Source organism: Taudactylus pleione, unplaced genomic scaffold (genome assembly GCF_031769625.1).
Source record: "Taudactylus pleione unplaced genomic scaffold, aTauple2 ptg000066l, whole genome shotgun sequence".
Taxonomy (NCBI): Eukaryota; Metazoa; Chordata; class Amphibia; order Anura; family Myobatrachidae; genus Taudactylus; species Taudactylus pleione.
This window is the reverse complement of record NW_028284468.1, coordinates 36,166,678-36,238,766: the sequence shown is the minus strand read 5'-3', so window position 1 is coordinate 36,238,766 and position 72,089 is coordinate 36,166,678. Positions and strand designations below refer to the sequence as shown.

General features: G+C 44.1%; 1 protein-coding gene across 3 annotated transcripts; it reads left to right on the top strand.

Annotated features, from left to right (window-relative positions):
* The first annotated feature begins 36,928 nt into the window (after positions 1-36,928).
* On the top strand, positions 36,929-71,760 carry BFAR (bifunctional apoptosis regulator). Of its 3 annotated transcripts, none has more exons than XM_088466786.1 (9): positions 36,929-37,056; positions 42,739-43,077; positions 47,337-47,547; positions 49,553-49,722; positions 57,011-57,155; positions 59,632-59,802; positions 62,659-62,703; positions 65,873-66,075; positions 68,509-71,760. In XM_088466786.1, the coding sequence occupies exons 2-9, from the start codon at positions 42,824-42,826 to the stop codon at positions 68,699-68,701; spliced, it is 1,392 nt and encodes a 463-aa protein (XP_088322912.1). In that variant the 5' UTR covers positions 36,929-37,056; positions 42,739-42,823; the 3' UTR covers positions 68,702-71,760. The 3 variants fall into 3 exon arrangements, with proteins under 3 accessions (XP_088322912.1, XP_088322914.1, XP_088322913.1); XM_088466787.1 differs by lacking the exon at positions 36,929-37,056 and adding an exon at positions 41,005-41,072; XM_088466788.1 differs by lacking the exon at positions 62,659-62,703 and having other exon boundaries at positions 36,931-37,056.
* Positions 71,761-72,089: the final 329 nt, after the last annotated feature.

Genomic DNA, 72,089 nt, shown 5'->3' with positions numbered 1-72,089 from the left:
TTGTATTGTGGAGTTACAACACTGCATTAGTGTGAGTACTTCGGTCATGGCACCCTCATATTCTCATTAATTACTGTTTACCAGCATCATTGTTGCATATACCAACACAGGGGACTTTCTCTCTCAATCAACACTGAGGTCAGTGTGATTTTTTAACATTTGATGTGAACTTCTTTTTTTATTGACCTTATTTTTCTAAAGGCTGTTATCACTATTAATATAAATTATGGATGGGGCAACAGACTTTGCGCAGATTAATCCAAAATTGCAGCACAGCTATTCGGACATTGAAGCCGAGGGGATTTTGTACTCACAGGGGCTAGAGGATGATGCCCCGGCTCCATCAGCTGACACATTATACAGCCAATGGTTAAAAATGCGGCAAAGGGAATGTGATTTCCTGTATCACGGTATCAGTTTATCAGATTACTATAAGAACAAACAATTACCGCGAGGATTTAGAATAAAAAATATGCCCACCATTGGTCGTTACAATGTTGCTTTCTGTCAAAAGTGGATCGGTATTTTGAACAAGTGTTCAATGGATCTCCTCCTGTTAGTTATAGAGGAATCCACGAAGGAATTAAATTTGATTAAAGAGAAATTGGCAACTTTTGAACAAGTTCATAAACCGACATTATTACTTATAAAAGGGAGTTAATTGCATTTAAGAAAAATAAGTTACAGAAGGTACAGCTGGATTATGAACAAAGAAGGGTTTATCCCTGGCTGAGCAGTGCTCAAACTTTTAATGATCGGCACACTACCCGGCGGCCTCGCTATAATAGACACTACTCCAGAATAACGGAGGGCACGAGTACGTCTGCTAGTGAGACTGAGTCATTACCGTCAACTTCTACTGATAATGCTCTCCCTTTAGGCTTAAAAACCCGATCCACTATCTACAGTCCGGTTGCCGGCCAACGAGGAGGGCGCGGCAAAACCAAAGGCAGTGTCAGCGGCAGAAAACCACCCCGCAAACAGAGGATTCAGTGATTAATATTTCCTCATATCCCCTGTCTAGTGTGGAGGAACGTGTTTTATCAAAGGGCTTGTCCTTTGTACCAACTGAACAATTGGATCTTTTCCAATGGAAAATTGATACTTACCGTTTTAACCGCACATTACGTTTAAAAGAGCATTTCGGTAAAAACCTGGATAAACCTAATGTCATACCAGATATTCCCCCACAATTGAGGAAGCTACAACCTCATTCCAATTTTGACCCTGTAACAAAGAGTGCTGCTATTAAAACTTACACTCGACTATTGGAGGATGAGGGTGCCCAACAGATGCATATGGAATCCAATGAAATTAATAATTTGACCAAGGAAGAGAGAGTGGCCCTGAGTGATCTAGCTCAGAGAAAGGATATCATTATCCGCTCAGCGGACAAAGGTGGTGCTGTGGTAGTGCAAAATCTTACGGACTATAGGAGTGAATGCTTACGGCAATTGCAGGACATTAGGGTATACTTGCCATTATCCAAGGATCCGACTTTGGAATATAAGCGTGAACTGGACCTTATTTTATTGGAAGCAGTTCAGAAAGAGGATATAACTAATGTTTTGCGGTCCGCATTGACGGTGGCTCATCCAAGGGTACCACTGTACTATACCTTACCGAAAATACATAAACGTCTGAAGGATCCACCGGGGAGGCCAATTATTTCGGCCCGTGGCTCTCTATATCAGCCAATTTCGGTGTATTTGGATACTATCTTAAATCCTTGTGTTCAAAAAATACCATCTTACTTAAAGGACACTACAACATTACTAATGTCCCTGAAAACCTTGGGGTCTGTACCAGGTGGTTCTATTTTGTGCAGTGCGGATGTGACTAGCCTCTACACCTGCATTCCTCATGATGCAGGTGTGGAGGCAGTCAGACTGCTAATTACTGATAATGTCAACTATGTGGGTCCCCCAGTGAAGTTGTTTCTAACACTGTTACGCCTCACTTTGGAGAGGAATTATTTATTTTTCGACGGTCAGCACTATGTACAACGGGCGGGTTGTGCGATGGGGTCCAATGTGGCCCCATCGTACGCCAATGCCTTTATGTACAGCATAGAACAAAATCTCTTGTTTCGGGAGGGCCGTCTATTGGATGATGTAATTCTTTCTTACAGATACATAGACGACTTGCTCATCATGTGGCGTGGCACGGAGATGAATTTACGTACACTGCTTGATCAACACAATGATTCGGGTAGTGTAGTACAGTTCACTTATAATATTAGCAATACTAATATCCAGTTCCTTGATGTGGATATATCTTTGCAGAATCTGGACATAGTAACCACTTTATTTTCTAAAAGTTCAGATAGGAATACTCTTCTCAAATATGACAGTTTTCATCCTGCAGCTTTATGCAGGGGGCTCCCCTTCTCTCAGTTTTTGAGAGTACGGAGGATAGTGTCTGACCCGGCACAAGTAGAGATAGTGATGCAAGAGATGTTGGAGAAGTTTGTAGCTCGAGGTTACAGAAGAAAGGATCTGGAAAGTACCAAAGCTAGGGTGTTAAATATACCTAGAGATCAAACTTTTGTACCAAAGAAAACAGTTGTCAGTAACACAAGACAAGTGATTCCTTGGGTTAACAAATATACCACGGATAGTCGTAGGATTAACAGAAAAGCTAAGGCGTGGTGGCCAATTATTAGTTCAGATAAAGAACTTCCAGCTTTGTATGGATCAAGGCTTATGCCTTGCCATACAAGGGGTCGGAATTTGAAGGAGAGGCTTGTAAGAGTTGACATAACGGATATGGACAAAGTCGTTCCTAGTCACTTTTTAAATAAAAAGCCGGGCTGTGTCCGGTGTTTGGGTTGTGTGACCTGCAGATCACTGTCTGCGGGTGACACATTTTCTCATCCGCATACCGGGAAAAGATACTCCATTAGATTTGTCCTAACGTGTACCACAACCCATGTAATTTACCTTCTGTCTTGCCCATGTGGGTTAAACTACGTGGGCAAGACAGAAAGGATGTTTAAAGAAAGAATGGCGTTACATAGGAGTGCCATTAGACAGGCACTAGACACGGGACATAGCGACCAGCCTGTAGCAAGGCACTTCTTGCAGGCTAAACATGGGGTGGCGAATCTGCGTGCTATTATTATTGACCATGAGCCACTCTCTAAGCGAGGTGGTGATCGAGGTAGGAGGCTACTGCAAAAGGAGTCGAGATGGATACATAAATTGGGCACCCTAGCCCCTAGAGGCCTTAATGAAACTTTGGGTTTAAAGTGTTTCATTTGATGTGAGATACCCTCATGGGATCTTGGTGATCTATGAGTATGGTACTAGTTGATAATTGATCTGTGGTTGTAAATGTCTGTATGTTTTTCTGTATTTGTTGAATACTGCGTTGCAGGGTGGGTTGTTACTGAGGATTTATTCACACACTGGAATATTGTTGGATTGGCTACCTAAATGTTGCGCCATAATGTGTATAGCATTGTCTTGCCTCTAGAAATTGTTGTCCGTATAGATAATATTAAGGAACACAATATCAATGGAGTCACGTTTTGTGTCATTGAATGTTTTTAAATGTATGATGTTATTATTTTAACTGCGTGCGGCATGTTTTTTGCTGCACAGATTTATTTTTTATATGTTTTGTTATTGGGTTGCTTGGCAACCTGAGACGGTGACCACGTGGGGCAGGTGCGGGCGGATGACGTCATCACCCGGCGTTGGACTGTCTGGCCGCGCTGGAGGGGACCTCTCTTGCCCGCTATGCAACAGGTGTGTCTTGTTTCAATGTTGATTGGGGCAGCTCTGGGGGTATATGTATGTTTTGGTGTTTTTTAGTACTGCTGTATGTCCCTGACGACGGGAGTTGTTCCCGAAACGTAGGATTAAAGGACGGTTTTACCTTACACTACTCAGTCTCACGAGTGCCTCCGTTTATGGATCTTTATTTATCGGCCTGCTTCTCAACCGTGGAGGGCACCGGAGCATTACTTGATATTGGAGTGCCGGACAGACTTGGAATTGTATATATATATATATATATATATATATATATATATATACAGTGTTCTCCCCAGGCTGTTTTTTACGGGTGCACCACCCGGCAAGAAGCAGCCTGCCACCTGGTACTTTGGAAGCCTGCAAGTCGGGAGAGTATCTGAGAGCTGTATAAAAAGCACCAGATCCTACAGACTTTGCAGTTGTTTCATAATCAGATGGGCACTACATAAGGGGCACTGCATAATGGGCACTACTTGGGGGCACTACATAAGGGGCACTGCTAGGGGCACTGCATAATGGGCACTACATAAGGGGCATTACAGGGGACACTGCATAAGGAGCACTACTGGGGGCACTGCATAATGGGCATTACTGTGGGCACTGCATAAGGGGCACTACTGAGGGCACTACTAGGGGTATTACAGTGGGCACTGCATAATGGGCACTACTGGGGCACTGCATAAGGGGCACTACTGAGGGCATTACTGGGGGCACAACATAAGGGGCACTACTTAGGGAACTGTTTAATGGGCACTACTGGGGGCACTGTATAATGGGCACTACATAAGGCACCCTGCTAGGGGCATTCCGGGAATCTCTGCATAATGGCCACTACTGTTGGCACTGCATAAGGGGCATTACTGGGTGCACAACATAAGGGGCACTACTAGGGGTATTACTGGGGGCACTGCATAATGGGCACTACTGGGGGCACTGCATAAGGGGCTCTAATACAGGGAGCATTGCATAAGGGGCTCTTATAGAGGGGGCATTGCATAATGGGCACAACTACACTGGCATGGGATAAGGGGCTCTAATACAGGGGGCATTGCATAATGGGCACAACTTCAAGGGGCATTGCATAAGAAGCTCTAATACAGGTGGGCATTGCTTAAGGGGCTCTAATACAGGGGATCATTGCATAAGGGACACTACTACAGGGGTTACTGCATTCATTTTTATTAATAATTAACCTTTCAAAATTGCATATGACTTTTTTTTCTTGCGGCCCACACACTTTTAGACCTTGAATATTCGGCCTGGTTGGCATTTTGAGTTTGACATGCCTGGGTTACTATGTAACAATGAACATCAACCTCTGATGTGTGTGTAATGGGGCAATGAATATACTGAAAATAAATGTAAGTTGCTGGATGATATATTTTGCTATCACAGCTGGTTAGAATACAATACTGAGCGCTATATATATTAAATAATGATCATGTGGCACCTGTAAAAAATAGAAATTGGTTAAAAACAACTTTGTTTATAGCTCCTTTTGCAGAATGTGGTTAGTTCCTCCGTGGAATGGACTGGCACCTCCGCCCGCAGAAATAGATGTTAGCTATCTCACTACCTTACCCTTCCTGAGACCAGCCGCTGCTTCTCCTCCAAATGCGGTGGTTTTGGATGTGGTAATGGTTGGGGAATCAGAGAGCTGAAGCCTGAACTTGGCTGTGGCTCTCTGTAGTCCCGTGTCGTCTGGCCGTGATCGGCAGCTGGTGATGACGTCACTCGGGACGAGACGGGATGGCGTGTGCAGCTGACTGTAAATCAGATAGTCCAAAGAGCATCCACGATCGCCACCTATTGCCTCCAACGCGTTTCGTGCGCTTGCGCACTTTTTCATGGATGGCATGTCCTCCACCAGTGATGGTTTAAATAGCAAAAAAACTTTATTTAGAAACCGGGACTTCCTCCAGGAAGTGGGTTAAAAAGGCGGTAGCCATATGCTTCTCCTCCGTGTTTTTGGATGGAAAAGGTAATCTAAGAAATAATGAAGGTGCCACATATAAAAGAGTATATCAAATTTTTTTGGGATATTTAGAATGTTGATATTATGTTTAAGATCATGCTAAAAAGCTAAATGAATTATCAATAGAAATGTTACTCAAGTCTATATAAACACATTCAATTCAATGTTTTATATTTAATCCACATGGGTGTAAAGTTTTCAATTTGCAAATCCATCTTGTTTCCACTCTTCTTTAGTTAACTACATTTCCTTCTCTGTGATGGATTTTCTCAATTTTAATCCTTCTGGGTTTTTTTGTGAGCTTCTTAAACATGATTAGAGACACTATTGGTCTCTTTTTATGTTATAGACATGTTCTGCAAGCCTAATTCTTACTTTTCTCTTCGTCTGGCCCACGTACTGCAGGCCACACGGACACTCCAGAAGATAAATTACTTCTTCGCTGTCACAAGTTGTAAAGTCTTTGTTTGTGTATGTTTTTCCAGTGATGTTGGATTTAAATTCCTTTAATAGTTTTGTAGTTATTACTTTAGAATTTTTACATGCTGGACATTTGAGGCAACAATGATGCCCTTTGTTCCCCAATAGATGGTTCTCTTCTAGAGGAATAAAACTTCTTACCAGTTCTTGTTTTATATTCTTTGCTCTTCTGTAAACCACACAGGGTTTTTCGGGAATTACAGAGTTCAGTTCTGTGTCCAATTTTAAAATATGCCAGTGTTTATTGAATATTGTTTCAATTGTTTTATTGTTGCTATTGAACTGTGTTATGAATAGTAAATTCATTTTTTAATTTTCATTTTTTTGTTTGTAAGTAATGAGATCTCTTCTTTCCAGTTTGTTCACTTTCTCCAACTCAACCTTCAAATCTTTTTCTTTATATCCTTTGCTAATGAAATTATTTTTTAATTCCTCACTTTGCATCTGATATACTGACTCTTCCATACAGTTTCTTTTATTTCTCCTGAACTGTCCACCAGGAATATTCTTCACCCAGTTCTGTGGTGGTTACTGGAAATGGGTAATTGTTATTTCCATTGACTTCCTTCACATGGGTTTTGGAATGGAGGTTATTATCCTTTACATAGATTTCTAAATCTAGGAATATTATCTTCTCCTTACTTGTTGTGGTCGTAAATTCCAAATTGATTCCATTTTCATTAATATAGTTGATAAATCCACTTAGATCTTCTTCTGAGCTGTCCCATATGAAGAAAATGTCATCTATGAATCGTTTCCAACAAACTAGGTTATTTTTATATTGGTTGTTGTCCCAGATATACTCGTTTCCCCATTTGGATACGAACAAATTCGCATAACTAGGTGAGAAGGAAGTTCCCATCGCGGTACCGCATTTTTGAAGGTAAAAATTGCCTTCATACCAAAAATAGTTGTGGGTTAAAATGAATTCGATGTTTTCCATTATGAAGTTGATCTATTGATTTTTTTAATGCTGTCATTGTAAAAACATACACAAACAAAGACTTTACAACTTGTGACAGCGAAGAAGTATGTTATCTTCTGGAGTGTCCGTGTGGCCTACAGTACGTGGGCCAGACGAAGAGAAAAGTAAGAATTAGGCTTGCAGAACATGTCTATAACATAAAAAGAGACTCATAGTGTCTCTAATCATTTTTTAGAAGCTCACAAGAAAAAAAAACAGAAGGATTAAAATTCACAATTATTCAGAAAATCCATCGCAATTGGAGAGAAGGAAATGTAGTTAATAACTTAAGAAGAGTGGAAACAAGATGGATTTGCAAATTGAAAACTTTACACCCATGTGGATTAAATATAAACAGTGAATTGAATGCGTTTATACAGACTTTATATAGACTTGAGTAACAGCGCCATGGTAGCCGGAGGCTAGAGTTTGCTTCTGAACTCCAGCTTCCGGCTCTCGCCACGGCCCGGGCACTATGGGAGAGACATCATGACGTCTCTCCCATAGTTCCGAGGAGTTCTTTTTGTGTGTGTGTAAAAAGCGGCACTACAGTAGCATTACTATAAGGGCACTGCAGGGGCAATACTATGGGGGCATTACTATATGGGCACTTCTACAGGGGTATTATCTCTTGGGGCATTACTATAGGTGCACTATTGAAGGGGACATTACTATGGGGGAATTACCAGGGGGGGCGCCAAATTACCTTGTCTTGCCCGGGTGACAAAAATCCTAGTTTCGGCCCTGCCCCAAGTTCGGGTTTGTTCGGTTTTCTCAAAAACCAAACCACCCATAGACATAGCAGGCTGCTTATTACATATCCCAGAACTGGTACAGATCATTATCATTATAAGTTCTGGCAGGAACACTAGACTAAATCATAGTCAGGTAAACCTTTGTAAAACCTGTTTAATACAAATCACTAGGGAGATGAGAGTTCAAACAAAGTCAGATTCCACATAAAGGTAATAAAAATGAGTAAAATGAGTATGAGGAACTTAAATGTACATGACTTCTCCATCCATTCTTATACAAACAAATTGGCTTAACCCCATTTCTGCTCCTATCACATTGTGTCTCTTCTAATATATGTTCTAGTTACTGTCTCTTATTATATTATATGTACAATGTTTGTCTCTTGGTAACTGTCCATATGTTGATCCAGGTTTTTAGCAAACCAGGTAGAAGAGGACGAAGAATTCAGGACGGAAATCTACCCTTGGGCCCTCGGCTGGACATGGACAGAAGAAGGAGCGCCTGCATCAGAAAAGGAACATCTTACTGAAGCAGATGGGCTACAGAGTAGTGGTGGATCGGGCCTCCTGTGATCTGGTTTGTAATAATGATGGAGAAGAGACATGTTGCACCTGGTAGTTAATAATATAGAAGTTAAACTATTCAGCATTGGATATAGTACTGTAAATTGGAGGGAATGGGTATGTAGATACAGGGTGGAGACTAACCGCATGCAAGGTAATTTCTAACCCTTAAATCACACAAACTAAGAAACTTTGTTTAAATTATATTAAAGGCCTAGGGGTATATTTACTAAAGGTTGATTTTAATCGATTTAAAATTGATAAAAATTAATTAACATCGATGTTGGATTTCTGGGGCTAAGTCACACATTTACTAATGCTTAAAAAAACAAATAAAAAATTGTCTGTTAGTAAATGTGTGATTTAGTCCCAGAAACACAACATCAATGTCGATATTGATAATTTGTCATCGATTTTAAATTGATAAAAATCAATTAAAATTGACCTTTAGTAAATATACCCCCTATAATTGTTATTTATACCCCTTTCAGATCTAACATCCAGGCTTTGATCTGCTCGGACTTGGGATGCTGAGCATGGGTTGAAGCCGGGGTTACCCATTTCACACATGGGTGATGACCTGGGTTACTCCCAGGTCATCACCCTTCACACCGGACCCAAGTCTTCCAGTGAGACGGGTCTTCTGGCATTCAGTGGGCGCTTGGAGATGATGTCATCTCCAAACACTACTATCCCTGGCCATTCAATTTCTTTTAAGCATGACCTGAGTCATCAAGACCCAGGTCGGAAATTTCAGACTTCAGCTGGGTCATCAACCTGGGTTGCAAGTCCCAGGAAAAACCCTGATAGCGACCAGGGTCATGGACATGTCAACCTGAGTCGGACCTTACGCCGAAACCGGGTCGATATGCGTTCACATGCAAAAACACAGGTTTTTACCTTGTGAGTGTGCAAAGGGTAGTACTAAATAAAATATTTTTACTATACTTTGCCCACTTCATAAGTAACTAATTACATACATATAAATATTGGGGATGTAGTTGTGATCCCGGCCATCGGGATGCAGGTGCTCAGAATGCTGGCAGTTAGAATCTCGGCACCAGCACAGGGGTGTATCTTCCTATTGGCCTGGATGGCCCTCGCCAGGTGCGCCGTTGCCACCCGACATCATTAGCAAATGATCACTGGTCTCCTGTTTGCTCTGCGCAGTGTCCCGCAGACAGCTGTCGCCTCTGCTCTTATCAATATCCTCCATTGATAATTAATGTGTATCAGGCTTCTTATATGTCCCTTTATATCAGAAACATTTAAAATTAGAGAGACTAATTTTTTTTTATTTTTTTTTTCTAATATATCTCTTCTCCCACAATACCCACTACATACCAATCACCACTTACTAAGTCCCATATGTCAACCTTGCAGGAAAAGAGTGCAATACCACATCAACCACAATGCTCTATTCACAAGATAATTTGCATATATGCAAATTATCTTGCCCAATATGCACCTTGTTTGTTATTGATGCCCTCTTTTCCTGTGTTGTTGACATATAGAAATTAATAAACAGTGCTTCCATGTAGTAAGTGTTATAACTGGAAAAATATAAAAATATATATATATATATATATATATATATAAATTCAAAAAAGTGTGTATATATATATATATATATATATATTGTCTCCCTATTTCTACAGGCGTGTATATATCATGGCGGAAGACCCGGCTCACTGGGTCTGGATGAGAGTTCGAGTAGAACATCATAGCTGGGCCATACCTTGGTATCGAAGGAGCAGGGGAGAATACAAAGTACGAGGCCCAGGGAGCAGCCCTCTATCTTGCTCCCTATGCAATACCACTCTGAGCCATCCAAGCCAGTGGGAAGCGGTCAGGAACAACATCCACCATGGACAGTAAGAGGATGAGCCCGGTGAGTGGGCGGTCTGTGATCCAAATGACCATTTTACATAGGACATTTCAAAACTACTCAATAATAATTAAAACTGAGTACTAGAAAGTGTAGGAAAGATCCAGTCTTGGTATAGATTATATGCAATACAGCTCTGATCACCTTTGCCACATTAAAAAACATATATTAATCATCTGCCTGGACAGATCATTGAATGAAGTTCCTGGTGTTAATTATAAAAACATTGTGCTTGACTGGTTTTACATTAACCAGCACACTGAAAGTGCCTGGTTCTACATGTATAGTAAAAGAAAAGAACATGATGTATGCTATAATACACATGACCCTAATACTTTATGTGAGAGATACTTTTACTAATATGTATCAGTATATATGAGCCTATTATATTATTAGTATAAGTAAAACAGATTCTATTATTTACTATTATTATCTATGGCAGGTTTATAAAGTTGGCATTCATATACCTTTTGGATCTTATTCATACTTTTGGACTTTTTATATCTCCTCTCTGGGAAAAACCTATGTCATTAGGCCCCAACCCTATCATAGTAATTTGGCATGAATCCAATAATTTGGAAAGTGGACAATGTTTGGAAAATTACATTAGTAAACTACTCATTTAATCAGTTAATCTCTGATAATGTAAGGGGAGCAAGAGGCTGTGCACCTGCTCCAAAAGCAGGCGATGCCCCTATGGATTCACTCTCTACACCCCTATATTATATTTATATAATCCCATTCCACATTGTATGTTCTTGTGTACATAATCCACCCAACTCCTTCCATGGCAAATGTTTATGAGCAACTTCATTTCTCGTAAAGCTAAACACACTTGCACAAAGTAGGTGCGTGACATGACACAAGAGTATTTGCACTGCGGTTTTACACGTTTGCAGTTTGGTAATTACCTTTTCCGTGTGTAAGATTAGAATGATCAATCACCTGTAAATTAAAGTGACAACTAACCTCTGGTATATATGTTGATGACCAGTGAGGAGCTTCTAACCAGGAAGAAACGAAGAAGATGAGACCAGATGACCTTGAATGGAAAAGACGACCACATAAACTAAGATCTACCACAAAATAGATACACCATAACATTGTTGTATATGTTACTCCCTTTAATATGCCCAGAGGAACGGCAATACAGTAGCCATGGTTCCTCACAGGTTTCCTCCACAGGGGTTTTTTCCTGTCCTGAGTGCTGCTGTACACTCTCCGTGAGTAATAGGGAGTAACTGCTTATATAGTTAGATAGTATAATATAGTTAGTATTTCTATATATTATATTATTAAACATAAGTTTATTAGAACCTTGTTTACATATAACTATAAATTAATAATAAAAATTATAAACAAATAAAATAATAAATATTTCAAATAAAAAATTTACATAAATGTAGCATATAAAGTTCATATTTCACTTTTTTAGATAATTTATTATTTAGCATTATTCTATTATAATCTAGTTTTTATCATTTTCAATTAATAATTAAAATTGATAAAATTATAGATAATTAAAATTAAAAATTATAAGTTTACATTTCACTTTTTTATATATTTTATTTAGCATTATTCTATTGCAATCTAGTTTTATATAAATTTGAATTGATAATTAAAATTTATAAATACAGTTAGAAATAATTCAAATAAAAAATTAACATAAAATTAAATAAATAATTCAAATAAAAAATTAACATAAAATTAAAATTTTAGTTGATAATAAATTCAGTTCATCATTCATTTTGTTGAAGTCATTTATTTGAATATTTCTGAGTTTACAATTTGTTATGTCAAATGAACTAAAAAACAGAAAGATGTTAATTTCTGTAATGTTACTAGTTATGAAATTTGGCTATAAAAGAATATGATTCCTACTGATATTACAAGATGCAATGCAAGTGTGAGCTGCATGGGAACCTGTAGCTTTTTTTTTCTAAAAAAGGCACTAGGGGGTGGGTTAGAATTAAACACTAGAGGGGGATGGTTAGGGTTAGGGTGCAGGGAGGGTTAGGTTTAGGGTGCGGGGAGGTTAGGTCTAGGAACTGAGGGGAGGTTTGGTTTAAGCATCGGGAAGCGAGGGTTATGAGAAGGGTTAGGATACATACTAAAAGGTGTTTGTATCCTAACCATGTTGGTAAGCCGGTGTCGAGATTTTGAGAGGCTGCATCCTGTACCCAACCCCACCTTTGCATTATCATGAGCCACCAAAGCGTCCCCTTTAAACGACAAAAAGGTGAAAAACTGAGCAAAACACTTAAAAAAACGGCTTATTTCTGAAAGGGTTTGATCTGGGAATTTCCCGGGTCTGAGGTGTAGTGTGAAAGGGGGTCTGTGAGCAAAATCCCTGGTTGATCCTGGATTGAAAATCCAGGTCTGTGCAGTCAAATTCCCAGGTCGTATGTCTGAAAGAGGTATAAGTATTAGATGGATGTTTAGGCTGGTTATATTATACATACTTATATGCTTCCTTTCTTTGGGTCCAGAAGGTCTTTCAAGATATTTCTCTTTATCATGGGTCCAGTGGTGTAGCCAGGTTTTGAAGTGAGGGTGAGCAAAGAGCAAAATAGTTGGGGGAATTGCTAACCCTACCATATAGAATTTCAGTAATTTTGGACACTTCTAAGACACAAAAAATGGTTATTTTTTGCTAAATGATAGAACCTAAGTAGCTATAAAAAAAAACCCTTTTACTGGTATCCTGTCAGAAGGTCAAGAGTAACCATGTCGACATTCATTATGTCAACATCACATTGTCGACATTAGAATGTTGACATGGTTCAAACTGTTGACAAGCAACATGTCGACATCGAAACTGTCACCATGTGAAATACGGACAGTCTGAGGATGCCGACGGTTAGGGTTAGGCGCCGCAAATCTAAGCACTTGCATACAAAGACGCAGCATTGGGCGCAGATCAATGGTTTATGAAAGTGGTGTGTGTGTGTGTGTATGTGTGTGTGTGAAAACAGAGCAGGGCACTTACCAGACTTGTAGCAATTAAATAAGAGGCACTTTATTTTAAATAGAAAGTGTCATAGTGAAGAAATATAAACCTGACATTTTGGTCCTTTTATGTACCTTAATCATGGAAAAACCTCATCCATCCAATATCAGCAGTAAATGACCCATGTGTCAGTAAACTCACGTGTACACCTTATATAGCACTCAACTATCATATGCTATAAACCACCAGTGTTGCATATTTCAAACAAACCAGAAGTGCACCTTCTGCTTTTACCCTGATAAAAACTCCCATCTTTTAATGAACAAGTGTATAAATCACATACCTTTCAGCCAGAATCGGTTTGTAATGCTGGTGGCTAAATAGCCGCCGGATGAAATACCAACGCTAATCTCACCCGGTGGTTCCTACAACTAACCCCCCCACCCCTGCGGCTACAAGTTAAGAAACCTGGCTTACCTTCTTCTGTATGCCGGCGGTCAGGATTTCGTCACGGACGGAAAAACCAGTGACCAGAGCAAAGCCCATCTGCAGTACAGGTGCGACGGGGCGGGAGTCCTGTGGAACCCTATGGACTTTGTAAAAATAGAGATAACAAAGGTAAGTTCTTACCATATCTAATATTTTCTACTTCAGGGTCCATAGGGTATCCACAGGATAGCTTGGGGATGTCCCAAAGCAGTATCCTTTAAGGGTGGGGACGCTCCTGTGCTGAAAGGAGAATCTGTCACCCGAAGGAAGCATCCTGAGAGGCGAAGGTGTCAAATGCATAATACCTCACAAAGGTATGGACAGAAGACGTGGCTGCCTTGCAAAGCTGAACAGCAGAGGCACCACGGCGAGTTACCCACGAAGGACCCACAGACCTAGTGGAATAAGCTTTAACAGAGGATGGAACAGGAAGGTCTTCATGAATGTAAGCCTCAGAAATTGCCATGCGAATCCATCCTGCCAAAGTTTGCTTAGTGGCAGGCCAACCCTTCTTACAGAAGCCATAGAGGACAAACAAGGAGTCCGACTTCCTAAATGAATTGGTACGGTCAACATAAATCCTTAGAGCACATACCACATCCAAGGAGGCCTCACCAGCCGAGAGGTCTGGAGAATTAAAGGCCGGCACAATGATTTCCTCTTTAATGTGGAATCTAGATACCACCTTAGGTAGGAAACCAGGGCGAGTGCGAATATTAAAAATTAGAAAGGGAGGTCGACATGAGAGAGCCCCCAATTCTGAGACCCTTCTGGCCAAAGCAATGGGCAGAAGAAACACAGTCTTAGCTGTAAGCCATTTTAAATCCACTGAGCCCAGTGATTCAAATGGTGGTCCTTGGAGAGCCCTCAGAACCACAGCCAAATCCCAAGAAGCCACTGGTGGAACAAAGGGAGGCTGAATACGAAGTACATCTTGCAGAAAGGTGTGGACATCAGGAAGAGTAGCAATCCTACACTGAAACCACACTGACAGGGCAGAAACTTGCAGCTTCAGAGAAGCAAGGCGAAGACCGTGATCTAAGCCCGACTGTAGGAAAGCCAACACCCTGGATATCCTGAACACCTGAAGATCATAGCCTCTAGGGCGACACCATTCAAAGAAAGTATGCCATACTCGGTGGTAAATTCTTGCAGACGCAGGCTTCCGAGCTCTGAGCATGGTGTTAACTACAGAGCTGGAAAAACCCCTGGACCTTAAGAGGGCTGTCTCAACAGCCATGCTGTCAAAGACAGACGACTCGTGTCCGGGCAATGGCAAGGACCTTGAGACAACAGGTCCGGAGAGGCAACAGCATCGGAGTGTCTACGGAGAGACTCCAAAGATCTGAGTACCAGTGACGTCTGGGCCACGCTGAAGCTATCAACAGGAGTGTGCCGCCTTCTTGCTTGAATTTTCAAACCACTCGAGGAAGAAAGGAGTACAGAGGGAAGGGGAACGCAAACTGGAAGGTCCACTGGACCGACAGAGAATCCACCAGAAGAGCCTCCTGTCTCTTGTTCTTGACCCGTACACAGGCAGCTTGTTGTTGTGTTGGGAGGCCATGAGGTCTATCTCTGGAAGGCCCCACTTGTCCACCAGGAGTTGAAACATCTCCTGGTGAAGAGACCATTCTCCTGGATGCACGTCTTGACGGCCAAGTCAGGATGCGGGACACCTCAGTCAGTGCCGCCTGACTTCGGGTTCCTCCTTGGTGGTTTATGTAAGCCACCATGGTGGCGTTGTCTGATTGTACCTGCACGGGATTTCCGTGGAAAACATGTTTTGCTTGTTGGAGAGCTTTGAATACCACCTGAAGCTCCAAGATGTTTTTTGGAAGCACAGATTCTACTGGAGTCCACCTGCCCTGGTACAAGTGTGGACCTGTCACTGCTCCCCAGCCTCGGAGACTGGTGTCCATTGTCAGAAGGACCCAGTTTGCCACCCAAAAGAGGCATCCCTTTTTCAGGTGAGTCGTCTGCAGCCACCACGCCAGAGACAGATGTACCTCCGGAAAAAGCACCATGGTCTGTGTCTTTATCTGATGGGGCATCCCATTCCATCTGGAGAGGATCAATTTCTGCAGAGGTCTGGAGTGAAACTGGGCATATTCCACCATGTCGAACATTGACACCATTGAGCCCAGCAACCTCATCGCCGAGTGAATAGACACTCGGTGGCTCTGAAGACAACTGCGTACCTTTGCCTGTAATGCAGAGATCTTTTCCTCCGTCACAAAGATCCTCTGTTGTTGAGAGTCCAACAAGGCCCTGAGATGGAGCATCCTCTGCGAGGGAACCAGGGTGGATTTCTTCCAGTTTATCAACCAGCCGTGATTCTGTAACACAGATATTGTCAGGTGCAGATGGCGCTGGAGGATCTCTGGAGACCCTGCTAACAACAGAAGGTCATCCAGATAAGGCAACAAGCGGACCCCTGCATCCACAGGTGGGCTGCCATGACCGCCATAACTTTGGTAAAAACTCGAGGCGCTGTGGCCAGACCAAAGGGCAGTGCCTGGAACTGAAAATGTTGGTTGAGCACTGCAAACCTGAGGAATTGCTGGTGTGCTAAGATAATAGGGACATGCAGGTAGGCGTCCTGAATGTCCAACGACACCATGAAATCCCCAGGCTCCATTTCCAGAATAATGGAACGCAGGGTCTCCATCCTGAACCGAGGCACCCTCAAGGACTTGTTGAGGGATTTGAGGTTGAGGATGGGTCGGTAAAACCGATTGGGTTTCTGCACCAGAAAAATGTTGCAATAGAAACCCATGCCCCTCTGGGAGAACGGAACAGGCACTATAACTCCAGCCTGGAGCATAGAGTGCAACACTTTCTGTAGTTCCAGGGCTTTGTTCTAATCTGACGGAAGGCCTGTGGTGAAAAACCTGCTGGGGGCCTGCGCCGGAAGGAGAGGCCATACCCCCGAGAGACCACATCACGTACCCAAGTGTCCTTGGTAGTCAGGTACCAGCACTGGGCCTCCCACTCTGGGGTCCCCCAAGGGGAGGCTTGTCCCGTCAGGCTGCAGGCTTATTGTCCGACTTGGGAGTAGGACGTCTTGTACTGCAAAGCCTGCTTCTTTGGCTTGGCAGATTTCCTGTTATCCAACTGTCTGGGAAAGGACTGGATCTTGGACTTACCCTGGACCCCATAAGGCCGAAAGGATGAAGTACCAGACCGTGATGGGGATGTAGTCGATGGCAAACACGCAGATGTAGCTGCTGCCAGTGTAGCCACAATTTTATCCAGGTCAGGATCAAGCAGGACCTGTCCATTAAAGGGCAAGCATTCCAACCCCTTCTTTGAATCTGCATCCGCTTTCCAAGAGCACAACCACAGGGAGCGGCGAGCCGCTACTGCTGCCAAGGAGATTCTGGAAGTGAGGAGACCCATATCTAAGGCTGCCTCATTGATGTACGTGGCTGAGTCTCTGAGTTTGCCCACTAACTCTATCTGTTCAGGGGAAGAGATGCTTCCAAGGTATCCGCCCACCGCTCCATGGCTCTGGACACCCAGCATACGGCCATAGCCGGTCTGGAAGCCCCTCCAGCAAGGGAATAAATGTATTTTAGGCATATTTCCACCTTGCGATCTGTAACATCATTTAAGGAGGACATGGAGGGCATGGGCAATGTAGCACTCCTCACTAGGTGTGTGACATGAGAATCCACTTGTGGAGGTGTTTCCCATTTTGAAAAATAATTATCCGCAAATGGGTATGCAATGGCCAAGCGTTTTTGAGGCTGGAACCGCTTACTCAGATTTTTCCATGCCTCCTCTAAATGATCCACTAACTGACCAGATAGAGGAAATACAGTGGCATCTCCCTTAACATCCTTAAAGAAGGCGTATTTAGATTTGGCCACAGTGGGATCCTCATCCTCAATCACCAAGGCCGCACGGGCTGCCCGTATAAGGCCGGGTAAATAGACTATAATTTAGACTCCGCCTCCTTTGCACGAAGGGGCTCTTGGTCTGAAAAGTCAATAATTTCACCGTCATCAGACGTCGTGTCATCATCATCATACTGAGCCGTCTGAGACAATAAAGGCCGCTTAGAAGGTCGCAATGGTGACTCCCCCTGTAAAACCCACACAGGCCCCTGCGAGACCTGGGGGAAAAACCGGGAGACCCTGTGGATCATCAACTGCCTGGGGAACCCCTGCATGGGTGATGAGACTACCGTCTGCTGCAATAACCCCATCTGGGGAAATGCAGGGGGCGTCCCCAACTGGCCCACAAGGGTTGTAAGTGCCTTAGCAAAACAAGCCCAGGGCGGTTCCTGCACAGGCGCTGTGACAGTAATCGACCGTGATATAAGATAACATGCCCTGCATAAACCCTCAGCGTTCACATCTCCATCCGCTAACAGTACATTACATGTGGTACATTTTAGCTGAAGAGGATATTCACGTTCACTCCCAGACATGATGAGTGTAAATGGAGCGTATGTGATTCCCCACACAGACAAACACTTTGTTTACTGTGAGGCAATGAACACCCTGCAACACCGCACCGCAAGGGCTTTAGCAGATGAAGAACAGGGATAGTAAAATGGCTGACAGTCAGAAGTGAAAGTACAGTCAGACAGCACTAGCAGATAATCACATACAATGCAGAAATAATGAAATAACCTGCACTACAAGCACTGTGATCAACTACACAGACCAGAGCCTGGTAGGAAACAGCACTGCACACTCTGACCTTATCGGAGGAGAGGTATGCAGGGGGACCTGGACCGCGATGCCTCCTGTATCAAACTCCAACAGCGTTTGCACACTTCCTAGAAAATGGCCGCTGAGAGGAGACGGGCCTGGGGGAGGAGCGCTGACACAGCTCACCAAACCGCTGTGGAAAGGCACTGTGCAGCGGGGGACGCGCCGGCTGTGAGACAGGGAAGGCGCACTCCCGTCATGCTATTAACCCCTGGGATGCTGGAGCATATCCTCACTGCTGCAGCCTGCTGTCCCTGGTGGTCTAGTGGAAAGCGCAGGATCAGTACCTGGCTCCACTTACAGCCTGTCCCCAGGGAGCCCCCTGTCTGAGGACCAAATGACTGTGAATCGGCGGGTACCCTCCGCTGGTCCCCGCCGCTTACCTGACCCCTCCAATCTGGTTACAGTCAGGGATATTCCGGTGTCACCACTAACTGCAACCCCAGACACCCAATAGCATCCCCGCATCAGTAGCGGCGTTCTGGTCCGGCAGGGTGAAGGAGCAACAGCATAAACGTCTGGTTGACTGTCTATGCTGTACAGGTCATCTTGTGCAGCAAAGCTGCTTGAAAATAAACTTCAGGGGCTGTAACAGCCCCCCTCTGAATAGTCGGATCACCGACTCTGAGCCGGGCACCTATGAAACTGATTTGCCTTGGCTCGGGGGCGGGGTATAGGAGAGGGACCTCAGTGCATCATGGGAGGCTGAAAACTTTAACTCTGAGGTGCCCGATGTCTGCTGCCATCACCTACACCCCAAGGTATCCTGTGGAACCCTATGGACCATGAAGTAGAACTAAGCGTCGGGATTTCAACACCTATTTTTAGTCCCAGGTCAGGCTTCCACTGTCGGAATCCTGGCCACCGGTAACCTGACTACATCCCCATCGCTGCTAGCTCAAATACCATATTGTATAAGTGACCCAGACCACAGCCTCCTGTGTCTGTTTATCACTGCTGCATACATGTGTTCCACCTGCATAAAACCCAGTGGAACACAGCCACATGACAGTCTCTCAATTGGATGTGTCCACCCGGTTGCATAGCTGACTAGTCAGTATCATGTGACCTTCCATTCACCGGGTCTCATAGAGGCACTCTGTTAGCTACTGATATCCAATAACAACCTTGATGAGCCTCCTTAAAGGCATACCGTGCTCTGCACATATAACAGGTGATTTCACGCATTTGTTTTGTATTGTGATTCAATGTATTAGTATTAACAAGTATACTGCGAGAGATACATCTGTATCCGTCCTCACTTGCATGATGATTAGCATACAACTCTGAATCAGGCCAATAGTTACCAGATTGTGGGCGTGGCTTATTTTACCCAATTGATTCTTGTTGCGGTAAGCAAAAACTTTCCTTGAACATAAGATGGAGCTGTCTTTCCTTTTGGATCTTTCCAGTTTCTACAAACCATGCATGGTGGCAATATGACAAACTGGAAAATATAGGGAAAATGATTTTGTTTATTCGGGCACATTTACAGGATGGAACGACGGTATAGACTATGAACAATGCTCTAATTACAGACTTTCAGTAAAGTGTCTGAGATGACATCATCTCCAAGCGTCCACTGCCAGGCCAACCAGAATGGAGCAGCGCACCCCATCCGCCCTCCGGACTGTTGCGGAGTAAGGTAAGGGTTCGCGTAGGGAAGAAAGTAAAAAGCGCTTCTCACCTGCGCCGGGTCAGTGCTGGCCCAGCTTCGGTGTGAACCCCAGTGTAAAAGGGGGTCTGTCCCGGGTCTGACCCAGGTTGTAAACGTGTTCCAAATCCCGGGTCAGACCTGGGACTTTGGTGTAAAAGGGGTAAAGGTTTTCTGAAATATTCACACAACGGCAGATTGCTCAACTACGTGAATATCAGCATGGCATCCATATTGCATGTGACTCAGAATCAGACAGTCTGTCTCCACTTAATATTATTCTGCGTTATCAATTGTGTAGGTGTATATTTTGCCTCCCCATGTATGACAGTCCCCCATCTTTGTATGTGAGCCACTTTGTGTGTATCTCTTTTCCCACCTTTCTAAGATTGCCTGCAATTTTGTATGCTAATTCTCCCCATTTGTACCAGTCTCTCTATTTATGTTTCTATTTGCCTATTTCCCCAATCGGCACTGCGTCCACCTCTGAATAAGGTCCACTGTCTCCATATTATGGGTTTCTAAAATGCACAATCTGCAATCTCAGCGCTGCAAATGAGGTAGCAGCCAGGGATCACCATCGCAATCGTCGAGCGCGACGGTTTCCCATTTGGCCAGGCTGCGGCAGCTGAAGCTAAAGTTTGACTATGTCCTGGCAGCTGCGAGGCCAGAAAATATGCGTCCACCTTTGCAGGCTCTGGCCTTTGCCCCCCCCACTCCCCTGGATAACTGGGGCGAAACACCCTCATTTTTTCGGGAACGGTGGCCAGCCACATCCTCGTCCCCCAAATGCTGCAGCATGTCAATCAAGCTGCATCTTGGGGTGAGACCCCAGGAAACGTTCTGCACATCAGGTCCTGCCTATGACCACTCACCATTGGAGATGTATGCTAACCATCGGGTTAGCGTACATCTCTAAATCAGGCCCAGTGTATGGCTAGCTTCACTAGACAGCCAAGACTCATCATGCCTGGTCGTCCGCATGAACAGAAGAGTGTGGACGAGCTGCCAATGAGTGACCGAGCAGAACTGACCAAGTCTGACTGCAGCAGACTGAGGGCCTCATTTATCAACGAGTTTATCACTCAAAACTAGTGATAAATATCACTCTATATGATAAATGGCGCTCCAGCCAATCAGCTCCCAACTGTCATTTTTCTAACAGTTGACAGTTGGGAGCTGATTGGCTATAGCACCATTATCATACACAGTGACATTTATCACTAGTTTTGAGTTATAAACTCGTTGATAAATGAGGCTGTGAGCAGCATAAAGCCACAAAATGAATAGAAGTTATGTTATAAAATAACCTGAAGCTTTGCATTAAATAAAAAATTTGATGTTTCATGATAGATAGTTTATGGCTACATCTATTCCCCCACTAGTGTGTATGTAATGTAATAACCGATATTTCTTATTCGATTCCCTTCCCAGAACGAGGCTGAAGTTGGCTTCTTATTCGGCCAGCTTCTTATTCATTTCTTATTCACTTCTTATTAATTTCTTTTTCACTTCTTATTCATTTTCCAGCTTCTTATTCAGAAAATGTTACATTAAAACATTTAAATAAAGTTAGATCACTAAACTAACACTATGTAAACAAAGAATTATGTCCCCTACACAGTCTACAATTATTATTTTCCTGGCACAATAAGGATTTGGGCATGAATAGGGCAGTAAACGGGCACAGGCACTATATTTTGTCATTTTGAATAAGAAGCTGTAGTTGTGCAGGGGTTAACTAGCTTCGGTCATCAAATGTTACACTTGAAACCCACAGAAGGTGGTCTGGTACATATGACCCACTTGTCATTTGCCATGACCAACAAGGATTTTGGCATGAATAGGGCAGTAAAGCGGGCACAGGCACCAGATTATCTCATTTTGAATAAGAAGCTGTAGTTGTGCAGGGGTTAACTAGCTTCGGTCATCAAATGTTACACTTGAAACCCACAGAGGGTGGTCTGGTACATATGACCCACTTGTCATTTGCCTTGACCAACAAGGATTTTGGCATGAATAGGGCAGTAAACGGGCACAGGCACCACATTTTGTCATTTTGAATAAGAAGCTGTAGTTGTGCAGGGGTTAACTAGCTTCGGTCATCAAATGTTACACTTGAAACCCACAGAGGGTGGTCTGGTACATATGACCCACTTGTCATTTGTCTTGACCAACAAGGATTTTGGCATGAATAGGGCAGTAAACTGGCACAGGCTCCAGAATTTGTAATTTTGAATAAGAAGCTGTAGTTGTGCAGGGGTTAACTAGCTTCGGTCATCAAATGTTACACTTGAAACCCACAGAGGGTGGTCTGGTACATATGACCCACTTGTCATTTGCCTTGACCAACAAGGATTTTGGCATGAATAGGGCAGTAAAGCGGGCACAGGCACCAGATTATCTCATTTTGAATAAGAAGCTGTAGTTGTGCAGGGGTTAACTAGCTTCGGTCATCAAATGTTACACGTGAAACCCACAGAGGGTGGTCTGGTACATATGACCCACTTGTCATTTGTCTTGACCAACAAGGATTTTGGCATGAATAGGGCAGTAAAGCGGGCACAGGCACCAGATTATCTCATTTTGAATAAGAAGCTGTAGTTGTGCAGGGGTTAACTAGCTTCGGTCATCAAATGTTACACGTGAAACCCACAGAGGGTGGTCTGGTACATATGACCCACTTGTCATTTGTCTTGACCAACAAGGATTTTGGCATGAATAGGGCAGTAAAGCGGGCACAGGCACCACATTTTGTCATTTTGAATAAGAAGCTGTAGTTGTGCAGGGGTTAACTAGCTTTGGTCATCAAATGTTACACTTGAAATCCACAGAGGGTGGTCTGGTACATATGACCCACTTGTCATTTGCCTTGACCAACAAGGATTTTGGCATGAATAGGGCAGTAAAGTGGGCACAGGCACCAGATTATCTCATTTTGAATAAGAAGCTGTAGTTGTGCAGGGGTTAACTAGCTTCGGTCATCAAATGTTACACTTGAAACCCACAGAGGGTGGTCTGGTACATATGACCCACTTGTCATTTGTCTTGACCAACAAGGATTTTGGCATGAATAGGGCAGTAAAGCGGGCACAGGCACCAGATTATCTCATTTTGAATAAGAAGCTGTAGCTGTGCAGGGGTTAACTAGCTTCGGTCATCAAATGTTACACTTGAAACCCACAGAGGGTGGTCTGGTACATATGACCCACTTGTCATTTGCCTTGACCAACAAGGATTTTGGCATGAATAGGGCAGTAAAGCGGGCACAGGCACCAGATTATCTCATTTTGAATAAGAAGCTGTAGTTGTGCAGGGGTTAACTAGCTTCGGTAATCAAATGTTACACTTGAAACCCACAGAGGGTGGTCTGGTACATATGACCCACTTGTCATTTGTCTTGACCAACAAGGATTTTGGCATGAATAGGGCAGTAAAGCGGGCACAGGCACCACATTTTGTCATTTTAAATAAGAAGCTGTAGTTGTGCAGGGGTTAACTAGCTTCGGTCATCAAATGTTACACTTGAAACCCACAGAGGGTGGTCTGGTACATATGACCCACTTGTCATTTGCCTTGACCAACAAGGATTTTGGCATGAATAGGGCAGTAAAGCGGGCACAGGCACCAGATTATCTCATTTTGAATAAGAAGCTGTAGTTGTGCAGGGGTTAACTAGCTTCGGTCATCAAATGTTACACTTGAAACCCAGAGAGGGTGGTCTGGTACATATGACCCACTTGTCATTTGCCTTGACCAACAAGGATTTTGGCATGAATAGGGCAGTAAACGGGCACAGGCACCACATTTTGTCATTTTGAATAAGAAGCTGGAGTTGTGCAGGGGTTAACTAGCTTCGGTCATCAAATGTTACACTTGAAACCCACAGAGGGTGGTCTGGTACATATGACCCACTTGTCATTTGTCTTGACCAACAAGGATTTTGGCATGAATAGGGCAGTAAACTGGCACAGGCTCCAGAATTTGTAATTTTGAATAAGAAGCTGTAGTTGTGCAGGGGTTAACTAACTTCGGTCATCAAATGTTACACTTGAAACCCACAGAGGGTGGTCTGGTACATATGACCCACTTGTCATTTGCCTTGACCAACAAGGATTTTGGCATGAATAGGGCAGTAAAGTGGGCACAGGCACCAGATTATCTCATTTTGAATAAGAAGCTGTAGTTGTGCAGGGGTTAACTAGCTTCGGTCATCAAATGTTACACGTGAAACCCACAGAGGGTGGTCTGGTACATATGACCCACTTGTCATTTGTCTTGACCAACAAGGATTTTGGCATGAATAGGGCAGTAAAGCGGGCACAGGCACCAGATTATCTCATTTTGAATAAGAAGCTGTAGTTGTGCAGGGGTTAACTAGCTTCGGTCATCAAATGTTACACGTGAAACCAACAGAGGGTGGTCTGGTACATATGACCCACTTGTCATTTGTCTTGACCAACAAGGATTTTGGCATGAATAGGGCAGTAAAGCGGGCACAGGCACCACATTTTGTCATTTTGAATAAGAAGCTGTAGTTGTGCAGGGGTTAACTAGCTTTGGTCATCAAATGTTACACTTGAAATCCACAGAGGGTGGTCTGGTACATATGACCCACTTGTCATTTGCCTTGACCAACAAGGATTTTGGCATGAATAGGGCAGTAAAGCGGGCACAGGCACCAGATTATCTCATTTTGAATAAGAAGCTGTAGTTGTGCAGGGGTTAACTAGCTTCGGTCATCAAATGTTACACTTGAAACCCACAGAGGGTGGTCTGGTACATATGACCCACTTGTCATTTGTCTTGACCAACAAGGATTTTGGCATGAATAGGGCAGTAAAGCGGGCACAGGCACCAGATTATCTCATTTTGAATAAGAAGCTGTAGCTGTGCAGGGGTTAACTAGCTTCGGTCATCAAATGTTACACTTGAAACCCACAGAGGGTGGTCTGGTACATATGACCCACTTGTCATTTGCCTTGACCAACAAGGATTTTGGCATGAATAGGGCAGTAAAGCGGGCACAGGGACCAGATTATCTCATTTTGAATAAGAAGCTGTAGTTGTGCAGGGGTTAACTAGCTTCGGTTATCAAATGTTACACTTGAAACCCACAGAGGGTGGTCTGGTACATATGACCCACTTGTCATTTGTCTTGACCAACAAGGATTTTGGCATGAATAGGGCAGTAAACGGGCACAGGCTCCAGAATTTGTAATTTTGAATAAGAAGCTGTAGTTGTGCAGGGGTTAACTAGCTTCGGTCATCAAATGTTACACTTGAAACCCACAGAGGGTGGTCTGGTACATATGACCCACTTGTCATTTGTCTTGACCAACAAGGATTTTGGCATGAATAGGGTAGTAAACGGGCACAGGCTCCAGAATTTGTCATTTTGAATAAGAAGCTGTAGTTGTGCAGGGGTTAACTAGCTTCGGTCATCAAATGTTACACTTGAAACCCACAGAGGGTGGTCTGGTACATATGACCCACTTGCCATTTGTCTTGACCAACAAGGATTTTGTCATGAATAGGGCAGTATACGGGCACAGGCTCCATAATTTGTAATTTTGAATAAGAAGCTGTAGTTGTGCAGGGGTTAACTAGCTTCGGTCATCAAATGTTACACGTGAAACCCACAGAGGGTGGTCTGGTACATATGACCCACTTGTCATTTGTCTTGACCAACAAGGATTTTGGCATGAATAGGGCAGTAAAGCGGGCACAGGCACCAGATTATCTCATTTTGAATAAGAAGCTGTAGTTGTGCAGGGGTTAACTAGCTTCGGTCATCAAATGTTACACGTGAAACCCACAGAGGGTGGTCTGGTACATATGACCCACTTGTCATTTGTCTTGACCAACAAGGATTTTGGCATGAATAGGGCAGTAAAGCGGGCACAGGCACCACATTTTGAATAAGAAGCTGTAGTTGTGCAGGGGTTAACTAGCTTCGGTCATCAAATGTTACACTTGAAATCCACAGAGGGTGGTCTGGTACATATGACCCACTTGTCATTTGCCTTGACCAACAAGGATTTTGGCATGAATAGGGCAGTAAAGTGGGCACAGGCACCAGATTATCTCATTTTGAATAAGAAGCTGTAGTTGTGCAGGGGTTAACTAGCTTCGGTCATCAAATGTTACACTTGAAACCCACAGAGGGTGGTCTGGTACATATGACCCACTTGTCATTTGTCTTGACCAACAAGGATTTTGGCATGAATAGGGCAGTAAAGCGGGCACAGGCACCAGATTATCTCATTTTGAATAAGAAGCTGTAGCTGTGCAGGGGTTAACTAGCTTCGGTCATCAAATGTTACACTTGAAACCCACAGAGGGTGGTCGGGTACATATGACCCACTTGTCATTTGCCTTGACCAACAAGGATTTTGGCATGAATAGGGCAGTAAAGCGGGCACAGGCACCAGATTATCTCATTTTGAATAAGAAGCTGTAGTTGTGCAGGGGTTAACTAGCTTCGGTCATCAAATGTTACACTTGAAACCCACAGAGGGTGGTCTGGTACATATGACCCACTTGTCATTTGTCTTGACCAACAAGGATTTTGGCATGAATAGGGCAGTAAAGCGGGCACAGGCACCACATTTTGTCATTTTGAATAAGAAGCTGTAGTTGTGCAGGGGTTAACTAGCTTCGGTCATCAAATGTTACACTTGAAACCCACAGAGGGTGGTCTGGTACATATGACCCACTTGTCATTTGCCTTGACCAACAAGGATTTTGGCATGAATAGGGCAGTAAAGCGGGCACAGGCACCAGATTATCTCATTTTGAATAAGAAGCTGTAGTTGTGCAGGGGTTAACTAGCTTCAGTCATCAAATGTTACACTTGAAACCCACAGAGGGTGGTCTGGTACATATGACCCACTTGTCATTTGCCTTGACCAATAAGGATTTTGGCATGAATAGGGCAGTAAACGGGCACAGGCACCACATTTTGTCATTTTGAATAAGAAGCTGGAGTTGTGCAGGGGTTAACTAGCTTCGGTCATCAAATGTTACACTTGAAACCCACAGAGGGTGGTCTGTTACATATGACCCACTTGTCATTTGCCTTGACCAACAAGGATTTTGGCATGAATAGGGCAGTAAAGCAGGCACAGGCACCAGATTATCTCATTTTGAATAAGAAGCTGTAGTTGTGCAGGGGTTAACTAGCTTCGGTCATCAAATGTTACACTTGAAACCCACAGAGGGTGGTCTGGTACATATGACCCACTTGTCATTTGTCTTGACCAACAAGGATTTGGGCATAAATAGGGCAGTAATGTGGGCACATGCACCAGGTTTCTTAATTTTGAATAATTACCTGTAGTTTTTCCAGGGTTAAATAGCGTTGGTCAACAAATTTGACAATTGGGGTCTTTCCCTAAACCTCTGAGCATGGTCTGGTATTGGAATACAGGAAAAAAAATCTGTGTGGGGTTCACCTTTTCTTCCGATAACCAGCACTAGGCTGGTTATAGGGAGAAAGGGGTAACGCTATAGCAGGGAGACACACTTAGCGTGGTGTCCTCCTGCCATCACATTATCCAGTACTAGGCTGGTTATAGGGAGGAGGGGGTAACACTGTAGCAGGGAGACACACTTAGCATGGTGTCCTCCTGCCATCACATTATCCAGCACTAGGCTGGTTATAGGGAGGTAGGGGGTAACACTATAGCAGGGAGACACACTTAGCGTGGTGTCCTCCTGCCATCACATTATCCAGCACAAGGCTGGTTATAGGGAAGAGGGGGTAACACTATAGCAGGGAGATACACTTAGCGTGGTGTCCTCCTGCCATCACATTAACCAGCCCCAGACTATTCAGCATGTTTCTGGAATCTCTCAGAAAGCTGGTACACCGGCAGTGGCGTAATAAGGGGGTGCGTGTGGGGCACCTTGCCCTGGGCACCATCTGACAGGCCCGGCAGAGGGGGGAGCTGATGTCCAGGGCGATGTCCAGTGCTCAGTAGCGTAACTAGGGCAGGGCCGGTGACGCCCCCGCACCGCCGGCCACGGTACTGGCCCATCCTAGTTAAACAGTGTAGTGTCGACTGCAGTGAGGAGCTCATTCAGAGTTGGTCGCTGCTGGCGGCCACTCGCTCTGCATGTGGACAGGTGTTTTTTTTTTTATCTCCGGCCGCTCGCAAAGCTGTGGGTGACCATCCACAGCTTGTGCGAGCGGGCTGGAGACAGTCATAATTATCATGACCGTCGGGCTTGCGACGAGACCCTGGGGTAGGGTCTAGCTGCCGCAAGCCCGAGTGTACTTCCTGCTCTAATAGAGCAGGAAGTCCACTACTGACATAACTAGTGATGTCAGTAACCCCTCCTAAAAATGCCAGACATTCCTAAGGGAACGCATGCGTTTGTCTGCCCACAAAACAGGGCGAGCTGTCAATCAACATCGACAGCCGTCCAGTCTTGTTGTGAGCCACGTAGCAACTGACCTTCAGTCGCTCAGCTGGTCTCGCACATGCACCTGCTGGACGCAGTGCATACGCAAACATCGAGCTGCTTGCGATCGCTGTGCGCTCGCGAGTGGCTCTGAGTGAGCTCCTGAGTGCGGTCAGCATTTACTCAGGACCAGCGCTAGGCTTCCCTGCGCCCAGCACTGTCCTGTGCTGCACAGCCGCGCCCCTTCTCTCCCCCTGAGCGCTTACCTAATAGCGTCAGGCGAAGGGTGGGAGGCGGCCCATAGAGCCGCCAGTGCATTTACAGCAGCCTATGAGAGTCAGACAGACTCTCATTGTCTGCTGCTGCTCCCATGCAAGAGCTGGGCTGGAGCTCACTCATGAGCTCCGCCTTCCAGCTCCTGTAGTGGGTTATGGGAGAGATGTCATGACGTCTCTCCCATAATGCAGAGTGCGCCAGCCCGGGAGGACTGCGGTGGTGCGGACGGCGGCGTGAGCAGGAGCGGGGATTCAAGTTAGTTTTTTTATTTTTTTTACTTGTGTGTTTGTCTAATGGGGGTACTGCATCAGGGGGGGAGGTGACCTCTACTAGGGACTACTACTAACGTATGGAGGTAACTACTATTGGGGGCACTGCATTGGGGGGGCTGTACTGGGGACTATTACTGGATAGGGGGATCACTACTGAGGGCCTGCATAAGTGGGACCACTACTGTGATCTGCATAAGGGGGACCACTACTGGGGGCACCGTATAAGGGGAACTAATGGCGGGCTGCATAAGAAGGACTACGACAGGGGGAACTGTGTAAGGGGCACTGCATATGGGGGATCACTACTGGGGGCACCGTATAATGGGAACTAATGGGTGACTGCATAAGGGGGACCACTACTAGGGGTAATGTATAAGGGGCACTACTAAGGGCCTGCATAAGAGGGATCACTACTGGGGACATTGTATACTTGGGGTACTGTATAAGAGGTACTACTTGGCGCCTGCATAAGAGGGACCACTACTGGGGGCACTGCAGAGGGGGGACTGTATAAGGGGCACTGCATTAAGGTGCATATGGAATGGAAAGAAATGTTCAGAGTGACGAGATAGGGATGTGTGTCATGTTGACACTCCCCATTTTTAAGTGTCCACGCCCATTTTTTGTCACACGCACATAGGGGGGGTCCATTTTTAAACTTGTCCTGGGCTCCATATACCCTAGTTAAGCCACTGCCAGTGCTGTGACCAAATGCTTGATCCCAGCGCCTTAGTCCTGCAGTCCGGTGAGATGTATCCGCAGCAGGTCACATAAGTGTCCGATGGTGCCTAAGGGCGCATACGCACGACGGAGGGAGCTCCGTCGTGCGCATGCGCGAGACCCGGCGAGCGACGGGGAATCTGTCGCTCGGGGTCTCACACCAAAGGGGGCGTGCTGTCGATGGTGAGTGGGCGTGCCGGGGGCGTGGCTGCCAGACGGAGGCGTTCCCATACCGTCTGGGTCCGGCCCCACTGACATCACTAGTGATGTCAAAGGGAGTGATTTTGGCTCTGATAGAGCCAAAATCACTCCTGGGCTTGCGGCAGCGAGACCCTTCCGCAGGGTCTCGTTGCAAACCCGATGGTCGCGATGGTCTTGACCATCATCATGGACGCTCGCATTAGCTGTGGGTGGTAACCCACAGCTATGCGAGCGTCCAGGAGGCCGCTCCAATGTTAGGTAGGAGGGCCCTGATTCAGAGCGAGCGCTCTGGTCAGAGTGTCCGGCTCTGAATCAGGCCCAGTATGTCTGTTTTCAGTGCCGGTCAAGGCCCAGCAGCGGCTGACATGTGGCGCCAGCTAATAGCTGAGTGCAGCTCATTGACCGCCGGCCATTGAAGAGGGGTGACAATTTGAATTTGAGCCAATCACAGTGGTGACAATTTTGACAATCTGAGCCAATCACGGCGTGCATCGGCAGCCAATAGAAATCGGCCACAGTGAGCCATTCGTTGTAAGCCGCATCATGGCTGGCTACGCCCGTGGCGTCTAGCGTCAGATGTCTCTGGGAGGAAGAGTCAATTTGGCGGAAATGGGTGAAGAACTCCAGCGGCCGTGGAAGAGTCCACAAGACACCGGGCTCAAAAGAGAAGAGCTCCAGCGGCTGCAGAAGACGCTAGGAGACACTGGGCTCAATAGAGAAGAGCTCTGACAGCGCCGCTACTGGCCAGAATGGGTCAGCGACAGAAAAATGCGGCTGAGGACCGGAGAGTACTGCAGTGGTTGGGAAGTAAAAGAGCGAATGAAGATCCTCACTGCATCCTCTCCCACCCGACAGGTAGACCCTCTTTGAGGCCTTACCATCATTAACCCCTCCCTAGACCATCAGATTGTTAGGCAGTAGGCACGTAAGGGTCATGAGGCCTTAAGCCTGTGGCACAAATAGGCGGGCATTAGGCCCGTGCTCCTAAGGCTATAATTGACCCTGGGCAATAGGCCCAGGTCACATAAATAAGTGAGGTGCCAACCTTTCATCTTGCCTGGGTGCCAAACACTATAGTTATTCCCCTGGACCTTGGTCACTGCTACCTGGGTGAAGACTGCTGTGGCAGTGGGAGTTTGACAGCTCAAGGTGAAGACTACAGGAAGCACTGAGATCGTGGGAGTCGACCCACCTCGGGTGAAGAACACATAGTAATTGTGGATGAACTAGGCTTAGTTCAGCCAAAGACTACTGGACTGGTAAATCTAATTGCATTGTATTTTCATTCAATTGCATGCTATTTTAATTGTCAGGCATTAGGCCCATGGCCACTGTGGGCGTTAAGCCCTAACCAGCAGGGACGGCCTTTGTTAGGCGGACAATAAGCCTGAGCCAGAGAGGGCACTAGTCCCACAAGGTATAAGGGGCATTAGGCCCTATAGGGTTAATTTGGGATCCACATCATTAACCCATTGTTAGGTGTCATTGATCCCCTAGAAGGCAGGCACTAGGCCTGAGGCAGCAGAAGATGATTAAGCCCTGTAGTACTGTTGTTCTGATTTGATAAGAATGTATTGAGGTTTGTAACCTTGTTACCTCGTCATCTCAGCTACTACAATCAGGCCTCCATTAAAAGGTAGGCTGTAGTAAGGTACCTGTTTGTGATTATGGTAATGTTTTGTAACTGCATTATTCCCTTGTCCTGTAACAATTATTGCATTATTGGTGTAGATGCATTGTTGGGGAGCATAGGTGTAGCATGGTGATATGGAGTGCACTACATCCACCCTGTATTGCTGTTGGCAGGGTGCTGATGTATGTATGAGTAGTCAAGTTGGTGTGTGTGGTCAGAGGCGTCACCTACCTTGGTGTCACCTGGTGCGGATGCTCTGAGTCCTCCTGCGCGCCATAGGCGTGTGCTCCCGGAAGGGGCGTGGCTTCGCAGGAAGGGGCGTGACCTCGCCCGTGAAGCGATACCCCTTATGTGAGCCGATCTTGGGTGCGTTACCGCCTCCCGTTCTCGTCACACAGTGGGCTTCCCCAGTGCTCCTGCAGCTGTTGGGGCAGCCCACATTCTCTCCCTGCCTCTCTCCGCGTCCTGGCATCACGGTGACACCATCCGACGGGGTGACACCAAAATAGCAGAGCAGCTCTGCTATTTTGGTGTCAAACCCTTCGGATGATGTCACCCAGTGCGGCCCGCCCCCAGTGGCGGGCTAACAGGGCAGTCGCCCAGAGCGCCGGCCCCTAGAGGGCACCACTGATTCCCCAGGAGGGCAAAAATAAAAATCCCATAAGAAAAAAAAAAAAAAAACAGCGCCAGTCACCCCCGCGTTGATATTTGTTATCAGCGGGCACCCGGCTCCCTCTCTGCAGCAGCAGTCGAAGCTCACTCCAGAGCTCCGGCTCCCGCATAGAGCACTATGGGAGGGACGTCCATACGTCATGAAGTCTCTCCCATAGAACCGGAGCTCACTCCTGAGCTCCGGCTATAGCAGAGAGCACTATGGGAGGGACGTCATGACATCTCTCCCATAGATCTGTGGTGGAGCCGCGGTCGGACCAGACGGCAGCGGACGCAGGAGTGGGGCCTAAGGTAAGTATTATGTTTGTATGTTTTATTTTTCAGGAGGGAGACATGGGGCATTACTACTGGGGGCATGTCTATAAGGAGGCATTACTACTGGGGGCATGTCTATAAAGGGGCATTACTACTGGGGGCATGTCTAGAAGGGGGCATTACTACTGGGGGCACTAATGGGGGCATTACAACTGTGGGCACTACTATAGGGGGCATTCCTACTGTGGGCACTACTACAGGGGGCATTATTACTGGGGGCACTACTAATGTGGGCACTACTATAGGGGGCATTACCAATGGAGGCACTACTATAGGGTACTTTACCAATGGGGGCATTAACACTGTGGGTACTACTGAGGGCACTGCATGGGGAGCACCAATACTGGGGCCATTGTGTAAGAGACACCACTGCTGTGAGCATTCTATAAGGGGCACCACTACTGTGGGCATTGTATTAGGGGCACTACTATTCAGTACTGTGGACCTTGTGTATAAGGGGCACTAATTTGAGCATTGTGTAAAAGGGGCACCACTGTGTGTCATAACATGAATAAGGGACTAATGTGTGGCGTAATTTGAATTGGGGATACTGTATTATAGAGGGCATAACTGTGTGTGGCACAATGTATTATACAGGGCATTACTGCGTGTGACATAATGTATTATACAGGGAATTACTGCGTGTGACATAATGTATTATACAGGGCATTACTGCGTGTGGCATAATGCATTATACAAATTCTTACTGCGTGTGGCATATTGTGTTAAACAGGGCATTACTGCATGTGGCATAATGTGTTATAAAAGCCATTACTGCATGTGGCATAATGTGTTATACAGGGCATTACTGCATGTGGCATAATGTGTTTATAAAGGGCATTACTGTGTGTGGAATTATGTGTTATAAAGGGCATTACTGCACATGGCAATTAATCGCCACGAGGGGAGAGCTTGAGGGGAAGCCCAGCACCTTTGTAAGTGCTGGGCACGCCCTACAGTGTGATGAATTGGGGGTCATCCGCAAGGACACACCTCCTTTCCGGAAGCGCATGCACTTTCAGTGCAAGCTGAGGAACGTCTTCTAAAAAAAAGTTGGCAACTAAAAGTTGGCCCTAAGCTCCACAATGTCTAGAACCGGCCCTGCCCGCACCCCCCTTGTGATGCCAGTGTGTGTGGTAAACACTAAAGAAAGTCAGTATAGTGAAGCCGTGTAGGTGGCTGTTGTTTTGTGTTTATCTGCAGGTACCGAGATCCGGATCATTTGTCCACTGCCCAAATTAATTATGCCAAAATCCTTGTTGGTGAAGGGAAATGGCAAGTGGGTCATGTGTACCTGACCCCCCTCTGTGGGTTCCAAGAGTCAAATTTATTGACCAAAGATAGCTACCCCTGCACAACTACACATACTTATTCAAAATGACAAATTATGGAGCCTGTGCCCGCTTTACTGCCCTATTCATACCCAAAACCTTATTTGTCAAAGCAAATGGCAAGTGGGTTATATGTACCAGATCACCCTCTGTGGGTTTCAAGTGTAACATTTGATGACCGAAGCTAGTTAACCCCTGCACAACTACAGCTTCTTATTCAAAATGAGATAATCTGGTGCCTGTGCCCGCTTTACTGCCCTATTCATGCCAAAATCCTTGTTGGTCAAGACAAATGGCAAGTGGGTCATATGTACCAGACCACCCTCTGTGGGTTTCAAGTGTAACATTTGATGACCGAAGCTAGTTAACCCCTGCACAACTACAGCTTCTTATTCAAAATGACAAATTCTGGAGCCTGTGCCCGTTTACTGCCCTATTCATGCCAAAATCCTTGTTGGTCAAGACAAATGACAAGTGGGTCATATGTACCAGACCACCCTCTGTGGGTTTCAAGTGTAACATTTGATGACCGAAGCTAGTTAACCCCTGCACAACTACAGCTTCTTATTCAAAATGAGATAATCTGGTGCCTGTGCCCGCTTTACTGCCCTATTCATGCCAAAATCCTTGTTGGTCAAGGCAAATGACAAGTGGGTCATATGTAACAGACCACCCTCTGTGGGTTTCAAGTGTAACATTTGATGACTGAAGCTAGTTAACCCCTGCACAACTACAGCTTCTTATTCAAAATGACAAAATGTGGTGCCTGTGCCCGCTTTACTGCCCTATTCATGCCAAAATCCTTGTTGGTCAAGACAAATGGCAAGTGGGTCATATGTACCAGACCACCCTCTGTGGGTTTCAAGTGTAACATTTGATGACTGAAGCTAGTTAACCCCTGCACAACTACAGCTTCTTATTCAAAATTACAAATTATGGAGCCTGTGCCCGTTTACTGCCCTATTCATGCCAAAATCCTTGTTGGTCAAGACAAATGGCAAGTGGGTCATATGTACCAGACCACCCTCTGTGGGTTTCAAGTGTAACATTTGATGACCGAAGCTAGTTAACCCCTGCACAACTACAGCTTCTTATTCAAAATGACAAATTCTGGAGCCTGTGCCCGTTTACTGCCCTATTCATGCCAAAATCCTTGTTGGTCAAGACAAATGACAAGTGGGTCATATGTACCAGACCACCCTCTGTGGGTTTCAAGTGTAACATTTGATGACCGAAGCTAGTTAACCCCTGCACAACTACAGCTTCTTATTCAAAATGACAAATTCTGGAGCCTGTGCCCGTTTACTGCCCTATTCATGCCAAAATCCTTGTTGGTCAAGACAAATGACAAGTAGGTCATATGTACCAGACCACCCTCTGTGGGTTTCAAGTGTAACATTTGATGACCGAAGCTAGTTAACCCCTGCACAACTACAGCTTCTTATTCAAAATGAGATAATCTGGTGCCTGTGCCCGCTTTACTGCCCTATTCATGCCAAAATCCTTGTTGGTCAAGGCAAATGACAAGTGGGTCATATGTACCAAACCACCCTCTGTGGGTTTCAAGTGTAACATTTGATGACCGAAGCTAGTTAACCCCTGCACAACTACAGCTTCTTATTCAAAATGAGATAATCTGGTGCCTGTGCCCGCTTTACTGCCCTATTCATGCCAAAATCCTTGTTGGTCAAGGCAAATGACAAGTGGGTCATATGTACCAGACCACCCTCTGTGGGTTTCAAGTGTAACATTGATGACCGAAGCTAGTTAACCCCTCCACAACTACAGCTTCTTATTCAAAATGACAAAATATGGTGCCTGTGCCCGCTTTACTGCCCTATTCATGCCAAAATCCTTGTTGGTCAAGGCAAATGACAAGTGGGTCATATGTACCAGACCACCCTCTGTGGGTTTCAAGTGTAACATTTGATGACCGAAGCTAGTTAACCCCTGCACAACTACAGCTTCTTATTCAAAATGACAAATTCTGGAGCCTGTGCCCGTTTACTGCCCTATTCATGCCAAAATCCTTGTTGGTCAAGACAAATGGCAAGTGGGTCATATGTACCAGACCACCCTCTGTGGGTTTCAAGTGTAACATTTGATGACCGAAGCTAGTTAACCCCTGCACAACTACAGCTTCTTATTCAAAATGACAAATTCTGGAGCCTGTGCCCGTTTACTGCCCTATTCATGCCAAAATCCTTGTTGGTCAAGACAAATGACAAGTGGGTCATATGTACCAGACCACCCTCTGTGGGTTTCAAGTGTAACATTTGATGACCGAAGCTAGTTAACCCCTGCACAACTACAGCTTCTTATTTAAAATGAGATAATCTGGTGCCTGTGCCCGCTTTACTGCCCTATTCATGCCAAAATCCTTGTTGGTCAAGACAAATGGCAAGTGGGTCATATGTACCAGACCACCCTCTGTGGGTTTCAAGTGTAACATTTGATGACCAAAGCTAGTTAACCCCTGCACAACTACAGCTTCTTATTCAAAATGACAAAATATAGTGCCTGTGCCCGTTTACTGCCCTATTCATGCCCAAATCCTTATTGTGCCAGGAAAATAATAATTGTAGACTGTGTAGGGTACATAATTCTTTGTTTACATAGTGTTAGTTTAGTGATCTAACTTTATTTAAATGTTTTAATGTAACATTTTCTGAATAAGAAGCTGGAAAATGAATAAGAAGTGAATAAGAAATGAATAAGAAATGAATAAGAAGCTGGCCGAATAAGAAGCCAACTTCAGCCTCGTCTTCCCAGAGTAGTTTCTTTCCCTCTCCTGGCTGCTATGTCCTGGCGGAATCAGCAGCAGTCACGTGACCAGAACACCCAACCTGTGACCAGACTGCTCGGTCGGATATGGGTACACAGCTGTCTGTCAGCTGCAGCGCAGTTGGCGCATGCTCAGAGGGCTGCCAATAGCTGTGCGGGCCGGGCGGAAGCGGAAAGATGGTATCAGCTGACGCTGAGTAAAATGGCGGCACCCTCGGGAGGTGCAAGAGAATTGAAACAAGGTAATTGTTGTTACTAAGTAACAGAGGAGCGGTTATTGTTTGCTTTGGAATACTAGTTGCATAGGAGCACCATGGCCGATATGAGTGGAATTTCTTTTTTTGCTTTTCGCCAGCTGTATCCTAACAATGAGCGCTTCCTGCTGTTCCCATAGTACAGAGACCATACCGGCCACTACACCTCCTAGATCTCTGCCTGCTCCCCTCCACACCTCCCAGATCTCTGCCTGCTCCCCTCCACACACCCCAGATCTCTGCCTGCTCCCCTCCACTCCACCCAGATCTCTCCCTGCTCCCCTCCACACCTCCCAGATCTCTGCCTGCTCCCCTCCACTCCCCCCAGATCTCTCCCTGCTCCCCTCCACACCTCCCAGATCTCTGCCTGCTCCCTTCCACTCCCCCCAGATCTCTGCCTGCTCCCCTCCACACACCCCAGATCTCTGCCTGCTCCCCTCCACTCCACCCAGATCTCTCCCTGCTCCCCACCACACCTCCCTTATATCTGCCTGCTCCCCACCACACCTCCCTTATATCAGCCTGCTCCCCACCACACCCCCCTGATCTCTGCCTGCTCCCCACCACACCCCCCTGATCTCTGCCTGCTCCCCTCCCCACCACCCATTACACCTCCCAGATATCTGCCTGCTCCCCACCACCCATTACACCTCCCAGATATCTGCCTGCTCCCCACCACCCATTACACCTCCCAGATATCTGCCTGCTCCCCACCACCCATTACACCTCCCAGGTATTTGCCTGCCATTCTGCTCCCCATCACCTGCTACACCTAGATCTGTCTGCTCCCCCCACACGCCTCCCCTATCTGCCTGTTCCCCACCACCCCCTACACCTCCCAGATATCTATCTGCTCTCCAATACACCTCCAGATAGCTGTCTGCTCCCCACCATTCACTCCTCCCAGATCTCTGCTCTCCACCATCCCCCATACTTCCCAGATATGTCTACTTCATATGCGTATAATAAGCCTGACAGATGTGCTTCTGATATGTGTGCTGTTGTTGTAGTAGCTGCAACCCCTGTCTCTTTCTGAAGAGTCAGAGAATATTATTACAGCCCATCAAATAGTGCTGAGTTTTGTCACACATCATGTAGATAAACCAATGAATAAAATTTGTATAATCCAGAGACCCAACAAAGCAAAGGGACTGGCTGATATATAGATAGATAGATAGATAGATAGATAGAAAAAGATTAAGATGCTAGTTATTAAGTACATATGAAGCTGTACATACTTGAAATGTTTAAACCAATGCACTCTGATGGCACTGATTAGTACTAAGTGCCTCCAGAGCTCCGTAAGAGTCTATTATAGTGCAGGGAACATAAAAAAACCATTTATGATTCCAAAAGACCATTTTTTAAGGCTATCATCATATGGGAATCATTTATTTTTAGGCTAGGTCAGAGTTTCTGAGTGTGTCTAAAAGCAACAACAATAGGACTTTGCTCTATTGGAACAAATTTGCTAATTGCTTACATGGTGAAATAAATGTGTGTATGGACCTTTTGGGGTACTGAGAGGAGCACACTTGATGATCCTTGCATTACATTTTGTAAGTATATTGATGGATACTGAATGTAGTACGCAAAAATGACACTTCCAGAGGGCCGCAGCTTGTTGTAGAAATGGATAACAGATTCAATCTTTTTAAGGGTTTTTATCCAAAATGTAAAAATGATTATCTTTTATTTGAAGTCGACACAAGGGTTCGACAGCACTGTATATAGTGGAGTTACATAGCAACATTATAAAGTGCAAGTGTTTCATACAGATGTGTGACATACAAGAACACTCAGGGAGGGAGGTTACAGATCTGATGTCATTGCGTCTTTGCTGCAGACACGTCAAATAGCCCATCTTGGCATGCCTGGTCCTGTGAGACGCTGCTAGCGTCGAGCGTCTTTTTTGCAGAAAATGCAATGTGACTGGGACGCACCAGGAGACTGTGCTGATTAATTTGATGTGTGACACAATGTCTGTGTGTGATTTAGTCTTTCAGTCAGCATGCAAAATGCTACAACGCAGTAGCCACAGCTCTTTTACCATGCCAAGTTCTGTAGTACAGTCTCAGCCTCACACAAATATACAAGTGTCACATACCACATTATTCAGCACACTCACCTGGTGCATCCTAGTTGCATCACATTGTGACTTAGACGCATTTTCAGCAAAAAGCGCCCGATGCTAGCAGAGTTGCATGGGACCTGGCAGGTTACTCATGCCATGTATATAGCGCTGCATGGCGTATTGAGGCTAGATAAGCAAGGGCACATCTGTACATATTAGTAGGGATGTGTGCAGACAGGAAGGGGAGAATGAACCGATACGTGTACAGAAGGGTAGGAAAACAAATTTGAGCATCAACTGCACCCTGCTTTTTTTTTTAAAGCAAGATGGCATGTTCATACTAGTGCTGGTTATCCCAAAGTCAAGTGAAAAACCTACATGGGGTACCCTCTGATTTCAGGGTAAACAACATTGGACTAGCCTGATAGAACTATGCATGGCTGCCAGGGCAAGCTGGTACTTGGAGAACCATCAGGGCCAGCTGGGACCTGTAGTTTGCCAAGGAAAAATTTAAATAAAGACTAGAAAAACAAAAAACAAACAAATAATGTTTTAATAATTAAAGACACACAGCCAGTTTATTGAAATTCCTAATCCAGTGGTCCTGGAGAAGTCCACTGGGATTAAAATAATAATAAAAAAAACAAAACATAGCTGCACTGCTTGCAGAGCCCACGATAATGAAAATAGCCCATCCGGAACTATTCCCATACGCTTAACATTATCGCTATACTTTAACAGGAGAGGTTCTCATGGGCTAATCTCAGGTAACCTCCTATGTTAAAGTATAGGTTTAATGTTAAAAATAGGACTTTGGCGGCTTTTTCTTCTGGTTCTGAGTTAACCAGCACTAGGCTGAAAGCACAAGTGATGGTTAAAAATGGGAGCGGGTGAGCTCTGTATTTCTCTATTTTCTTTTTTAGCATAGAGAAGTAGACTGATGGTGCCAGTCTTCTTCAGTGACATCAAAATCTTTCAGTGGGGTAAAAAGTTGGACTAGACAAAAAAGTTGCTTAGGTGTATAGAGCCAATTTCATGATCATTTAAGCACTATAGCAACAAACCGGAGCTAATAATAAAATAAATATTAAATGCTCAAATGTAACGAATACAAATTTTATTTTTTTTAAAAATCACTTAAATAAACATAAGTTTACGATGATGTAATTGCTGTCAGATCAGAGCATATCAATTGCTGGTAATTGTATAACAGCAAGAAGGGAAGGTTGCTGACTTTTTTTTCCAATGGGGGATAATGGTAAATTGCACAAATGTACATTGATGGTATTAGTATTCGGGTTGAGTGGAGTTGTTAAAATATGAGAAATTACGTTTCTCAGGTTCTTAGGCACTCCTGGTTTAGGAAATGAAAGTAAATATCTGGTTGCTATGGAAAATAGCACCTTTCCCTTATGCACAATAAAAATCCTTACCTTTGTAGAGAGGTAACGCATTTATACCTGACCACATATGTGGTATTCTTATACTGAGAGTAATTCCCATTCTATCTTTTTCTAGCTGATACAGTAATGAGGAAATATTTCTTTAACGAGACATATAACATTTAGAGCAGGTATTATACATGATAAGGGGGTGATTTAACAATCAACATATCCATCTAATTTGAAGTTAATTTGCCTCCAATTTAGACTTTACATTTGAGAATGTATATTATGAAATGAATGGTGAGGTTGTGCTCTGTAAATCTGAATAAAGGAAGATAAAATACTTACATCAGTCTAAATTTAAGCAACAGCTAAATCATGTTTTCCAAATCCGGTCCGCGCGTACATCCCCAGCAGCTCATGTTTTCAGGATGTCTTTAATCTTTAACAGGTGACTCTTTACTTGGATGAGTGAGTAATGATACTACCTGTTTCCAAATTGAAATCCGGAATAGGTGAGCTGTTGATGGGCGTGAGGACTCAAGGTTAGAAACACTGAGCTAAATCAAGATTAAATTGGTGGAATTATCACATGCTTACTACAAATAGGCAATTGTCTTGATTGAAAAACAAAAATACAATAAAACATAGATGTTGACTTACTAGATCATTTGTTTATAATATATTTCTTCATTCTGTGATGTTCAGGAGTCATTGAGCTGTTTAGTTTGGAATGTAACGGGCCTTAGCACCTGCTTCTTGTACATCCTATTGCTGATTGTAGTCTGCATTGTGTATGGTAAATATAATATAGTGTGTTTTAAGTAAGACAGACTATGGGGGGGGAATTCAATCAGGTGTGAAAAGTCGCGTTTTGGGCGAAAAGCGTTCGCTGGTGCGAACTTTTCGCACAGAAGTGCGTATCGCGCTATCCAATTCTCAAAGTGTTCGCATGAGCGATAGTGACATAGACAGAAACAAGCGAAAAGTTTTCACCATCACAAAAATGTGCAAAATCACTATTTTTGGCTAAGAATGTGGGAACTTGGGGCCTGATTCAGACCCGGTCGCAAGCGCTGAGCGTTCGCAACCGGGTCGATGGTAGCCCACAGCGCATACGCACGACAGAGCCGGCTCCGTCGTGTGCATGCACGAGACCCGGCTAGCGACGGGCAATCCGTCGCTCCGGGTCTTGCACCAAAGGGGGCGAGCTGTCGATGTTGAGTGACAGCTCGCCCCCTTTGGTGGGTGGGCCAGGGGAGTGGCTGCCCAAACGGAGGCGTTCCCATGAGAACGCCTGCCGTTTGTGGGCGGCCCCACTGACATCACGATTTTTTGGGGTGAAAATGTAAAAAGTTTTGGAAAATAGGTATAAAGTACTGAGTCGGGTATTTTGGGGGGCTGTATGGATGGGACAGGTGTTTTTAGGATTGCAGGTGGCTGTAGCAAGTGTATTTTAAAAAAATTTTGAAACTGCACTTCATAGACACAAAATTATACTAGAACTCATTTTTATGTACCCCCAATTTAATGGCAGAATTTTTTTTCTCCAAAATTATTGCTTTTTATCATTTTTCAACAATTTAAGAACCCAAAATACTTTTATTAGGGCTATTAATACACTTCTATATTGCTTTCCTATGTCAGTTAAGCTTTTTATGGGGCACAGACTGATATCCCCAAAATGTGCTGTACTTTTCGCTAGTTTTGCCATGCGCAATTATCGCACCTATGCGTTTTCTTTGTAATTGGATAGGGCGATAAACGGGAGCGCGCATTGCGAAAATACGCAAAAGATTGTACCAAAACTGGTGAACAGGGCAAAAACTTCTGCAGCGATAAGTGTTTGTTTTATCGCAGCTGATTGAATACCTCCCTATATGTGTTCATTTTAGCCATTGTTTACATGCGTTAGTTACCAAAATTCCTTTTGTCTATATCAGAGGTTCCCTAACTCCGCTATTGCAGTCCAGATTTTATGGATATCCATGCTTCAGCACAGTTGACTTAATTAGTACCTCAGTCAATTTTAACCATCTGGACTCAAGCATGGATATCCTTTAAACCAGGACTGCAATGGCAGAGCTTGGGAACCTCTGGTCTTTATGACAGATTAAGCTTCCCCTGCGGCATGCATTGGGAGCACACTTAATTGATGTTAAAACTATATAATTTTAGGTTATGAATAAGATAAGATCTCATGTTTTGCAGCGTTAATTATGCTTGGAGGATTTCAAGTGTCCCCCTGAAGACTGGCTTCTTTATTTGACTCTGGGACTTTTTGTGCAGAGCAGACATGGAAGAGGATGTAAAGTTAAAAAGTACCAATACTGAGAACAACTCAGGAACTAAATTAGACCGGAATATATCTGTCAGCGAGTTCTCCTGCAATTGCTGTTATGACATCTTGGTGAATCCCACCACACTGATCTGTGGTCACAGCTTCTGCAGACACTGTCTGGCTCTCTGGTGGGTGTCATCGAAGAAGACCGAGTGTCCTGAGTGTCGTGACAAGTGGGAGGGCTTTCCTAAAGTGAATATACTTCTTAGGTGAGGAATGTTTCTGGTTAAAGTCCTTTTTTTTTTGTTTGCTGAAAAGAAAGTGTGGTCATGGTTTGTGTCACTGGTCTTCCCTTTTGCTAGCATTAAAAGATTCAGTGTAACTGGATCTCATAAAACTGTTTCTATTGGATCACATTTAAAGGGATGTAAGGACTTGCACTCATTGGAATTTATTAAATGTATTTATAGGTAAAACGTATATACACTGGTCTGACGCTAGAACTCATTCTTTTTAGAGTCGCCATCGATACTGTTTTTCTAGTGCTCCAATGTTTGGGACTGATGTTTTATTTTTTTCCCTTTACCAGATGTAAATGCATCGGGGAAAGCCAGTGATCTCCTCCAAATGTTAGTAATGAACAACTGTCAAATACATATCGAATAGTGAAAAAAAAAAAAAAAACAATGGTAGTGGGTATGTGGCCTAGCATGCATGATAAATCGGCCACAGAGCTCTTCTGCACTGCTGTAGGGGGTGATGTAATGTCACAGGTTTTCCTGTTCATGCATGGAGTGGCACATAAGGGGCAGTTCTGTTAGCGGTGATAGCTGCAAGGTGTTGGCATTGTGACTGGAGAAATGCCAACACCTCACGGCTGCCAACCTAACCCCCCATAGTGGTGTGCAGGACATTCTGTAATTTATCTGTAACTGTGGATGAGCACATCTGAAAAATGTGACTGCTCATCTCTGGGGTCATAGTGTTCACGGTAAACACTTTATGCTGCCATTATGGTGCCAGAGCACTTACAATATACTGGATTTCTTGGCTTGATGAGCTGCTTCTGGGTTCTGGACTATAGATAGACAGTAAAAAGGTTGACAATGTCTAGATAGACACCAGATGTTAGACAGTCAATAGGTCGACAGGGACAAAATGTTGACACACTGATGGTCGACATGTAAGTAAGTCGACATGTTCAAAAGGTGGACACAAAACAAAAATTGGTCTGCACATGGTTTTTTAGGGTTAGGCACTTACCCAGACGGTTAGGCACTTACACCAACGGTTAGGTATCAGGAGGGAGGGTTAGGCACTAAAAGGGACGGTTAGTGTCAGGCACCTACCCTGACAGTTAGGGTTAGGCACCAAGGGGAGGGTTAGGGTGGAGATTAGGGCTAAAAAAATAAAATCATATCGACCATTTTCGTGGCATCAGTTTGTAAATGTCAACATTTGTGCCTGTCGACCTTTTGTTCCAGTCGGCCTATTGACTGTCTAACATCTGGTGTCTGTCTTGACACTTTTGACCTTTTTACTGTCTATCTATTAATCCACACCAAATGCTCCTATACCTCTGGGCCAACAATAATTGCATCCAGTCTTTAGTCAAGTACACATGTGTTATAATTATACTTAGTAGAGTTTGGTTATTTTGTGAGGAAATTTGGAATTAATTGTGTGAAGGTAACTATACGAAACACCTATATTTGGAAGGTTCTTTAACCACTTTCCTGGCATGGTCGCATCAGATGCGACTACGCCAGACTGGGATTCCCCTGACATGGTCGCATCAGATGCGACCAATCAGAAAAGCCCACTAGGTGGCTGCGGGAAGCTAATCTTTCTGCGGCCACCAATATCAGAGGGTCCCTCTCCAGTATGTCCTAATCACTGCTGGCCACAGTGATCGGACCCAACGGCACCCCCCTCCCAGCGCACCTGCAAGGGCAGCTGTGACTTCCTGTGAAGCATCAGCCGCGGCTGCTGCTGTGTCCCGATCACTGTGGCCAGCAGTGATCGGGCAGCCGGCATCAGCCCCTTTCACAAGAAGCAGTAGCCGCGGCTCCTGCTGTGTCCTCGGGCAGCCGGCGGGACACTGGCTGACAGTGATCACACTGCAGCAGTGCGGCTGCTGGCTGACAGTGATCACACTAGAAGCAGCAGCCGTGGCTCCCGCTATGTACTGTAACCGGGCAGCCGGCAGCGCTCCCGCCCCTTCTGTCAGGCCTCAGCTCCACCTCTGTACCCCATGTGCCCTGATCACTGCTGGGCACAGTGATCGGACAGTGCCCCTAATAGCAATAACTTACAGACCCATACATTGTAGATAGATAGATAGATATATATATATATCTATCTGTGTGTGTATATATATATATAGAAAACTTTGGAAAAGCGGCACAGGTTTGTATCAACAACAATGAATTTGACACCCATTTTCCCAGTGGGTGAGGGTGGGTGCTGTATCTCTAATCCTCCTTTAGGGGTGCCTAACCCCCCCCCCCATGGGTGCCTAAACGTAACCCCCCTCCCTGCACTCTGAACCTAACTCCCCCTCCATCCCTGGGCTAAGTGTATACTTACCTGGCAGATAGGATGATTGGTCCGGCATCGGGATTAACATAGGCGTCGGTATTTCGACTCCTATGTTAAATCCCTTGCCGGGATTATGCTGTGGAGATTGAGACCGGTCTCATAACTACATCCCCTTTCATTAAGGGACCACTTAGTTGTAGTTTAAGATTGATGTGAAACAGCCACTGGTTGCACAAAAGTGGTGTAATAAATGGATAATTAATAACCTGTACAAAGGACTTTGGCCCTCATTCAGAGCCGCACGCTCTGAATGAGGGCCGGGCTCCATTTTCATGGAGCGTCCTCCTGGACGCTCGTATAGCTGTGGGTCACCACCCACAGGCTATACGAGCGTGCATTGTGATGGCCGCGATGGTCGTGACCATCGCGACCATCGAAATTGCGAGCCGGAGCCTGCGGTTGAGGTTTTCAACCGCAAGCTCCGGAGTGATTTTGGCTCTATCAGAGCCAAAATCACTCCCACTGACATCACTAGTGATGTCAGTGGGCCGGCTTTTGACGGGAGGCGTTCCCGTGGGAACGCCCCCGTCAGGGAGGCACGCCCACCAAAGGGGGCGTGCTGTCAATCAACATTGACAGCACGCCCCCTTTGATCGGACACAACGAGCGAAGGACTTTCCTTCGCTCGTCGCGTCTGGCGCATGCGCACGACGGAGCTCCCTCCGTCGTGCGCATGCTCAGTCCATAACATCGACCCACTTGCGAGCGGACAGCCGCTCGCGAGTGGGTCTGAATCAGGCCCTTTGAGCAATGCTTCTAAGAGCCTTACTTTGCAGAGTATTGCAGTTATGTTCCTGGCTTGGTAGGCAAAGGTTTAGGGGAGTAACTTACTAGAGCATACACCTTAGTTAATAAGAAGTGGGGGCTGACTGAGGAAAATACTACTTAATGAAAATAGAACCTTTTGAGAATTGTTTTGCTTTTCAGGTCCATTTTAAACCAGGTGATCAACTTCTGTTTGTGACCAAACACTTTCAAAAGTGATTCAAACTATTCTGTTGGAAATGAAGATAGGGACAGGGAAACTCTTCTTGGACCTCGCATAAGTCGCCATTATGTAGAAAGGATACGCTATATTCCCACCCCCACACACTGCCTACTTATTGTACTTTTTTCCCCTTTTTTTTTCAAGTGGGTAACGTACCGTTTCTAAAAATGTTTTGTAAAATGAAGCATATAGATTGGCCTGAAGGTAGTGTTATTTTCTATACCATATTGCCCGCCCTTTTCAGGGAACTATCATCCATACACAGAGCCATATACATAAACAGATGTGTCCTCATACATTTAGTCTCAATACGCCATGTGGCGCGAGATGCCTTGCGTGAGTGAGCGGCCAGGTCCCATGCGCATATGTTAGCGCTGGGTGTGTTGTTTTTGCATCTTTCTCCCTAAAATGCATCTTAGTAGCAATGTGCTGATTAATTTGATATGTGACACTTGTATACCTGTGTGCAACTGAGTCTGCATACAAAGTCCAACAGAACTTGGGTGGAATAAGCTGCGGCAGCTGCATCATAGCACTTTGTATATAGATTCAGACTCGGTCGCACACAGTAATACAAGTATCGCATATCACATTAATCAGCACAGTCTGCTAGTAAGTCCTGGTCACATCACATTGCGACTAAGATGCATTTTTGGTAGAAAAAGACGTCCGGCGCTAGCATAGACACACGAGTCATGGCAGCTCCCTCATGGCAGGCGTCTCATGCCACATGGCGTACGGTCATATTTTCAGGGCAAAAAGGAGGGACATGCTGTGCCAAGAAAGGGCTGTGTGGCTCGACTGCAGCAAAGGTGTATGCGGACACATTTGTAAACCTAATGATTATTAGAATGTAGTCTGATTTATACATACGTACATTAACCAGAACAATGTACAGTAACTCCAATAATGCTTTTTTTTATTGATGTTTGTCTACAGAGATGTCATAGAAAAACTCTTTCCTGATGTAATCAAAGAGAAGTATGAGGACCTGGAGCAGAACAGTGAGATTGCCCGGGCTCTGCAGGCCTTCAATAAGTACGGGAATGAGCAGAACCAGACGTCTTCCAGTGCAGGACGAGCCAACCCACAAAGAGGAGGTGGCGGCGGGTTCTTCTCAGGGGTTCTGACTGCACTAACAGGAGTGGCGGTGAGTGACCTCATGGAACTGAAGCCGTCCTCAGAATAGTACCAAAAAACCTATTCTGTAATGCTATATCCACACAAGTAACATGCAAAGTTTTGCCTGCAACATATAGGATCCAAGGGTTATTGTGTAAATGGGAAGCTTCAGAACACATAGAAAAAGAAGGAATGGTAGTATACATTTATGTAAAAATGAACACAGTGGCCAAAGTTGTATATGCCATTCAACACATCAAACCAAAGTCCACTTATTTTTTTAATTATAACCCCCCTCCCTATATGATCACTTAAGGATCATCACCAATCACTTTTATACTGTGCTTACTGATCACAGTATAAGAGAAATTAGACTTTTTATTAGAATGTTGTGCTCCTCCAGCAATGTCTGTTCTTTAGGACTTAGGGCTGAATTCAATTAGCCGCGAAAAGCCGAGCTCTGCGAAAAGTTTTTAGCAATGTGCGGTTTTCACCTGTCAAAGTATCACCGTATTCAATTTCAGGACATTTTCGCCTAGGCAAAAACTCCATTAGCAAACACAGGCGAAAAAGTTTCTCCAGCAAAAGGCAGGAGAAAAGATGTGCAAACTCCATATTTTGGAGTACAAACGTGGGGACTTGCTTCAGAACCCTTTGAACACCCCCCTAAAGACTAATTGGCTTAAAAAAAGTAAAGACATGTAATGTAAAAAGTGTTGGAAAATGGGTAAAAAGTAGGGGGCCTGGTATGTTGGGGGGCTGTATGGATGAGACAGGTGTGTTTAGGATTGCAGGAGGCTGCAGCTGGTGTATTTTTATTTATTTATTAAATCTTCACTATAGAGACCCCAAAATATACTAGCAATAATTTACATGTACCCCAAATTTAACTACGGTATTTATTTTTCACAAAAAAACATTGCTTTATATAATTTTCCCACACTTATGCAAATATGAATATAACAGCTCAATATAAGATCACTATATACTTTTGTTAGGGCTATTAATACTCTTCTGTATTGATTCCCAGGGTCAGTTGGGCTTTTTATGGGGTACAGACTGATTTCCCCAAAATATGCTGTCCTATTCGCTAGTTTCGCTATTCACTACATTCACCTATGCGCTTTTTCAACTGTTTTGGAATTGAATAGGACGAAAAGCGTGGACACGCATGGAGAAAACATTGCGTCCAAACAGACGAATGAGGCGAAAACATTGCGCTTTTCGCCGACCTCTGCTTTTCACGGCTAATTGAATCCGCCTCTTAGTGTCAAATAATGAATGAATGGATGGAAAGTAAAAGCTCAATATAAAAATTCAGCAGCCCTTAGAGAAACAAAGAAGAGTCACTGTGCTTTTCTAAGATTTTCATCACTAGTTTTGTTAGTAGATCTGTTAGGTGCTTTTGCTGAAGAAATGTTCTTTACTGATATATATTGTCTCATAGTACATACCGGGGAAAAAATTTAAGCAAATATAGTGTAGGGTTCTTCAAAGGAAGATGTCCCTATGTGTCACACAGCAGAGGAAGTTTGGGCATCCCCGTCACATTTAGATGAAATATCATTCCCCTTTGTGGATCCCCGTACTAGAAATACAATGTACAGTAATATTGCTTATCATCCATGCTCGTTAATCCTCTTTTCTATAATGAATCTGAATACACCTCCTTTATTCTCCCCAGGACACATTCACGTGATCATTGAATAAAAGCAGACACATTTAGTGCACCCTCTATATGAATGCTTGTTTCTGCTATCACATTGCTCTCACCTTAACATAATTCACAGCATAAAACGCTGCAGTATCCTCTCTATTTCCTGTATCACTGTGCCTGCTGGGTGGGAATGAAAAGGAATGCAAACTCTCTTATCATTAGATGACAACTTCAACAGCATATTCTGATTTGTCCATGAAGGTCCAGTATTTCTCTTTTAAAAAGTGTTTATGCTGCAAATTATTTTAATACACACATACGAATATGCTTTATAACACACTCCCGTTATGTTACAGTTATAATTTTTCTGTCTCAGGTCGTATTACTTGTTTATCATTGGAGCAGCCGGGAGTCTGAACATGACCTCCTGGTCCACAAGCAAGTTTCTAAGTGGACCCCGGAAGAGGTGGTCCTTTGGCTTGAACAGCTGGGTCCTTGGGCTTCCCATTACAAAGACCGATTTTTATCAGGCAGAGTTAATGGAAGGTGAGATAATTAGTGTAACTCTTTAATTTTATACCACATGCCACCACACTTCTCCACATACCCCCAACAGCATCAGCCTCTCCACATGCCCCTTAAATGCATATTTAATGCCTCCATGATTCTACAGGTGATATGACGTGTCTGTACACAAAACCCATAGTGAATAAGGCATAAGGTATTAAGAGGTATATTTTTCAAATAATGTGCGGTATATCCCAGAAAACAACCATTTTCAGAGATGGTATGTAAATATTAAGAACTACCAGGATCTATGTATAGGGGACCACAGCAGACATTCCAGATATTTGCTGCCATTCCCTAGTCTTCACATTAGGGCAGACAGGGTGCCTTTCAGAAAGGGGGCATGTCCTTGAGATGCTGCTCGCGGGTAAGGACGGCTGTTATAGCCTTTCACTGTATATTGTCCCTTTATTCAAGTTATGTCATACCCTTTATTCACATTACACCACAGTAGTACCCCTTATAACACATTTATGCCACGCAGTAATACCCTTTACACATTTATGCCACGCAGTAATGCCCTTTACACATTTTTCTACTTTAGGGTCCATAGGGCATCCACAGGATACCTTGGGGTACAAGCGATGCGGCAGCAGCATCGGGCACCACAGAGTTAAAACTTTAGCCTCCCAGGATGCACTGGGGTCCCTACTCTATACCCCGCCCCCCAGCCAAGGCCATCAGTTTTTGTCGGTGCCCGGCCAGGAGTCGGAGCACATGTAGCAGAGTGGGGCTGTTACAGCCCCTGAAGACTTTCCAAAAGCAGCTGTGGCTGCACATCTAGAGCAGTACAGCATGGACAGTCTCTTCAGACGTCCATGCTGTTGCTCCTTCACCCCGTCGGTACCAGAACGCCGGTACCAATCCGGGATGCTGTTGGGGGTCTGGGGTCACGGCTAGCGGTGACCCCAGACCACCCGGGCTGTGGCCGGATCTAAGGGGACCAGGTAAGCGGCGGGTCCCGCGGAGGGTACCTGCCTGAAGACACAGTCCTCAGTCCCCAGGCAGGGGGCTCCCTGGGGACTGGCTTGCGAGTGGAGCCAGGTATTAACCTGCGCTTCCAGGGACAGCGGGTCGCGACTGAGCGGAAAACGTCCGGCGTCCCTGGGGTTAAATGCATGCCAGGGGAGCGCGCCTTCCCTGTTTACAGCCAGTGCCTCTCCACAGCGGTCTGGTGGGCTTTGTTCAGCGTTCCTCCCCCGGTGCCCGCCTCCTCTCTGCTCCTCGGCGGCCATTTTATGAATAATGTGCAAGCGCTGCTGGACGCTGGTGGCTGTGTGGTCCGGGTCCCCCTGCATACCTCTCCTTCGAGCAACGTTAAGGTCAGTGTATGCTGTGCTGTTTCCTACCAGGCTCTGTGTCTGTGTAGTCGATCTCAGCGCTGGTAGTGCAGGAAGTTATTTCTACATTGTATGTGACTTAATGCTAGCGCTGTCTGCCTGTACTTTCACTCATGACTGTCAGCCATATTTTCTATCCCTGTTTTTCCTCTGCTAAAGCCCTTCCGGTGTGTTGCTGCAGGGTCGTCATTGCCTCACTATAAAAGTATTTATTTGTGAGGAAAGTCACATACACTCCGTTACACTCATCATGTCTGAGAGTGAACGTGATTTTCCCCTACTGCTAAAGTGTACCACTTGTAATGTACTAATAGCAGAGGGTATTGTAACACTGGGAGTTTATGCAGGGCGTGTTTTCTAATATCACGCCCAGTTACTGTGTCTGCGCCTGTACAGGAACACCCTGGCCTTGTTGGGCTTGGGTCAACTGGCCACACCCCCTGCGTTGCCCCATAGGGGTTATCACGGCAGTCGGTTGGGTCCTCACCCGTATAGGGGTTTCCCAGGACCCTGAGTGGCTCCCAGTCTCTCCTGCTCTCGCCCACCTATGTCTCGCATGAGCCTGCGTGTGTGGATTCACGGTCCAATTCGGTACAGAACCTATCGGCCGTGTTACAGGGGGAGCCATCATTGCAGTCTGCTAAGCGGTCTGTAGTGTCTCAATGTTCTGCATGATGGTTATGTCATGACATTTGATGACCCGTATAAGGTTTGTTATATATGTTTTTGACTTTGACCTTTCAGACCAGAAGTCTAAGTCAAAAACATATATACCAAACCTTATATGGGCAGTCCGTGCGGTCTTGGTTATTGAGGATGGCAACCCCCCCGTGGCCAAAACTAAATAGACTCCTCCACAGTGGATTCGCAGTGTGGAGTACTACGTTACCATGCCCTCCATGCCTCCTTCAAGCATGCCACGGATCATTAGGTGGAAATATACCTAAAATCCAGTTATTCCCTTGCTTGAGGGGCGTCCAGACAGCTATGGCCGTGGGCTAGGTGTCCACAGCCATGGAGCGCTGGGCTAATAATTTGTAATCGTCTCTGGACTCTGACTCTTCGCCTGAACTGGCGAAGTTGGTAGGCAATCCCAGAGACTCAGCCACGTATATTAATGAGGCAGCCGTTTCCAGAATCTCCTCGCCAGCCGTGGCAGTTCGCCGCACCCTAGGGTTGTGCTCTTGGAAAGCGGATGCAGATTCCGAAAAAGGTTTGGAATGCTTGCCCTTTAATGGACAGCTCCTTTTTGGCTCTGATTTGGACAACATTGTGGCGACTCTGGCAGCAGCTAAGTCTGCATGTCTGCCATCGGCTCCGATCCCATCCGTGTCTGGTGCTTCATCCTTTCGGGCCTCTGGGACCCAGGGTAAGTCCACAGTGCAGTCCTTTCCTCAGCAGTCAACAACCAGAAAATCTGCCAAGCCAAACAAGCAGGCTTAGAGCACAAGACGTCCTACTCCCAGGTCGGATGATAAACCTTCAGCCTAAGGCCTCCCCTTGAGGGACCCCAAAGTGGGAGGCCGGCTTCTTCAGTTTGCCCAGTGCTGGTATCTGACTACCGTGGACACTTGGGTCAGAGAAGTGGTCTCTCTGGGGTACGCCCTCTCATTTCGGCGTAGGCATCCCAGCCGGTTTTTCACTACAGGTCTTCCATCTGTTAAGGCCATGGAACTCCAGAAGAGCTGCACTCTTGCTCCGGGGTGGAGTTATAGTACCTGTTCCGTTATCCCAACAGGGAACGGGATATTACTCGATTCTCTTTCTGGTACACAAACCCAATGGGTTTTACCGGCCAAAACCTCAGGTGCCTAGACAAGTCTTGAGGTTCTTCGGTTAAGGATACAGACCCTCTGTTCCATTATATTGGCAATGGGACCTAGGGATTTCATGATGTCTCTGGACACTTATGAAGCCTACCTTCATATACCTATTATCTTGGCGCAACAGCAATTCCTCAGGTTTGCGATGTTAAGCCGCCATTTCCTGTTTCAGGCACTGCCCTTTACTCTGGTCACTGCGCCTCGAGTATTTACCATACTCATGGCGTTTATGGCAGCCCACCTTCGAATGCAGGGGGTCCGCCTGTTGTCCTATCTGGACTACCTCATGTTGTTAGCAGGGTCTCCAGAAATCCTTCAGCGCCATCTGCACCTAACAATATCTGTGCTGCACAATTATGGCTAGCTGATAAACTGAGAGAAGTCCTCCCTGGGTCCCTTACTGAGGATGCTCCATTTCGGAGCCCTGTTAGTCTTTCAACACCAGGGGATCTTTTTGACAAAGGACAATATCTCTACGTTACAGACGTTGCCTTCGCAGCCGACAAGTGTCTGTACACTCAACAATGCGGTTATTGGGTTCCATGGTGTCGATGTTCGACATGGTGGAATATGCCCAGTTCCACTCCAGACCTCTGCTGCAGCTAATCCTCAACGGATAGAATGGGTTGCCCAATCAGTTAAAAACACAGACAATTGTGCTTTCCCCAGTGGTCCATCTGTCTCTAGCCTGGTGGCTACTAACTGCTCCCCAGACAGGGTGTGCCCCTTTTCAACTGCGGACTGGGTCCTTCTAATGATGGGCGCCAGTCTCCAGGGCTGGGAAGCAGTGACGGGTCCACACTTCGTTCAGGGACGGTGGACGCCAACAGAATCTGCATTTCCAATAAATCCCTTGGAACTTCGGCCAGTATTCAAAATTCTCCAGCAGATAACACGTCCTCCACGGACGGTCCGTGCAGGTACAGTCAGATGACGCCATCACGGTGGCTTACATAGACCGCCCAGGGGGAAACTGAAGTCGGGCAGTTCTGACAGAAGTGTCCCGGAATTCTAGCTTGGGCAGAGGCCAATGTCCCTGCCATAATTCGGCAATGTTCATGCCAGGAGGCCTCAACTGGGGTGCAGACTTTCTCAGCCGTCAAGACGTGCATCCAGGGGAATGGTCTCTTCACCAGGAAGTATTTCACCAACTGGTGAACAAATGGGGCTTTTTCAGAAAAAGACCTCATGTCCTCCCGACACAACAACAAGCTGCCTGTGTACGGTTCAATCACAGAAGACGAAGGGGCTCTTCTGGTGGACGCGCTGTGAGTCAGGTGGACCTTCAGGTTTGCGTATCTGTTCCCTCCGTTTTCCCTTCTTCCTCAAATTACTCGCAAATTCAAGCAAGAAGGTGACACTCTTCTGCTCATAGCCCCAGCTTGGGCCAGGCGGCACTGGTTCTCAGATCTTCGGGGTCTCTCAGTTGACACCCCGATATTGTTACCTCTGCATACGGACCTGTTGTCTCAGGGTCCTTTCCAGCATCCGGACCTTGGTCATCTGGCTTTGACCACATGGCTAAGTCAGCCCTCTTAAGGTCCAGGGGGTTTTCCAGCTCTGTTAACATCATGCTCATAGCTTGGAAACCTATTTCTGTAGGGATTTACCACCGGGTGAGGCATACTTTCTTTAAATGGTGTCGTCCTAGAGGTTCTGAACCTCAGGTCCTTAGGATATCCAGGGTTTTGGCTTTCCTACAAACGGGCTTAGATCACGGTCTTCGCCTTGCTTCACTGAAGGTGCAACTTTCTGCCCTGTCAGTTTAGTTTCAGCGTAGGATCGCTACACTTCCTAATGTCCACACCTTGATGCAAGGTGTACTTCGTATTCAGCCTCCCTTTGTCCCGCCAGTGGCTCCTTGGGATTTGGCTGTGGTCCTGAGGGCTCTCCAAGGACTGCCATTGAAACCTCTGGGCTCAGTGGCTTTCAAATGGCTTACAGCTAAGACTGTGTTTCTTCTGTCCATTACTTCGGCCAGAAGGGTGTCAGATTTGGGGGCTCTCTCAAGTCCTCCCTTTCTGATTTTTCATAAAGACAGGGCGGGGCTTCGCACTCACTCTGGTTTTCTACCTAAGTTGGTATCTAGTTTCCACATTTAATTAGGAAATCCTAGTACCGGCCTTTAATTCCTCAGTCCTCTCTGCTGGTGAGGCCTCTTTGGCTGTGGTACGTGCTATAAGGATTTATGTTGACCATACCAGTTCCTTTAGGAAATCGGACTCCCTTTTTTGTCCTCTATGGTTTCCATAAGAAAGGTTGACCTGCCACTAAACAACTTTTGGCAGGATTGATTCACATGGCCATTTCTCAGGCTTACATTCATAAGGGCCTTCTTAGACCAACCTCTCGTAATCCTCACTCTACTTGGTCCGTGGGTCCTTCGTGGGCAGTTCGCCGTGGTGCCTCAGCTGTTCAGCTTTGCAAGGCAGCCACGTGGTCTTCTGTCCATACCTTAGTCAGGTATTATGCATTTCCTGCCTTCGCCTCTCAGGATGCTTCCTTCGGGCGGCAGATTCTCCTTCCAGCACAGGAGCGTCCCCTCCCTTAAAAGGATACTGCTTTGGGACATCCCCAAGGTATCCTGTGGATGCCCTATGGACCCTAAAGTAGAAAATAAGAGATATGGTAAGAACTTACCCTTGTTATCTCTATTTCTACGAAGTCCATAGGGTTCCACAGGACTCCCGCCCTGTCGCACCTGTACTGCAGATGGGCTTTAATCTGGTCACCGGTTTTTCCGTCTCCTACTAGTGAGAAGGTGTTTCTTCTGTGTTCCAGACTTTCTTCTCTCTCTTTCTTCTCTCTCTCTTTGTTCTCCTCCTCCAGCCTATGGCTTATTACAAAACTGATGGCCTTGGCTGGGGGGCGGGGTATAGAGGAGAGACCCCAGTGCATCCTGGGAGGCTAAAGTTTTAACTCTGTGGTGCCCGATGCTGCTGCTACATCGCCTATACCCCAAGGTATCCTGTGGAACCCTATGGACTTCATAGAAATAGAGATAACAAGGGTAAGTTCTTACCATATCTCTTATTATGTCACGCAGAAATGCCCTTTACACATTAATTCCACACAGTAATGCCCTTTACACATTATGCCACGTAGTAATGCCCTTTACACATTTATACCAAACAGTAATGCTCCTTATACATTATGTTCTTCCTGTCTTCTCAGCAGCCTCTTACCTAGCTCCCGCTGTGTCCTTCTAGCAGCCTTTGAGCTCTCACCGCATCAGCAGGTGGGGATTTGGTGCCCATGCCCACCGGCACTGCAGCCCTTGAGAGATATCGCCGCCGTCATTGAAACTGGCGCCTGGTTGCGAGCCAGTCGGAGCTTGCGGACTGGCAGCCACTGCTGATTGGCTGCTTGTTCGCGAGCTCCAGTTGGCTAGCGACCGGAGCCTATTTAAATGACACAGCTGTCTCTCTCAAGGGTGGCTGGGCCTGTCAGGGATTGACTGCAGCACAACGCATCCCAGGGGATTCGGTTTTTTTTTAAAAGCGAGCTCCCGGTCCTCATTACTAAGTGAAATATGCGCTATAGCGCGTATTTGCAATCACTGGGCCATCCAGTCATTGCTGTAGACACATAAGACGTCACTCGGTATTCTCCTGCAGCAATAGATGATCAGACAGAGAACTGTGAAGGGTTTGGGTGGTGGGACTATCCCTGACAGAGTGGTAGAGTAAAGGAAATCATATAGGAAGCTGGATTCTCATCATGGAAGGTATTTGACTTTCCTTGAAGACCTGACAGTGAATTTAATCATAGATATAAAAGTAACAGCTCCAGTTCAGCATATACCAAAAGAACTAGACAATCTGTGTGCTTATTCTCTTCATAGCTTTTTTGACCCCATTTAATGTTGAAATGGAATGTAGGGAGTGAAATGAATATAGAATAAGTCTAAATCCATGTATGTGTTTTATTTTTTTTGAGGGGGGGGTTAACTGTTTAATGTTTGTACAAGCAGCAGCTTAAGAGTCGAGAGTTATTTAGGTAGCTTCTTCATGCTTTGCTAGATCTACCACCATTTGCCTTCGGCTATCATAACTTGACTGTGTTTTTCTACCATCCTGTCTAACTACCATTGTTATGATACAGGCTCCTGCTGACCCTCGCAGAGGAGGAATTTTCCAAAGAGCCATACAGTATAGAGAGTACCAGCCACAGGAAGGCAATTATCATGGAGCTGGATCGAGTTAAAACACTGGGAGTCAAACCACCTCAGAATTTGTGGGAATACAAGGTACAGAATTATCATTGCCCAGCATGTGGGTAGTGTTATAGTACCAGAGCAAGTAAGGGACTTTTACTTCGATGTTAATCAACACACTTCTTTTATATCTATGATTACTAAGACTAATTTACACAACAGTATGTTAATTTCAACAGTGGTGTGAAAATCAAATAGATAAAGATGCTGCAGTTTTATTTAGCAAGATCTTTAATTTGGTCTTTTAACAAATGCCATGGTCTAGAAGGTTACCATGTCCCCAGTTCTAACTTTGCCTTGTTTATGTTTTGCGTTATGTTTTCTTTATTACAATAAAGATCTCTTGCAGTCTTCCCACGTCCACTGCTTGCATCGGCATAATCTGTTCCCTGCTTATCATGGCGCTATTTTCATTCATTATGTAACTGAGAAAAGAGCGTCCAAATGTACTTTCTTCCTGCACAGAAAGTGTGACATTGTGTCACCGCCTGAAACAGCTATTGGGGCTTATGTAATAGGGTGCGAGCTTGTGCCTCTGCCAGAATACATGTAGCTAGTTTTGCCTTTAAAATGATTGCCGCTTTAAAATATTACATAAGCCCCATAGTCTGGACTGAATTGGATTTTATTTTTTTTTTATCTCTCCATAGTTCCTGGAATTTGCTTTTGGAAGTTAATTGTGTAAACATTGGTTGTCTGCAGCTAGGTAGTCTATATCTGAAATGCTGACAACTACACTACTCTGACGCATCCTGCAAAATGTAAAGACAACTGTGTGCCAAGCACTGCATTGAGGGGATTGGTGGAGAGAGAATATGGATGTATGCACAGTCTGTTCAGTGAATGGTCTGATATATCTGTATGCAATACTTGCAACAAGGTCGCTCATGCGCGCTGACATGCATGGACATGTCTGGACCTGCCCTCAGTTGGGGTTTGCCCGAGGCTGCCACCGCACTGCCATTGCATTAATTTCAACAGTGTGTCCCAAGCAGTGTGCGTCAAACAGCAACGGAGCAACGACACAATATTAAGTTCTGCTTCAAATTGGGTAAATCGGCGACAGAGACGCACAAAATGTTGGTGAAAGTGTACGGGCAGGATGCTGTGAGTAGAAAATGTGTGTACGATTGGTTTGCACGCTTTCGCAGTGGCAAGGAATCGGTGGAAGACGAACTCCATTGCTGTTCGACACACACTGCTCGGGACACTCTGTTGAAATAAATGCAATGGCAGTGCTGTGGCGCCCTCGGGCAAACAAAGTTTGCTGCTTCAGTGTTTTTAGTCCTTTTAGTCAGATGTTACTATGGTATACTGAAGTAAAATTACAAGCATTTCATAAGTGTCAAAGGCTTTTATTGACAATTGCAGTAAGTTCATGCAGAGACAATATTCGCAGTGTTGACCCTTCTTTTTCAAGACCTCTGCAATTTGCCCTGACATGCTGTCAATCAACTTCTGGGCCACATACTGACTGATGGCGCCCATTCTTTTCCTAATCAATATTTGGAGTTTGTCAGAATTTGTGGGGTTTTGTTTGTCCACCCGCCTCTTGAGGATTGACAACAAGTTCTCAATGGGATTAAGGTCTGGGGAGTTTTCTGGCCATGTACTCAAAATGTTAATGTTTTGTTTCCCGAGCCACTTAGTTATCACTTTTGCAGTGAAGCGTCCTGAGACCATTCATTTGTGGGGTTGCGTCTCAGCCAAGGGAGTGGGCTCACTCACAATTTTGCCTAAGAACACAGCCATAAAGATTGGTACCAAAACATCCTCCAGGAGCAACTTCTCCCAACCATCCAAGAACAGTTTGGTGACAAACAATGCCTTTTCCAGCATGATGGAGCACCTTGCCATAAGGCAAAAGTGATAACTAAGTGGCTCGGGGAACATAACTTCGAAATTTTGGACAGAAAACTCCCCAGACCTTAATCCCATTGAGAACTTGTGGTCAATCCTCAAGAGGTGGGTGGACAAACAAAAACCCACAAATTCTGATAAGCTCCAAGCATTGATTAGGCAAGAACGGGCGGCCATCAGTCAGTATGTGGCCTAGAAGTTGATTGACAGCATGCCAGGGCGAATTGCAGAGGTCTTGAAAAAGAAGGGTCAACACTGCAAATATTGACTCTTATTTTACTTCAGTATACTATAGTAACATCTGACAAAAAGGTCTAAAAACCTTGAAGCCGCAAACTTTGTGAAAACCAATACTTTTCTTTTTCTCTCTCTCTCTAACTCCAGCATGCAAGGTGCAGCACTCAGGACATACAAAAAAAAGACATTACAAACCAGCAGCTGCAATGATCAACGTTGCAGTGTTTAACTTTGGTCAGGATCCTGCTGCACCTTTCATGCTGGAGTATATTATTTCTGCAAATGCCATATTACACTCTGGAGGGTTTTCTTACATATGTTTTAGTTTTTGCATTGAAAGTTTCACCTTTATTAAACTGTAAACCAGTTGGAACTCACACAGACATTTATTTTGTGGTTTTCCTTATTCTAGGCAGTAAACCCTGGAAAATCCCTTTTTCTTTTATATGCTCTGAAGAGCTCCCCACGGCTCAGCATGTTATACTTGTACTTATTTGATTACACAGAAACCTTTTTACCATTCATCCACACAACTTGTCCTTTACAAGAAGAAAATGAGGAAGACCTTTTCACCAAATTCATTGTAAGTGTTGAATAAATCAAATTTGATCTCATTTGTGGTTAGGAATACCTAGTTACCTTGACTTAGCAATTGTAACCTGTTTTTTGTATTATATTACAAAATCAATTACTTGGCCATTTAGCTGTAGCAGCTCAGTTGTTTCCAACGACTTTTAGGGGTTTATTGACCAAATTACGGCTTTTGCAAACCACCACTTTTAGACAAAGTTGAGTTCAAAATTTAAGGGCTGGCGAGTTTTGCCCTTATTGTTAGTGGCACTTTAAATTTTGAGCTGTAGAGAAGCAGCAGTTTGCAAAAGTCGTTTATAAATATACTCCTTAAGGGGCCTATCCATTAGGCGACCTGAAAAACTTAATGACTAGCGTTCAGTCCTTCAGGTCGCCGGGTGCGGTGCCCGCACTGAACAGCCTGTAATTAGCCTGTTTGAAACCCTTTCATATCTAATTACTTCATCAAGGCCTTCCAGCACTCATCCTATTCCTAACCCACCTCATGCTCTTTCCTTCCCATCTTCCCCTTCTGTGTCACGCCTGTCTGTCTGCCCCTCCCCTTAGAATGTAAGCTCTCACGAGCAGGGACCTCTTCCTTCATGTGCTTCTCTTTACATTTTCTTCTACTCTCTACTCCCCATTAGGGCACCTAACACGGGACCGCCAATTCCCGGCAGCTTATTGTGAGTGCTTTAATCACTATTTCAGCAATGTATATAAGTTGTGTCCTTGTCCTGTACTGTAATGTACTGTATGTTACTTGTTTCTTGTTCACCCATTAGTTGTATGTACTATGTAAGGCGCTGCGGAACACTTGTGGCGCCATATAAATAAAGGATAATAATAATAATATCTGGGTCGCTAAATCTTAATGGTATGAAAAAAAAAATATATATATATATATATATATATATATATATATATATAAACGGTGGAAATGATCAAGGCTCAGATGACACATTACCAAAGGTAATGAAGTAGCTTAAAATCTAGCAAAAAATTAGGAACATTAGTGGGGGAGATATTATAATACATGAGGCACGAAGAAACCAGGAAAGAGGAACCAGACTATAGGAGGTTCTTGTGATGCACATATATATTTTTTTCTGATAGTATAGGGAATGCATTTCACCTCCTGTAGGCTGTAACTGTATAATCTGTACTCTTTCTCACTATGTGGACCCCCTGAGGAAATTGGAAAAGGAAGACTGAATGGGGCATAACAAGGCCATCTACTATACCTATTTCTCGGCATCAGACCTGAGAGGAATGATGCCTATTGAAAAGGAGATAGAGATATATATATATATATAATCTATTATACACTAGCCGAAGTACCTGGCATTTCCCAGGTTTACTTCTCCAAGTTATTGAGTTTTATTATGTGATGTCGTCCAAATCCATCCAGTGGGAAGGCCCAGAACAGGCTCCCTGGGTCAAAGATCTGCCTGGCGCACTCCGTGAGGTCCGACCGGGACCCAACCACTCGATCAGGGGTACAAATTTTTCACAAAAATCATAAAGTGGAAGGCCCAGAACAGCTTACACCAATGGGAGGTCCGGCCGAGCCCGTAACCCCCTAGTATGTCTTCTGTGATGCAATGTTAGCACTTTGTGAAGTTTTTGTCCAAATTCATCTAGTTGAAGGCTCAGAGCAGGCTCCCCGGGTCAAAGTTCTGCCCAACGTACATCAGCGGTATGTCCGATTGGGACCCTAACCGCCCTAAAATCTGGCCAGGATCCACTTGGACCAACTCGCGTTGGCTTCATACCAATCGGTGCAGGGGTGTCCGAATGCATAATTGGACAAACAAACCGACCGACCAATGAATTTTATATATAAGATTATCCGCTAGTAAAAGGGTAAGCAGTCGGGAAGCCGGCGGACCTAATCCCGACAGCCGGCTTCCCGACTGTCATATCCCAGCAAGGGTCTATATGCCAACGCCTGTCATTAGACATACGCCTGGAACCCGACGCCCGGAATCCCAATCGAAGGGGCACCGAGCGCGGATAGCCATGGGGGGGTTAGATTTAGGGTTCCTGGGGGGGACTTAGAGTTAGGCACCCCCCGGGAGGTTAGGTTTAGGCTAGGGGAAGTGGGGGTTAGCGTTAGGCACCCCCGGGGGGAATTTGGGGTTAGGCACCCCTTCCCCGGGGGACTTGGGTTTAGGCAGCGGGGAAGGGGGGATTAGGGTTAGGCACTGGGGGGGAAGGTTAGGGTTAGGCACCCCTAAGGGAGGCTTAGGGGGTAGAAATAGGTTAGTATATACTTACCTTTGACAATCGGGATTTCCTCCTCTGCCGGGATGCCGCTGTCGGGATTCCAACCGCCGGGCATGGGTCCGGCGGTAAATCATACCGATTCCGGTAAAATCTGTGTTAGCACTACAGTGCAGGAAAAATGAGCGGATTTATGTGCACATAGAACAGCTCAAGATAGCACAGGATGCAGATGTGTTTAAGACTTACAGTATAAGGCTACTCATACATTTATGATACATCACAAACCAAAAATTGTTCCACCTTCCATTTAATAATTTTTATGTCCAATATGGATTATGAATTTCTATTTTCTCCTGAAAACAAGGCACCATGTTGCACCATGTTTGTGGTTTTAGCTAGGCAGAAATCATGCTTGTATAAATACTTCACTAGCCACTTGCTTTTCTATCCTTTGGGATACAGTAGTTTGTTAAACTGAAATAAAAGTAATTGTTAGTGTATTACTAAGAATACCATATATACAAATAAAACTGACATAATAAGTTAAAATGTCAGACATCAAATGTAATGTACTGTAACCTGAGATGTTATTTGCCAAGTAGTGGCAGTGAGGGATATATGCTGTGTAATTTATCTGCAGGTCTCAGTAGCCTTAAGTGCATTGCGTGGCAGTTCCGGAGTGCGGGTAAGGCGGTATTAAGACTAACACCGTGTGGTGTCTTAATAAGGATGACCTGAATGCTAACAAAAACTAACTTGATGAGTTTTGTTTTTTTTTTTTACTGATTTTAATGTGACTGTTTATTATACGTAGACCACTACCTACTGCATTCCCAGACCGTTCATTCTTTATAATGCCACTTTCTGCCCCCGACGGGTATATTCTCTGCATAAAAGCATATACTTTTCGTTTTATATTACGCGCATTAAAACACCAGCCTCGCGCTATAGCACGACAGCCTCTTATTAAAACACTAGGCTTTTAGGCATTATATAAAAATTGCATGTGTATTACACAAAAAGGTTAAATGATTTTCTACAACGAGAATATTTAAGTCTCTTCTAGATATTTGTGATGTTACTTTATTTTATAAGTATTCAGGGTTTGTTAATTGCATAAAATAATTGCTCGCAAGATAAGAGAGGAAGTGAAAACAATATTAGTAACCGCTCTGGAACATTCAGCCTCCTGCTTGAGTACTTACTTTATTTTCACAATAAAGCTTTGTTTCTCGTACAGCTAGGAACACAATTTGATGTACATATACACAAGAGTTGCAAATCCAGGCTACCCTGTGTGTCACACAATAAGTTAAGTTACCAAATCTGCCGCTTGTTGCAATCTACCCAAATCATTGTGCATGGTTTGTAGAATCAGAAGCAGTGTCTTTATATCATTTGGTGAAGTTGTTCATTTTTGGTGTCCCATTACGCACTTGCACAATCTTATTTTAGATGTCTGTCTTAAGCTGAGTACACACCTATACAATCGTCGGCCCGTTATTTCGATTTTGAGCCATTCATTCGATATCGAAAGAGTGTGTATGCACATTGCATTCTGTTTTGTCAGATGAAAACCGGTCGAATCGGAGGATCGCATCTTCTATGCAGTTCAATTTTCATCCAATTCGACAGAGCCTGATCGTACTGAAAGTGCTGTGTGTGTGCACCTTCCACCGTTCTTGCGATTGTACTCCAAACCTGGGGCTGCCTCTCTGGGCGTGCATAATTACACTCAGGAAGATCAGGAAGCATTCTGTGTGCTACGCTCCTCTTCATGTACATATTCACCATATTTTACCTTTACCCCACCACCTATACTGCAAGGCTCGCTGTGTGGTAATGCAATTGATAGTGGACACAAGCATACGTCCTTTACCTTAAAACCTTTACCCCACCACCTATACTGCAAGGCTTTGCTTGCTAGAGTGTGTAGTTCTACAACTCGTTGGGCTGTGTAGTAATGCAATTGATAGTGGACACAAGCAGACGTCCTTTACCTTAGAACCTCATAATCACACCCCTTCTTTCCCATTATGTTAATTTTAGGTACACCCACTGTGAGCGCAGCCTGAAATCTGGGAGAAGGGGAAAGCTTGTATAATCATTTCCTAGTGATATTTCGGCAGTGTAGGTTCGAAGGCCGCACATTGGATTGTATGTGTGTGTACACGCGTATCAGGACTGTGACCGGCACTTCCGAACGGGAGCATTGTCGATCGAACCGTCGCATCGAATGTGTGATTGTATAGGTGTGTACCCAGCTTTACACTTTCACTGACGATTGAAAGTCCCTTTGAACATGCAGATTCATGCATTCTCCATATACACTATTACAGTCTACCTTGCGATCTATGATGCTAATTTCCCTTAAACCATCTGCTAAAAAGATTGTGACTCTGTACACACACTGCACATCTCTGGCTACATGATTGGAGGAGCATTGGCAGAAGTATTGGACAGAATGGTTGGTAGTGTGTACACACTTCCAGGTTTGCCCGACATTGTACCATTGCGTCACAGAAATATCTGGATGAACAGAAACCCAATTCAGCAGACTTGACCTATTTTGTTGGGATAAAACATGATCGTGGTTACGTTCACACACTTAAAATATCTCACCAAGAGGTTATGAATCAAATGTGCAAGACAATTGTATTGGTGTGTACCCAGCTTATATGATACAACTCTAGATACAATTGCGTCCATTTCATTAAGTTCTGTGGATTCCAGCTATGGGCCTGATTCAGAGATGGAGTCGCAGCTGCGAGTATATGCAAATGCTGGTATCAGCCCTTCCCCTGGTGTAAAAACATATATCTGACTGTGCAAGGACTGAGATTCCCCCTTTCAGCGTATCTCTGCATGCTGTAATACTGCTGGTGTTTCTTTAGATGCCACCATCGGCGCACTATCGCTTGCTTCATCAACACTTGCACCAGCCCTATGCCAGGTGCAGTTTCTCTGTGTCCGGTTGTGGATGTGCATCTCTGAGCGCAGCCGTTTACTGACACTCCCATTACACACCCATGAGACGGACAATGTGTGCCCAGGAATGCGCATCACCTTTCCACCCCATTTCTGATACCATCTGTACTGATAGTAACAGCACCTTCGCCCATACACTCTGTGTAACACATGATGTGCCATAGGAGATTTCAGAAACATTCACACATGTGCAGTTGCAAAAATGTTCAACTATGTGAATGGGATGCAGTTATAATACCGACCGTAAGGATGTTGGCGCTTAGAATGCCTGTGCCGGAATCCTGACACCTGTCAGAATCCTGGTGCCAGCATCCCGACTGCAGGCATCCCGATGGTAAGGGTTAATGGGAGGGTTAGAGGTTAGTGATGGTCACTAGGTGAAGGGTTAGTGTTAGGCTAGGGGGAGGGTTAGGGGTGGTTAGGTTTTGGCACTAAGGGAGGAGGTTGGGTTTAGGCAGCAGGGAGGGAGAGGGGGAGCATTAGGATACTGATCAACGGATGTCTATCATAACCATGTCAGGACGCCGGCGTCGGAATTCTGTGACCGGGATCACGAGCGCAGGCATTCCGTACCCAACCCTATGAGAACATGGACATTATGTGTGACTTAAAATCAGGCTCTGTATGTGTTTTATTACACGGCAATGAAAATAAAAAACTTTTCCTTTTTGATCTTAGATGTGGCTGAAAAGCACTGGAGTAAACCAGGAAGATAAAGCAATGTACAGTAGTTAGTAAAACATTTCAGTAGCTCAAGTGTAAGGCACTAAATTCAATACAGGATGTAAAGGACCCTTCTTACCTGTAATATGCTTTCCTTTGTTAGGTGTTTATTAAAAAGTTTTCTCTTTCATACGTTTTGTTAGGATCTGCAGGAACCGACATGGACACAGTGGCGTGAGTTCATTGTCAAGTACTTTTTTCTTCCATATCAACTCCTTGCTGAGTTTGCATGGGACTGGTTAGAGGTTCATTACTGGACCTCACGATTTATAATAGTAAATGCCATGCTGCTCTCAGTGCTGGAACTATTCTCATTTTGGAACTTGTGGTCAACGAGCCAGCTACGGTATGTACTTTATGCTCTTCCAAAACATGACATTGTTGAGATCTATTTATGACACACTTATTGGGCTTATGGGGTTTCAAGTATTATGTCCATTTATTAAAGTTTACAGTGGTATACAGAGTGTTGGTAAGTATCAGCAGTATTCCTAACAATGGCCAGAGTATAATTACATAAATAGCAAAGATGGATTGTGTACACCTTTATATCACTGTGATCATATTATTACAGTGACACATACATTGCCAATAACTGCAAAGGTCAGAGAAGAAGCCCTCCCTTCATCAGTCATTTATAGATCAGAAATAGAATTAGCATCAAATAGTGAAGGGATCACATTCAGAGATGATCATAATCCATTATTGATTGTCAAAATTGCTATAAATAAAATAGGAAATTGCAGAATTGCTTGCATATATGCATTGTCAAACATAAACCGAGAGATCCACCAGACTGGACATAACACCAATGATTATTTACAACTTTTGTTGCTAAAGTCACATGTTCGTTATCTATTTTACTTTATGTTTAGACTCCACTTTTCCTTTGATGCTTTTATTAAAAGATATCATCTTAAACATGAAAAAGAGAAGATGGAGAAATACATTGTAACTATATTATTCTGTTATAAAATTATTTTATGTGGTTAGCATTCAGTCTGTAGGTGGCAAGTGAACATCACAAATGGTTATAAGATAACCTATGTACAACTGGGTGTAGACAACTACACTTTAGGAATAATACATTATTGATTGATCCGGTCTAAATCCACAGGTGGTAATCACCTATCCTCATTTAATCCGTAGGGTTGTAAATCATTGCACCTTATAATGTAATAAACATCCTGTCAGTCCTTAACTGTTCCCAGCAAGCATTAAATATGTTCCTCCTCTAAATTATTTGATTATGATTGGTCGCAACATTGTCTTATCTTATTGTATAGTCTCTATGTCCATTCTCTGGCCTCCGTCTTTCTATCTGAATTTTGATTGTGAAGCACAGGCGCGTCATAAAGATTGTAAATAACCTGCATATAATATTGCATAGAGAGAGAGTGCACTTAGTCCAGCATGTAACTATAAATATTACACAAGTAATACTGATATATTAATATTAGATAGAATCTCATTTTATACAGAAATCCAAGGTCCTATCATGTTTCTTCCCATACTCCTTTTCATACTATAATCCCATAATGTAATTGGCTTATTTCCCTCCATGTAGTGATATCAAGAATGTTACTCCAGAGTTGATGCAGTTATAAGGTCTAGAAACAAAACTACCATTCTTAGGTTTACATGATTTTGTTTCTTTTTATTGTTCAGCACTATTTAGGGCAGTGGCAAGAGGTGGGATAGTGCTGAGGATGAAGGGAAAAAATTACATCTGTAAAGTTTTACGTATGTTGTTGTGATTAGTAATATCTTTTTTTATGTAAATCAGCATGGTTAGCAATGTGTAAATGTTCAGGGTACTTCAGGTTTACTAGCAATGTGTACACCTTGAGGGGTCTACACATTGCTAGTAAAATGTAACTTCCTTGTGGTATATTATCCTTTTAATTTGCCAGTGTGTTTTGCAAACTTTTGAGAATTGTTTCACTAAAATTTTACTTGGATGGTAAATATATAATTTATTTGAAGCCAATGATTAGTGATGTACGTTATAGTCCAGGCTTAAAAGCTAGGTGCGTTATTTATTTATTGAGTTTTGTAGCAGGGGCGAGTGATTGCATATAACTAATGCAACATTATATTAAACTTCTCACTGCACTAATATAGAACTTACTATGAGATGGCAGAACACACACAAATATATATATAGCAGTCAAGGCTCTGTCAAATATAAAACGTATATGAATTTTAATCATGAATCAAATATTTAAAGGTGTATATATCTCTCACAATATACATGGAAAAAATATTTTAAAAATAATACAACAATATTGCATAGTAAGAACACTAATTAAAAGTCTCTTGTGTGTACGCACATCGCTTGGTTTGAACTAATGAATTGAATATTTGGCTCCAATAATGTAATGACTGGTCCAGTTAAAGTTCCATAACCATATCCAAAAGTGACAATGATAATGGACAAGGTGAAAGAGCGCAGTAAATGGATACAAAGTACCTGCGAATGACTGCTAACAGCTGTAGCTTGTACAATGATAAGGTGCTTGGTAAATAAGGCTTCCCATATTGTGTGATTGGCCGCCGGAGCTGGGCTGACATTGCAACAGCAATCAATCTGTCTCCCGTGCTTGGCGGCTGTAACTAATGCAACATGCCAAAAATTGCACAATGAAATAGTCATCTGTTGTCTCCAGTCGCTGTCCTGTTCTTTCATCTTCTACACACAGACTTTTGTTCATTTAATTATTTAAGTTATAAAAGTAAAATCACAAAGCCCTCTAATCATACAGGTTTCTCTTTTCAGGTCCTTCCCTCGACTTATGTGGGGACATTTTTGGAAGATGTCAACACAAGGACTTTTTGTTGCAATCTTCTGGCCTGTAATCCCTCAATTTGTCTGCAACTGCCTGTTTTACTGGGCTTTGTACTTCAACCCAATCATCAACATTGATCTGGTGGTTAAAAAAATTCGGAGATTGGAAACTCAAGTAATATGAGATTTGAAAGCACTTATCAGGATTGGTGTCACGACACTGAATTAAAGGATGGATAATGCCTCCTCTTTATTACAGTCACTGTGTGATCTGAGGTTTCATTCATTTTAAAGAGACTGTTAGAAATCAAGAGGCACTGTCAAGGTCAAAATACTTTAAACTGAATTTTTTTTTTTTTCTGTTTAAGAATAATTTTCTCCTTTGGCTATGTTATAATTTCTGCCTGTTATGTATTCTAGAAAGGTAAGTATAAAGAAAGTTTGTGTCAACTTGTCGCTCATAGCCTCTTTCTTCAGCATCCCGCTAATAGGTCCTGACATCAAAGTATTTACTGACTTTTTAGCCATAAAAGTTTTGAAACTCTGCTGCAAATGAAGTGCAATAAGTTTTGGAAAGTACCCAATGTCGCTAAGCTTGTGTATAAAAAGAACCACCAAAAGAAAAAAACAAACAAAAAATACAGATCCTATGATAAATGCTGTGGCTTTTCAACATTATGAAAGGCTTGTTTTTTTTGCCAATTAAATATGATCAGCTTCTTGTTGTGTAAGGGTATCGATTAGGCTGCCTCTCGAGTTGTTCTGGACCGCATGTGTAGTTCCTGTCCCTAGGTACTTGCAGCATCCCTTTCAGTAGATAGTCTAGGACAGTCCAGAATAACTGCAGTGTCCTTTCTTGAACTATATTAAAACAGATTTTTTTTTTTGTGCCCTGAATTGTTTTATGAAATTTTAATCCACATAATAAAATGTGTGCAAATAACCTTATTGCATAAATCTAATATGAAGTCACCTTATAATTTATTTTTAATTTTGTTTGGAATAATAATTTTTACTAGCTTAATGAAGACGGTCTTAACCCCCCATCTGCCCACTGCGATTCAAGTGTTTCCCACAATTTATTTGAGAAATGACTTTGATAAGAATAAAGATACATATTTAACATTGTACTTAAACGAAAGACAATGAGAATTTTTTTCTTATTTATTTTAGAATTGTTTTGAAGAAGTCTTATGGTTATACTGATGCAATGAAAATAATGTAAACTATTTATGATTTAGTCAGTAAAGCATTTTTACTATGCCTTTAAGAATGATTGATTACATCTGAGTAACTCAATCAGTCTTCGGTACACTGGATGGGATCAGAATAAAATAACTAAACTGTCTGTAACACAATGTGTTTTTTTTTTTTCTTAAACTCTTAAAGGTGCTGTAACCCCATTTTTAATTTCCCTTTGTATTTGTGCAATTACCATATAAAATATTCTGGTTAAATAACATTACCTATTTTCTTTGAAAGTCTACTCGCAGAATTATTATTTTGCAGAGTTGTCATTATATATACCGTTCATTTCATTCCAGGTAACCCTTTCATAGTAGAATAGCCTGGTGAAAGGCATAGTTATATAATTGGGGCATGGTCTGACATCACCAAGGTGTCCGGGTTTGAAGGGCTAAATTGTAACACTCAACTAGATGTAGCTGTGGTTAAAGCATGCCTACAGGATTACTCTGCCGGTATAGGGCATAGCAGAAATTAATGTTTGGCATATGTATGCACTCCTGCACTGACACGATGAAGCAGAAACCATTTGTGAGGTCAGAGTGCCTTTAACAAAATTACCTAAAATCTTTGTCTGCTGCTAAAACTACAGATATGTAATAAACACATTCAGAAATATTGTAAGTGCAACCCCCACCCTGCTTAGATACTAACATTCCATTACCTGGTAAGTTGAATCATTGATGGGCTGACAGCTTGTGAACTGTGATTTAGGTATTCCAGGTAATCGATCAATATAATGAAATATATAGTTTCCATTTAACAAGAACTCCAGGCAAATGAAACATATTATGTAAACACCTCTAACCCTATCTACTAGAACTGTGGCGGTCTGATATCTGCCACAATAGCGTACAGTCTACACAGAACGGCTGTCCGTGTAGCCTACTGGGTAAGCCGTTAAAATCTGCTGCAACGCTGTTTCCCTTTTCATGTTCTCCTGCCTCTTCTGTCTGGCATGGCAACTCTTACCAAGGTTAATGAGTATCACAAGAACCACAGCGACTCTGGGCATTTCACTCTAAGGGGTATATTTACTAAAGTGCAGGTTTATAGATGTGAAGGTGTTGCCCATAGCAACTAGTCAGATTCTAGCTATTATCTTCTAGAAGGTGCTAGATAAATGACAAGTAGAATCTTATTGGTTGCTTTGGGCAACACCTCCACTCTATATACCGCCAACACTTTAGTAAATATGCCCCTAAGTTTAATACTAAGTTGGTTGGGATGGATTTATTGATGATTCATTTACCTGGAGATTTCTTTCAAAATGTCTTTCAGTGTCGAAGAAATAAACATTTGTCCTCATTTTTGACACTTTCCAATGCATCAGTATGTCTTAGACTAAACCAATCCAGAAGGTGCCTGTGTACATCTTTCAAAGGTTTACTTCTGTATGTTTTAAAGATGATTTATTTTTTAATGTCCTCTTGTTAACATAAAGAGCCATTATGGTCTACATACAGAATTGCAGTCTTGTGGCTGTCCCTTTTTTGTATGTGTGGAATGTAGTAAAGATTCTGAGTAGCCCACATGTACTGAAATACAGTCCTGTTTTCCACCAACATAAACATCAATCATCATTTTATTAAACTTGTAGCAATTTACCGATATTTGTAGATCTGTGCAATGTATTTTGTTCCTGTTGAATGTATGTATGTAATTTATTTAATACCAATGATATGATCTTGTTCTGGGTGACTTTAATGTATGGTCACTGTTACTGCACATCATCCTAACAGCCCCCTCTTTTCGTATGCATGTACTGTGAAGTTCCATATTGCTGATTTTTTGAGATTTTTATTTTATTTTTCTTAAGATTTGGTTTAAATGAAATTAAAAACTGAGTTTTTGGTCTTTTCAGATGTGTACAATGTTTGGGAAGTCCTCTCTGCCTTTTTGTGATAACCGGTGAATCAAGTGATTTTCTTTTGGAATGCCTGGAATATAATAACAAACACATGCACTGATCAATTGTACTGAGAATAAACATAAACGAGTAAACACCAATATATTGTGATTGTTGGTATTTAGTCTACGGGGTGTAAATTTCATGAGGCAAAAGTTTGCATCAGCCTTTAAATGAAAAATCATTTGTCATCATTCAGGCTATAAATAATGGAATTGTATAATGTGTCTAGTCAGGTTTTCCTGTGCCAGGGGAATACTCCTGTTGCCAACACTACATATTCCATTCTTTGTAGCATAGTTCTTGAGTACAATACTGTGTACATGGGCCCGGTCATGCTTTCTCATAGCAATGCAATATATTTATTAAGTTATTTTTATAGCACACACATTAGACAGTGCATTACGAAGAATATTTT

Bases quoted from the DNA above. Each gene is read 5' to 3' on its own strand.
- BFAR (XM_088466786.1), top strand. From the start codon at position 42,824: ATGGAAGAGGATGTAAAGTTAAAAAGTACCAATACTGAGAACAACTCA. The intron at 47,548-49,552 runs GTGAGTGACCTC...TTTCTGTCTCAG, and splicing joins CTGCACTAACAGGAGTGGCG to GTCGTATTACTTGTTTATCA. The intron at 49,723-57,010 runs GTGAGATAATTA...GTTATGATACAG, and splicing joins TCAGGCAGAGTTAATGGAAG to GCTCCTGCTGACCCTCGCAG.